Here is a 72,089-nt window from a genome sequence, read left to right as displayed (position 1 = left end):
ATTAGAGATGGAGTTAGCTCAATTATTTAGGATTTTCTCAGAATTGATTCAAGACTTTTATTTTTTTTAGTGTTGACTTTGTCAGACAATTGTTTTTCTTTTGGACACTGAGTTTTGATTTGTTATTTGAACTAAGGTTTGATTGTTAAAAATTGAAAAAAATTATTTAACTTTATGTGTAAGATATCATGATGAGATGCCTTGCGTGCTTATGGGAAAAGTATTCTATGAGTATGCGGCGGTTGCCATGACCCTCGATTCTAATATCGGGTCGGGGGCGTGACAACTGGATTGACTCTGCGCCCGCATACGTGAGATATTATCCGTTTTGGCTCATGACCATCTTTAGGCTTCAGTGGATCTTAGGTTTCAGTGGGCTTTGGTGAGCCTCACGATTTTGCAATCATTTAGAGCCTCACAGTTTTATCCTTTAAAAGATGCTTTGTGGGAGAGAAGATTTCAATCCATATAAGTCATACCCCTTCTTGACTCATAACCGATGCGGGACTAAAGATGTCCTTCCCACTACTCCTTCTTGACTCGTAACCGATGTAGGACTAAAGATGTCCTTCTCACTACCACAACATAGCTCCTCGGACAGCGCCAATGTTGCAGTCAAGGATCAAATCCGTATATGTGAAGTATTATCCGCTTGGCTTATGATCATCTTTAGACTTCAGTGGGCCTTAGTCATTTAGAGTTTTACGATTTTGCTCTTTAAAAGATTCTTTAAAAAGCATCTCATGTGACAGAGAATGTTTCAATCCATATAGATGATATTTCTTTTTGACTCATAATCAATATGAAATTAAAAATATCTTTTTATTACTATAACAGAATCCAACCTAGGCCATGCCCAAGCCATATTGATCTTTGGGTTGGGTTCGAGTTGACCTGCCCAGTTTCCTCCGCAACTTACAAGAGAGCGGCAAAGCAAGCCAGGTGCATGCTTTTACGTTAATCATTGTACCATCTGACATGATATTGGGCTTGGCCCATGTTTGTAGGTCTGTGGGCATACGTTCTAGCTAATTCTATCATCTCCCCACGAGCCCCATGCAGCGTAATGATTGGTGCTTAAGCTTGGCTTATTCAAGCTGAAGCTGAGAAAAAAGGTCTTGACAACACACTAGGATCCTCATTTTCACGTACAAAAATATACGATTTTGCTAAACAATGAACTATCTAAGGAGAGTTTTATATTAATATAGAACTTGGTTGGTAAAATTGCCAGAAGTTGATTTTATTGGCATGAGTTAAAAGAGACATGAAACTCAGCAAAAAAAGAAAAAGAAAAAGAAAAAGGAAGATGAAGCAAAACAAAATATACAAGATCATTTTTTGTAGAAAGATAGCTTAGAAATATCTGAAGAAATGGAGTTGCTTGGTTGCATTAATTGTACTCTCATAAAGCTACTCGATATAATAACAAAAGATAGTTGGACAGAGTATTGCACCGAAAAAAAAATGTAAAGAACAAGGAAAAATTGAAGAGAGAACTTATATGGTGGTGATTTATTTAAAAAGCTAAGCGTGTGGTCATTTTCACACTATGCTTAAATATTATTTATACTGGAGATGATTCTAATGAGTAGGGTTCATAATTTTCAGTTCACAACCATGGTTGTTAATTATTTTTTTCTTAATGTTTTGTTAGCCTATCAAGAAGCCATTCTCTTGCTGTACCACAATACAACTCTCTTAAATCTGGATAAATCCTCCTCCAAGAATCAAATGGTAGACCGAACTCCAAACACAATCATCAGTATGCTGCCCGACCATGCAGAGTCTACCTTTTGCCTGGGGCACTCTACTTTCATTGTTTATTAAACAAATGCAAGCATACCATGGCCCAAACACAAGGACTAAAAAATTCTAAATAAAACAATGAGAAAAAACACAACGATGTTACCTCTCCTTGTCCTCGAAAGATCAGTCCAAGGAATCATTCTTAGCAACCCTTGCCTACCAACTCCCACCAGTGCTTATCTGATGAATTGCCAATAGGCAATGGCTCATGCCCCTGGAAATCCAATTTCAGGATTCGATTCACTGCATTACCTTTGTCTTATCAAAGAATCAAAACTACTTCTCAAAATACTGAGAAGAGATAAACTATTATACAAGGAATTTTTCCAAGGATGGTCAACAGATACATATATAATTGATAACCATCAAGCTTGAACTCTTTTGATGAATGCCCTGTTGAGAGCGTAGATGGCACTTGAGAATGTGGTGTCCTCATCACAGGATGGATGGCCATCAAACAATGTGCATGGCGTGCATCGCGTAATCTGTGCTCATGTACGGCCATCCATCGTGTGATAGATGCCATCCATGGGTGCACCGCATCCTACGGTACCGTGCGTGCACCACAGGGGATCCTTGCTCCAACGAAGACTCTCCTTCTCAGCCTCGATTAATTACCAGTGCCTAGTTGTTCTCCAGCGTGGGCACGGTCCGGACCACCGCGGCAGCGGGCGTCCTCACATGCCCTACCATGGAGATCTGCAGCGCCTCCTCCTCGTATGCCCTCCGCTCCATCTCCTCCTTCTGATACCTCTTCCTCCTCGCACTCGCCACCGCCACCACGATCAACCCCAGAAGCACAGCTCCGAAGACACCCGCCGCTACACTCACCACCACAACCTTCCATTTACTCACTTTCACCTCCTTCTCTACACCATCGGTACTCTTACTAGACTCCACCACCAGAGCAAAGTGGCCTTGCTCCCGTGAGACACAGATGTTACTCGCCGTTTGATTCGATAAGCTTACATTGCCATCCAACTTAAACACTGCACAGAGTGGTCTCAGACGCCGCAAGTCTCCGACAACTCGGGAAAAATTTATTGTAATGGATTTTCTAGCAACCAAGACCTTGAGCTCGGATAAGTTCTTGGAGGAAGAGCTATGGAGACTGGTTGCATTGTAGAAGAGAAGGCCCAGGACAGGAGAGACGAGCTGGAAGCCAGATATATTTCCGTGGCCGCTATAAATAGAGGAGAGGTTGCCCAAGTTTTGGCGCACAACAATGAGCCTTTCGACGTAGGGGTGAACGAAGACACCAGGGGGGACCCGGAATTCTCTGATGGCTGCTCCGTATCTTTTAAGGCTGCCAGCTCGGTACCGAACGGTTTCTGCGGCGACTCCGGAGAGGCTTGGTGGGAGCAACAGCTTATAAAGGATGGCCGTCTTCTTGTGGTGCTTGGTGCGGTAGGATTGGAAGGCGGAGTCTCTTACGATGCGGTCAATTAGGCGAGGGTATTGGGTTTGATGTGAAGGGGGTGGAAACATGATTAGAGATGGGAGGAGGAGGAGGAGGAGATGAGGTTTGGAAGGGCGAGACATTGGACAGTGGGCAAGAAAGAAAGAAAGGAATGAATTTTTCTGCAGTTTGATCAGAAGTTAGGAGAACATTGGTTCTGTTCCACTGGAAAACACGTTGAGGGCTTTCATTCTGTCACCTTTTCCGGCATATAAAGGCAAGAGGGAAGACCAGAAAGTATAGGAACCAGGGAAATGGGAAACCTTTGGCAGAGAAAGAATGGAGAACAGTTGAGATCCTTGTTTCTTAACAAATTCCATTTAGTTTATGGCTCTGGATTATGGAAGAAAAGGCTTATAAGTTGGACATTAATATACTACTATGGCTGACCTCTGGTTGGGAGCAAGGGGAGTATGGGTTGGTGGATTTGGGAACTATGATGATGAGGGTGGAATGTGTGTTAGGATTACTTTAGTAAAGGAGAATTGTCGCTGGTGGAGGGGGCTAGATTGGGGGGTCACGTGTTTACGTTCTTTAGTAATTGATTAGTGGGACAGTGGGCGAATAAAAGCCCTTTGGGTGCTTCGGTTGTTTGGGAATTGATTAATGGGAGGAAGAGGGGGCATAAAAGCGTTTTGTCATGGATGGCTTCGGGCAAGCCTGCTCTTCTTTTCCGGAGAGAATGCGGCGCAGGGGCTGACGGGAATGATGGTGGGAATGGCATGCTTGAAGTGCGCTTCGAGTGTGATTTATTGGTTGGGTTGGCGCAAATCTCCACGATAGTGAATTCTTGGGCCTTGATATGCCCTATGGAACGGGAAATTATCCTCTACACTGCATGCACTACATGGCTTTGCATGCTACCGACGACAACCGTTTGTTTTTACAGCACTGCATCATGTTACATGCCAGATGAATAAGTCTCATGGGAAAGAGCAGTTGTGATCGGTATAGTGTGCACGGCCATATGGTGCACATAGGAAATAATCTCTCTAATGGAACGGTATGTGATGTCCGAGTGTACTTGGATACTATTATCTATAGGCAAGCTAAAGTCATCATGTAATTCATAAAATCATTTTATCTTAGGGATAATAAAATCGATCCGATCCAATGGATATACATCCTATCTAAATCCGGTTAAAATCCAAAAATTATAGCACGGATATGAATAGTATATGGATAGTACTGTTTTCTATTCAAATTCGAATCCGAATCTGATCCGAACTTACGGATATAGGTAATATCTGAACCCATACTCGAATATATATATATTTATAATTCTATTTTGGTTGATAATATACATAAAATTATTTTGATTGTTTATATGTTCTATGTTGAATCGTAATTCTATTTCTATGTTTGATTTCTAAAAATGTAAACTTATAAATTATATTCTATGTTGAATTGGTAATTCTGTTTTGTTTGATAATATGCTGTCACGCCTTCGATCTGAGATCGCGAGTCCAAAGTCGTGGCAACCGCCGCATACTTATGAAGAACTCTCTCCACAAGTATACAAGGCATCTCATCACGATATCAATGCATCACAGCGGAATAAAATTCAAATAATTATTATTCAATTTTAATTCAAATAACTAAATCAAATGTCTTATATCCAATAAAGTTCTATTAAAAATAGATCTAACTTCAATAAAGTTAACAATACTAAATCTCGCTTCTAAAAGCTCTGTCCCAATATTATTTTCCACACTCGCAATTAATTATCTGAATCTGAAAAATAAAAAGAAAGATAATGAGCTAGACAGCTCAGTAAGTAACAAATATCTCAACTAGATATTTTAGATATTTATATAATTTTCAAGAACAATGCTATGAATAAATATAAAAATATATTTCATGCTAATTCAATGTAAATTCAATCTTTTCAAATATTCATATATAATATAATTATAAAAATGATTCAAATCAAAACATTCATAACTCAACAGTCTCGACTATGACCAATATTTAACCCCCATTGGCAAGGTCCAATAAACACCAGCGCACAATCTTCACTGGCAGGGTCCATTAAATATCAACGTATGATCCCCATTGACAGGATCCACTGACATATAGTTAGACTGAGAGTATAAATTCGATCTGTATCAAAATACTTTTGTATCATAACATACCATAATTCTCACTGAACATATGCATAATCGATGAACCATAATGTTTTAAAAGCACTTTTCTTTCAAAACACAATTTCATAAATCATGCATAATCTCAAAGAATAATTATTTATTTTTAGAATAAATATAAAATATCTTAAAAAGATGATTCATTACTTATTTTTCACAGACCACTGAACAAATAGATCGATTAACCTCTGAAGATTCTTCGGTGCCTATTATCCAAAATTATATTTTTATATTAATTTTAATTCAAAATTAAATCTAACAAATCCTAAATCAAAATCCCACTTGGGATTGAACTCTTCATTAAACTTGATCAAAATCATCAAAATGAAGTCTTTCACTATGCTAATCTTAGAAGGATAACTTTGGAGAGAGAAATCCATCAAGAGAGAGAAACAATCTAGAGAGAAAAAAATCTAGAGAGAGAAAGTAAAATATTTTAGAGAGAGAAAGCAAGGATTCAGATTGAAGGAAGAGAGAGAAACTCTCTCTCATTTTTATTTTATTATTTATTTATTTTTTTTCTTTTTTTTTTTTTCTTTCCTTTTTCTTTTCTCTTTTTCTTTTTCTTCCTTCTTCTTCCCGTAGCCCTCTTTGGGTGAAATAGGGGACCGAATGGTCCCCCCCATTGACCGACCGACCAGGGCCACAGTCAGCACGGTGGTGGCCGACGGTAGGAGGTCGTCGACGGTGAGGTCCAGAGGAACCAAAATCGACGGTCGATGGTGACCACCGGTGCCGAAAAATCAAGAATAAAAGGGACAGAACAGGGGTTGTCCTCCTAAGCAAAATCTAACGACTCCGGTCGCCGACGATCGTGCATACAGGCAAGGGAAGGAAGGGAGAGAAGAGAGAAAGAGAAATTATGGCTTACCTCGAGCTCCGATGACCTCTTCGACGAGAAATCAAGATGAGCATGGTGACGGCTTCTGCGAGCGATTTCTGGTAATCCTCGCCGTTTCGCTCCGAGATTCTTTGGTGGGAGGAAGGGAGAAGGGTCTTCTCCTTAAATAGAGCCGGAGGGGAGGAGTTTGACTCCTCTCTGATGGGCTTTCTGACTCGGATTAGGAGTCGTCAGCAGTGGAAGAAGACTCCCTGCGGGAGTCTTCTTCAAATTTTTTTTTTGGGCTTTTGTGTTTAAGACCCAATGGGTCAGGTGTTACATTCTTCTCTCCTAAAAATAAATTTCGTCCTCGAATTTTTTTTTTCTGCTTAAGTCCTCAAAAATTCAGATTACTTTTTACGTTAAATCATATCGTCCTCTAATTTCAAAATCGAATCTTTCATCATAATATCTATCAAATCAAATTACTGTTCTGATCAGTTTGAAAATAATTCAAACCAGTATGCTTTCGTTGCACACTCTGATTCAGTCCACTAGTACACATATGTTAATTTAAGTTTCTAAATTATATCATGATCAGTATAAGTCATTGTCTCAATGTCTCCGATGTCTACCCACCTACACTCATGTCTGATTCTATATGTCATATAGTTTATCCACTTATGCTCTGATACCATATTAATTGTCACACCCCCGATCCGAGTTCGCGAGTCGGAGGTCCTGACAATCGTCGCATACTTATGAAGAACCTCTCCATAAGCATGCAAGGCATCTCATTACGATATCAATGCATCACAGCGAAATAAAATTCAAATAATTATTTTTAATTTTAATTCAAATAACTAAATCAAATATCTTACATCCAATAAAGTTCTATTAAAAATAAATCTAACTTCAATAAAGTTAACAATCCTAAATCTCGTCTTTAAAAGCTTTGTCCCAATATTATTTCCCACACTCGTAATTAATTATCTGAATCTGAAAAATAAAAAGAAAGGTAATGAGCTAAACAGCCCAGTAAGTAACAAATATCTCAACTAGATATTTTAGATATTTATATAATTTTCAGGAACAATGCTACGAGTAAACATAAAAATATATTTCATGCTAATTTAATGCAAATCAAATCTTTTCAAATATTCACATATAATATAATAATAAAATCGATTCGAATCAAAACACTCATAACTCAATAGCCTCGACTATGACCAACGTTTAACCTCCATTGATGGGATTCACTGAATACCAGCACACAACCCCCACTGGCAGGATCTACTAAATAGCAACGTACAACCTCCACTGGCAAGATCCACTAAATACCAGCGCACAACTCCCACTAACAAGGTCTACTGAATACCAACGTATGATCCCCATTAGCGGAGCCCACTGAAACATAGTTAGGCTGAGAGCATAAATCCGATCTGTATCAAAATATTTTTGTATCATAACATACCATAATTCTCACTGAACATATGCATAATTGATGAACCATAATATTTCAAAAGCACTTTTCTTTCAAAACATAATTTCATAAATCATGTATAATTTGAAAGAATAATTATTTATTTTCAGAATAAATATGAAATATCTTAAGAAGATGATTCATTACTTATCTTTCACAGATCACTGAATGAATAGATCGATTAACCTCTAAGAGATTCTTCAGTGCATATTATCCAAAATTATATTCTTGTATTAATTTTAATTCAAAATTAAATCTAACAAATTCTAAATAAAAACCCCACTTGGGATTGGACTCTTCACTAAACTCGATCAAAATCATCAAAATAAAGTCTTTCACTATGCTAATCTTAGAAGGATAACTTTGGAGAGAGAAATTCATCAAGAGAGAGAAATAATCTAGAGAGAGAAAAATCTAGAGAGAGAAAGTAGAGAGAGAAAGTTCAATATTTTAGATAGAAAAAATAAGGATTCAGACTGAAGGAAGAGAGAGAAGAGAGAAAAACTCTCTCTCATTTTTATTTTATTATTTATTTATTTTTTTCTTTCCTTCTCCTTTTTCTTTTATTTTTTCTTTTTCTTTTTCTTCCTTCTTCTTCCCGTGGCCCTTTTTGGGTGAAACAGGGGACCGAATGGTCCCCCCCATTGACCGACCAACTAGGGCTGCAGCCAGCACGGCAGTGGCCAGTGGCAGGAGGGTGTTGACAGTGAGGCCCAGGAGAACCAAAGCCGGCGGTCGGCGGTCGGCGGTGACCACCGGCGTCGAAAAACTAAGAATAAAAGGGACGGAACATGGGTTGTCCTCCCAAGCAAAATCCGACGACTCCGGTCGCCGGCGATCATGCACACAAGCAAGAGAAGGAAGGGAGAGAAGAGAGGAAGAGAAATTGCAGTTTACCTCGAGCTCCGGTGACCTCTCCGGCGAGAAATTGAGGTGAGCACGAGGACGGCTTCCGCAAGCGATTTTCAATAATCCTCGTCGTTTCGCTCCGAGATTTTTTGGTGGGAGGAAGGGGGAAGGGTCTTCCTCTTAAATAAAGCCGGAGGGGAGGAGTTTGACTCCTCCCCGGTGGGCTTTCCGACTCAGATTAGGAGTCATCAGTGGTGGAAGAAGACTCCCGCGGGAGTCTTCTTCAAAATTTTTTTTTTGGGCTTTTGGGTTTAAGGCCCAACGGGCCGAGTGTTATATATGCATAAAATTATTTTGGTTATTTATTTTTTTGGATATGAGATGTGTATGGATTGGATATGGAGAAATGAGTTATCCGTGGATATCTTCGAATCAATTGGGTATGAAAATAGGTATCTCTTTTCTTATCCGATCATATATTGGATAAGATTTGGACATAGGGTATTAAGTTCAGATTTGAGAATAGATAATACAATATCTGATCCAAATCCTATTCGTTACCAATCCTAATTTGTCTATGTAAACTAGTTGATTAGTTTGAGCTTTTGAAGGACTATGTTGCCAGGTCAAGATGGCTTAGAGCATAGAGTGAAGAAGTCATCAAGCTCTGCTTCCTCTTATTGTTCAACCACACCCTGCTTTGCTGCAGCAAGTGGAGTTTAAGAAGAGGGTAGAAAGGAAACAGGATAGCGTACCGATGAGAGAGGAAGTTTCTCGGAGCTATATGGGTTGGAAAAGGGTAAAACAGTTTGAGAGCAGCGAGAAAGAGGGAAGGGTTGACTCAGCTCATAGGTTGGTTGATCGAGGCTGCAGTTTAGGTGGGCTGGCTAACAAATGGGTTGGGCTGTGCACTAACCATCTTAACTTTGTTTGAACTTCTGGCAGGCCGAGCTCCAATGAGCAATTTGCAAGCGTGAAAAGCGAATCAGTCCATTCGGCTGCAACTGCCCACCCATTTTGTATACTGCCGACAGAAAATCCGATGCGGAGAACGCTACTTCGTTCAATTGGAGCATATAGCGATTGTTTTTTAATATATATTTAATATTTATAATTTTTTTTATTTAAAATTTTTAATAATAAAAATATTTTTTTCATTTTGAAAAAATTATGATATCCTATATTGATATTATGATATCCTGTGTTGAAATTATGACTTCCAATACAGACTATCATAATTTTTTCATAGGATATCATAAAGAGAGAAAATATATTTTTGTCACTGAAAAATTTTATAAAATTTTTATGTGATGAAAATACTTCTACCAAAATAATGACATCCTATAAAAAAATTATTGCATTTTGTGCAAGATGTTATAATATCCACATAAGATGTCATAATTTTTCAAAAAAGGAGAGGCATTTTCGTCATTCAAATTTTTAAATGAAAAAATAGATTGTCGGTATTAAATGTGTTATTAAATGCATGTTGGAAAGTGGTGATCACGTATTCTAATATGATTGGGCGGTGTACTCCATATTATTTTTATTGCACTACACGTGATGTACAAAAAATTTTTGTTTTGTTTACCGTGAATAGGGCCGAAAGTAATAGCAGTATTTGGTAATTTATGAGTATTTTATTTGAAATTACTTGAAGGATCCCTTCCAAAAAAATATTTCATTATCTATTTTAAAAATAAAAATAAAATTTTATTTTTATTAATTGAAATATATTTGGTATATTAATTATTTTAAAAAATATAAATACCACGATAGTGCTTGTAACGATGATAATAGGAATTAAGACAATGAAGATGGTAGTAAAAATAGAAATATCATGGGGAGGATGGATGGGGCGGATGCAACAATAGTGATGGTGAGCATGCCGATGATGTAATAGAGATAACAACAATGGCTACTATTGTAGTGTAGCGGTGATGAAAGCTTAGATAATTGATGATGATAGTAAAAAAAAATATAAATTTTATTTTCAAATATTACAAATAAAAATTTCTTATGTTATTTATATAAAGAATAAAAAAATATAAAAATAAAATAAAAAATAATATCAAATATTTTTTATCTTGATTTTTATAATTTTATTTTTTTAAAAAAATAAAGGAGATGCCAAATGGGCCCTTGGGTCCTATCAGGAATAGTAGTTGGAACGGTCCTCTGGTGTTGGCCTTGTCCAGCCCAATTTAGCTTGCGGCATGTGCATGGTGGCAGCTGCCTCTAGTGCTGCCTGCCTACGGGGGAACCTTTTTTTTTTTATTTTTTGCGGTTTGCAACTGTGGTACGCATTTCCGACTGCTTACAAGTGCAAGTAGCTGCAACTTAGTTTGATTCATTAAATGTGAGGTCAAAACTCTGGGTATGAAAGTTTTCAATTATAGCCGATATATTCTATGGATCTATAGACACGAAGATGCAGTGCCTTGCATTGTTTAAGGCCACCTACATTTTCAGGTTTAGATTGATCCTATTGAAAGTTTTGCATGTGATTGACCTATGCCCAAACCAAGTTGTATTTATAGCTCGTAATGGATCGGATATGGGTCACACCGATTAATACTCGTATCTGTCCTACTACGAAAAGCCCATATGTATATCTGTCCCATATCCATCTTGGGTCGAAATGGATAAGATAAAATAGGGGGTGCAACGGAGATCAGGTTGGATCGGGTGAACTCGTTTGTTTCGGATCGGGTTGAATGGATTGCATTAGATCGGATTGGCTGGGTCTTACAAAAATTGAGCCCCAGCTTTTATCGAGATTTAACTATCAAAACCTCCCTCCAATCTCCTTCAGATCCTCTCCTTTCCAATCATAAATCTCCAAAAAAGATAATGAAATGAGAAAAAAAAAAGCAAGAAAGCAAAAAAAAAAATTATCAAGCTACATAGAAAAAGGTCTTACCTTTCCTCTGTGATTTCCATCCTTAGGAGTTGTGACCATGTGGGAGGCTTGGAGCAGCCAAATAGGATGTGGACCCCCCTCCCGACCCCCTTTTTCCTATGTTTCTTCCATTCTTGGGAGTATCCATTGGGTGGGAGGTTGAGCGAGGCACTCGATGAGGTTGTGCTATCGGATGATGTACAGTGATTGAGGGGGATTGAATGGCATTGTAGACAACGATAGAGAAAATTGGGATTTGTGGAGAGAGGAAGAAATCCACAATGAGAGGTAGTAGGGTCGTCGAATGTTGGAGCCTCGGCAGAGGGGAGAGAGTGCAGAGAAAGCGGGACGACGGACTGGTAGTGGCGATAGGGGGAGAGGAAAGGCCTTAGTGAGAGACACTGGGGAGGTTGACAGTCGGAGGCTTGGCGGAGGTGATAGAGAGCAGAGAAAGGATGGTGGTGGACCGATGATGGCATTGGAGACTCAGAGAGAAAGGGGAGTGCCGATGAGAGCCGAGAGGAAATCATAAATTAGGGCTGAGTGTTATTGTTTAGATATAAGAGGTTAAATGGGTTAATGGGATATATACATATATGTGTGTATGAGGTCGGGATGAGATATATTATTATCTAATCTAATTCGATCCAAATCTATCTCGAATATTTTTAATAAAATTTCTTTCCATTTCAGATTTTAATCAGATCAAATTGGATTAGATATCCAATGGATCATATCAATTTGCCATCCTTAATTGCATCCTTACTATAGAGGTCTAGTTATTTTATTATAAGACATCAACTCTTGAGGGAGCGCATTGCTGAAGCATTGTCCGTGATTTCTCATCCACGTGCATTCCACTTGATCGATTCTTATCTATAAAGAGAACTTGAAATATGAGAGAAATATTAGGTGCTCCTCATAATTGATTTCCTTTGTCTTTGGTGGTCTTATGAAATCCACTGAAAAGGGGGAAAAATTGAAGGATAACAAAACAGGTACGACGAGATGCAAGAAGTTTTTTTTTTCCTATTTATCGAAACTGGTTTCATCATACAGTCCTAAAAGAGATACAACCATAAGCATCCATTGCAATCAAATCATGAGGTTGTTAGGTAGTTTGATAAGGATTTCCATATCACTCTATCAATATGCTCTACCATGTAGGATACCATCTAATCAGCTACATTGTTATCCTTTCTATATATATTTTTGGCCAGATAACGAGTGTAATTAGCAATGAGTCTTTGCCAACGATTGGTAGAAAAGGTGGACATGAGGATGCAAAGTCCTAATGATGAGCTATGACACCATCATCCTAGAGTCTTCTCCTAAGATCAATTTGTTAAGCCATAAAATAAAAAAGGGTATAAAGTAAAAAAATCCTCCGTATTTTATCTCGATTTAAAAAATATCTTTGTATCTTTAATTTCAGCAATATCAACCTTATATTTTACGGATTATTGCAATGTCCCCCACCAATCCTTTAGTTTGAGGGGAAGCTAGATGTCGGTGCCACGTGAAATAGTATTTGGAGTTAGATGGCTGGTATGGCTTTAGTGGATTATTTTAAAATGGAATACAATATAATGTAAACTTAAAAAAATTTAATGATTAAAATATCTAAGTTTCAACCTTAATTTCATCCTTTTGTCCAACTCTCATCCTTATAACGATTGTATAACCTCCACTGGCGACCCCCTGACCATCTCCACTGAAGGAAAGAGAGGGAGAGGAAAAATAAGATGAGGAGAGAAGGAGAAGAGGATGGGCCACCATAGAGAATATGGCTAGCCTGCTGTTCTTGATCTCCTTCACTTTAAGCTATGTGAATGCCGCCAGGTTATTGGTAAGGCCAAGGGATTGAAGCTCCCACTAGGATACAGAGGGTCGGTGATCTCTCCAAGCGGCCTACCAGCGATGTGGTACCCCTCGACAGGATCTATCAACATAACTTGGTAGGCCCAGATGGCCGGAATGCTTTGAGCATGGATCAAGCTCGGATTGCAAATAGTCTAGACCGCCCTCGTTGAAGATCTGAGCTCCCATCTTGAACCAGATGGCCTCCGCGAACTTGATGCCATTGTGGGCCAGCAACTCTGGGAAGATGCACTTGAGGGCACCGAGCATGGCCCACCTGTAGTGGATGACCTCGAGCTCTAGGTTCTTGATGGAGGTCTCAAGGTTGGTTGAGAGGCCAATGGTGTCCCACCCATTGTCGCCAAGCTATTCACCGGTGAGGTAGGATGGGGGCTTTTTGAAGAAGGGGCAAGATACTTGACATGGTCCGAGCCGTACCATGGGTTGCCAGAGGATATGGGTTTGGTGAGGGTCTTCTATATTGTGACCTTGCCATTCTTGATGATGGGAGAGGCCGATCGAGCTTCACCACCTTCTCCCCTGTGCTGTCACTCTCATCCTCCTCTTCTTCTTCTCTCTTCATCTTATTTTCTCTCTTCCTCTCTTTTTTTTTATCAATGGTGGTCGGGGGGTCGTTGGTAGAGGTTGTATAGCTAACATACGGAGGAGGGTTGAGGAAAAAGATAAAGTTAAGATTAGAATTTGAGTATTTTAATTATTAGACTATTTTAAGTGTACATTATATTTCATTCCATTTTAAAATAACTTAATAAAACTACATCAATCATCTAACTTCAAATAATATGCCACATGACACCGACGTCAAGTTTTTCTCCAGATTATAGAGTCGATAAGCAATATTACAATGACATGTAAAGTGTGAGATTGACATTGTAGAAATTGAAGATGCAGAAGGGTATTTATAAATTAAGATAAAATGTAAAAAAAATTTTACTTTTTATCCAAATGAAAATGACATACATCAGAATCTCCATGTGGCCCTCAACTCAATTTAAGGTACAGCTGTGCCATTTGTCAAAAGGTTAAACTCCTGTCATCATCAAAACGATCTAGCATCATGGTTGACGGAACTAGAATCACGGATGACCTTTGTCAGCCTTGAGGGCGGAACTTGGGCCTGGCTTGAAAATTTTAATTCAGGTCTGAGCAGGACTTAGAATTGCTGTCCCAAACCTGCGACTGGAGGCCCGGGGGTGGGTCAGGTGGGAGGAGGCCAGAGCTCGGCAAATCCAACCAGAGTCTTTTGGCTGCTACCCAGCACTCGGCGTTTCGTCTCGCTCAACGGTCAGTATGCCTCCACTCGCGTGGGTTCCAATTGTAAAAGACTAGAAGTACTTGTGGACGGGGGGATGCTTTGTCCCCGCACATCATCACACGCGAAGGTGGTAGCACGTGTTTGGAACCGAAATAAAGGTACAACCTGCACTCCAATCACATGCTGCCACATCAAGATGTTAAAAAATCATTTAACAAAAAATAAAGAGTACAGCAGCCTATTTAGAAATGTCCATGCGATCTCTCGCCATGAATGCAATCACTTTAGCGAACCAAAGGCGAAAAAAAAAAATACAACGCTTTGTACTACTCTTACATTAAAATAATATGATCATCTGTTTATATTAAAAAAAATATTTATATAAAATTATTAAATTTAAAAAAAAATTATCTTTACTATACATAAATAAATAAAATAATCCGACAAGAATCATGTCATGGCGGTTGCTTCATCTATATATCCATCTTCTCGTCATACTTTTTCTGATCGAACTCTTGAAAGTTATGCTTTAAAAGCATGTCCCTCTGAGTAGTGTATGGCGAAAATGATGTTTCAATAGCTTGCCATCTAATATTAATCATATATAAAAAAAAAATACTATTTTTTAATATAAAAATATAGCCATATATCTAAATTGCTGCCTCTCAATTAATCATTTTATATTTTTAAATTATATATCAATATCTTAGAGCTTTTGAAAGCAAAGATTTATTATTTTGACTGAGTTGGAATACCCGATCAGTCGCCAGCGACTCCCCTGTTTCGAGTTATGAAGCTATCCGTAAAATTTGTCTCACATTTTTTAGCAGCTCGTACGTTCCCTGTCTGCAAGTACATCTCCAGATATTTGAATGTCTAACACTTTCTATACTGGCAGGCTTTGTGCTCATCCATATTATGACACGTCTCTTTAGTTATGTCTCAAGCCTGCCCTTCTGCCCATGCATCACATTGATGAGTCTATGACAAGTCTTCTTATCCATGGGTGCTAATTACTTGTGAAGTACTACTGCTGGTTCAAAATTTCATTGCTATCATCAACATCCTAGCTTGACTGCAGTGGCAGAGTAACACATGGCAAACATCACAAACCAAGTACCAACACGGAAGGCAATTAATCCGTTTATTTTTACTTTTATTTTTTTAAATTTCATGATTAATCCATACATGGAGATCTATATGGGTGCAAACAATGCCATATATACTCACTCAATCATTAATGGGTATTTAGATGAGGTAAAACACGGGGCATCTGTCATTTGATGTTCTATAGTGGAACCGGATAACAGTTGTTGGCTAATTGCTGTTTGTAAAAATTTATTCATTCATATTGAAAAATGTGTACAATGTTTGATATATATATATATATATATATATATATATATATATATATATATATATGTATATGATACGAGCCATCAATTCTAAAATTAAGTAATTAAACAAGAAAGCTAATCTAATTTTTCTAACTAAATTGTTGATCCAATCGATCCTAATAAGTTACAGCCATATATACATAGGGTCATAAATAGATAAAACTTGATATTTGAAATTTAAAATTTAAAATTTTATAATACATCCGCTCAAGTTGGAGCATGAAGGTCACAAACACCTAATTTGGAGAGTAAATGTTGAAATTGACGTCGACCCAAGGCTTTGGTGAATAAATTAGCTGGTTGCACTGAAGTAGAGATGTGAGCTAGAGAGAGAATGCCCTGTTGAATAAAATTTTAGATAAAATGACAATCCACCTTGATATGCCTAGTTCTCTCGTGAAAAACAGGGTTGGTAGCAATGTGAAGCGCAGCTTGATTTTCACAGTATAGTGAGATAGGCAATGAAAAGGAAATATCAAGAGAACTTATCAAATATTTAAGCCAAACAAGTTCATTAGCTGTATCTGCCATGGTGCGATACTCGGCTTCAGCCGAAGAATGAGAGATGGTATTATGTTTCTTAATTTTTCAAGATATGGGAGAAGAACCCAATATGATAAAGTAACCAGTAATCGATCGCCTAGTCATGGAATAGGTCGTCCAATCAGAGTCACAATAAGCATGTAAAGTAAGGTCACTATCTGCAAAAAATAGAATACCCTGATCTGGAGAACCCTTTAAATAATGGAGCAAATACATAGCGGCATCAAGATAACCCTAGCGAGGGTCCTGTAAGAACTGACTTAATATATGCACTGAATAGGTGATGTCTGATCGAGTGATAGTCAAATAAATTAGACGTCGAATAATGCGACGATACTATGCAGAATCTGGAATAGGATCATCTGAGTCATTGGAAAGACGATGCTGTGGAACTATAGAAAAATCAGAAGGCCGAGCTCCTAGCATCCCACATTCTGTTAAAATATCAAGAGTATATTTTCTTTGAGAGAGAAAAATGATAGAAGGAGACTGAGCTACATCAATATCCAAGAAATATTTGAGTGGGCCTAGATCTTTAATGTTAAAATAACGATCAAGATAAGCTTTGAAAGTAGCACAACTTGTGGAGTAATTGTCTGCCAAAATAAGATCATCCACGTACATTAAGACAATAAGAAAATTATGGCCATGTGTATAAGTAAAGCAAGAAGTATCATCAGGTGATGAGATAAAATTATACCATTGAATAACATCTGAAAATTTTTCGAACCACTGATGAGATGCCTAACGTAACCCATATAAAGATTTATATAGCTGACACACCATCCCTAACTGTGTAGACTTATATCCAAAAAAAAGAGTCATATAAACTTCTTCTTTTAGATCCCTATGTAAAAAAGTATTGTTAACATCAAGTTGGTAAAATTTCCAACTTTTCACCGCTGCAACAGTCAATAAACACCGAACAGTGACCAACTTAGCCACAGAAGCAAACGTCTCATGAAAATCCTGACCCTCCACTTGAGTGAAGTCGCGAGCCACAAGACAAGCTTTGGACCGTTCAATCGAACCATCCAGATTAAACTTGATTTTATACACCCATTTGCAAGTGATAGGCCATTTCTTAGGAGATAGAGAAGTGACAACCCAAGTGCGATTGATCTCAAGAGCAGCAAGCTCTTTGGCCATTGCATCACACCAATGTACATGTTGAACCGTCTGAAAATAGGTTTTAAATTTCTCATGGAAACTAAGAGCTGCTAAGAAAGCATGATGAGTGATAGAAAAATGGTGATATGAAATAAAATAAGAAAGAAGATAATTGGTACCTGAAGAAGCAGCATTGGTGGGGAGCCGACATGAAGTATTACCTAAAGATTGGCAAATATAATCTTATAGATATAATGGAGGACGAGTAATAGGCCTTATGGAGAGAGAAGTTGGAGGCAGATTATGTATGGAGGATGTGGAGTCAATAGTTGAAAAAGAGGAATTAAAGCTACCAGATTCATGACCAACAGCAGAATCATGGTTATAAACTGAGGCATCAAATGTGGGACTAGGAACCAAAGAGATTGATATAGGTACATAGGAAACATCATCATCTTCGACTATATTGAGTATAATTGGGGAAGATGAAGTATCCACAATACATATACATATATATATATATATATATAAACACCCATGGAGCTATCCGAAAAGGAAAAAACAGACTCATAAAAAATAACATCCTGTGAAACATAAATTTGATGAGTAGCTAAATCATAAACCCGCCAGCTTTTTTTACCATGAGGGTAACCTACAAAAATATATTTAAGAGCTCGAGGATCAAATTTGGTATGAGATTGATCATGAATTCGAGTATAGCAAAGACAATCAAAGACTCAAAAATAGTTGTAAGGAGTGATAGAAAATAAGAGCTCATAAGGTGTCCTTTCAGATAAAATACTAAGAGGTATATAGTTAATTATGTAGGCAATAGTAAGCACATATTCGCCCCAAAAATGAATAGGAATGTTAACCTGAAAACGAAGTGCTCGGACAACTTATAAAAGATGATGATGCTTACGTTCCATACGATCATTCTGTTGAGGTGTGTCAATATATAAAGTTTGATGAATAATGCCATGTTGAGAAAAAAAAATTTGAATTAAGGAAGATGTAAATTCGATGCCATTGTCCATGCACACATTTTGAATAGAAATATTAAATTGAGTATAAACCATAGCATGAAAATGAGTAAAATAATGATAAACAACAGACTTGTACTTCAATAAGAAAATCTAAGTAGCATGACTAAAATCATCAATGATAGTTAAAAAATAATGAGCATCCGATAAAGAAACAGTTAGATATCACCCTCACACATCACAGTGTATTAAAGAAAAAAGAGTACTTGCATTATTTTGACTTAATGAAAATTGAACATGTGATTGTTTTGATCGATGATAAATATCACATGCAATAACATTATTAGAAATTGAAGACAAATGAGAAAGCTGAGATAAACTACAAAAAGAAGCATGGGCAAGATGTTGATGCCACAAAACCGCACCGGTGGTGCGATGAACTAATGAAACAAGAGAAGCAGTCACAAGATGAAGGCAATAAACTCCATGTCGTGCGTCACCTAGTCCAATCGGCCTCCTCGATATTTGGTCCTAAATGATACAAAAAGTTGTTAAAAGAGTTGCAAAACAATTGGCATCATGGGTAAGCTTTTGAATAGAGATTAAATTATGTTGAAAATTGAAAACGTGAAGAATATCATGTAGTATAATGTCGATACTAAGAGAGATATTCTCAACATATGAAACCAGTAATTGTGTCCCATTTGGCAACCAAACAAAAAAAGAATTAGAAGAGGATGGCAAAGATGAATGACTCGAAGTCATATGATTAGAGGCTCCGGTATCTAAAACCCAATCAACAAGTGTAGGAACAAAAGAAATATTACCAGCCACGTTTTCATTCACCACGATTTTATCATTGTTCAGAAGAAAAAGAAGTTGCTGGTATTGATCTGCAGATAAGTCAGAAAGTGGAGAAGAACCCCTACGGCCTGGGCATGATGAGCAGTAGAAGCTCTAGAATCACAGTTCGATGAAGGCATGCCACCTTTTTTCTGTTGGGACTTGTTAACTTGCCAATGATATGGGAGGCCAATAAGTTTATAACAGTGAGATATATTATGCCCCGACTTTTGACAATGCTTGCAAATGATTCGTTTCTTGTCTTTACTCTGTGTAGAAGGAACCATATTAGAAGAGGCTAAAGATTTGTTGCTCACACATGTAGAGCAATGGCTTCAATATTTGTCTGACGAGTAGCATGAAGGACCTGCTGTTTCTCATCCTAACAAACTAAGGCATAAACTCGACTCAAATTAGGCAAACGCTTCTGACCGAGGATCTGTGATCAAATGGAACTAAAGGAGTCACCAAGTCCCATAAAAAATTGATGTATTTTTTTCTTTTCACGTTCCTGCATAAACTCTTTTGTTGCACCACATGAATACTTTGGGACAGAGACATATGTAGTCAATTCATCCTACAAAGATTTCAACTTTATAAAATAAGAAGAAACAGAAAGACCTTCCTGAGATAATAAACTGAGTTTCCGATGGAGATGATGAATCTGAAGAGCATTTTCTTGAAAAAATTGATCAACAAGATCGGTCCACATATCCATGACAGTGTCTGCATATGTAACACCGACATGTAATTCCTTGGCCAAAGAATTGAATAGCCAAGACATGACTATGGAGTCGCACTTTGCCCACATCAAAGCATCTGACGAAGATGCCTCCGACTTCGGCGAACTCCCATCAATAAAATATAGTTTATTCTTTACATGAAGTGCATTAGTCATGGCACGAACCCAAGTGGGATAATTTTCTCCAATGAGTAAACAAGAAACCAAAACAGTACCTCGGTTATTGGAATTGGTGAGGTAACAGGGAGAGGTTGAATCCATGTTTGGGCGAGATGATAAACTAGATTCAAGTTTCACAATGATTTTGATATCATGTAAAAACTTGTTCATTCATATTGAAAAATATGTACAAGGTATTTGATATATATATACATAGGATACAAGTCATCCATCCTAAAATCAAGTAATTAAATAAGCAAGCTAATCTAATTTTCTTAAATAAATTATTGATCCAATCAATCCTAATAAGTTACAGCTATATATACATAAGGTCATAAATAGACAAGATTTGATATTTGAAATTTGAAATATCACAATACTGTTGATAGCTATTCTATAGTGATGTTGGTTGGTTTATAGGTTAATGGTACTTTGATGTTGGACTTTATTTGGTTTGAGTCACTTTTTGTCTGTGTCCAGGTTCCTGTAGTTTGTTTGGACAAGCCTAGAATTATTTTCCCCAGAATTTTTCCTCCTCTTTTTCGCGTTTAGTTGGTACTTCATCTTCTTCATTCCTGCAAGAGGGGTTTGGTAAACCTCCTATGGTTTATTCTAGATAAATAAAAGAAAAAATGATTAAGGACTTTTCTTTTTGGAGGAAGAAAAAAAGAGCTTCTGTCGGGGCGGATTATCACATGCCTTTTTTAAAAAAAAAGGAAGACAGTGACGAATCACCAACCAACCATTTTACCGTTGGATATAATGATTACCACATGTCAATTTTATACGAATTTTGAATACTGAAATTTCTGCCCTTTGATTTTATGGGTTTGTTTGGTATTTTTTGTGCCTTCTTCATCCCCTTTAGAGTAAGAATTGTTGCTTGGATCATGTCCACTAATAGACTAATCCAACCATGAACCAACATACAAAAAGATTGACAAATGAAGCAGGAAGAAAAGAGATCAATACATGTGTGTCGGTTCATGGTTGGATCGATCTATTAGCTCGGTGTTAGACCTGGTTCAAATAATAATTTCACCCATTAGAGGGGTTTGGCAGATCTCTATGCCCAAAGATATTTGTTCTAGACAATTAAAAAAATAATGGCTAAAAATTATTTTTCTCAAGAAAAAAAAGGGAGCTTCTATCAGGATAGTCCATTGTCATGTGTTCTTTTTTAAAGACAATGATCGATGAATCACCAACCAACCATTTTCTTGTTAGAATATAGTGATTACCGCATGTCAATTTTACACAGATTTTGAGTATTCAAATTTTCTTGTTAAAATATAATAGCTTTCATGGTAGATTAATTTGTTATTATTGCAGATGATTGGGAACAAATGTTTGGCTAACTGCACTTCCAAATAATTGCCTTAAACGATAATGTTTAGCACTAAATTTTATTTCTATGCTCCATGTGGCCAATACCTAATTCATCAATTGCTAGAAACAAATTTGGTTGAAATGAAACATGGTGATTAGATGCCCACAGATTAAGCTTAGAACTATGATTAAGTTTGTCTGCTTGTGCAATTACAGACGTAAATAGGAGGCAGTAAATAAAAAAGGAGTTCCTGAAAACATGGTAGCGCGGTCTTCTTTCCTTCGGCCGGAGAGAAAAGGATCTTGCTTAATCTTATACTTGCTTGCTTTACAGTTATGATCATATATATATATATATATATATATATATATATATATAGGGACAGCAAGTGATAATAAAGAAGAAAAATTATAAGGATTGTAAAAATAACTTAATTTAAAACTAAGAATTTCTTTTTCTTTCTCTCTCATCATGGCTTAGTACTGTGGAAAGAAGAGAAGATCATTTGAGCATGGAAACATGTAAGAGATAACAATTAGATCTGTCAGAGACTGGTTGCAATTGAGGTGATATTCTGGGACAACTTAAAACTAAGAAATTCTACTTAGGATTCGGAATCTCCTTAGACGTTGCTTGGATACCCTAAATTACCATACTACATGGAATATGGAGACAATAATGTGAATCTCCTTTTCAAACTCTACAACCAGTTGTTGGGATAGCTTTATTGGGATGTGAAGATATTGCGGCAAAAGACTGATTCTGTAGCGTTTTTAAAATCTAGTCTAGGCTTTGGGAACTAATAATACTAAAAGATTGCCGAAAAAAGATAAATCTTGAAGTAAGAGAAATACTATAGCTGTTTTTAAATTGGAACATGGATCCTCTATAGTGCGCTTGGTATATCCATCGATGCCATCCATCGATAGACGATTATCAAATATTGCATATGGTGTGCATCATACAGTCTATATTCCTGTATAGCCATCCATCTTATGGTAGTTAGTATTTATGGATACACCATATTTTATGGTATAGGATGCGCATTGCAAAAGATGCACACTCTCTAAAGTTGTGCAAGGACCATGGTTGACAAAAATGCATGACATTTATAATCTCATAAGCTTCGTTCTATCACCATTATTTACCTCAAAAGGAGATAGTTCACCATTATGCTAGAAGTACTCTTGAAAGGCAAACTAATTAAACATTCTCTTTATTTTATTTTTTATTTTTTTTGGAGCAATAATGGGGATGTCAACCCTGGATTACAGACATCACTTTGGTATCAGTATTAACAAGTGTTGTACCATAATGTATTAACGCATGAAAAACATGAGATCCATAATGAACTACGTGCCTTCCACGGTGACTCATGTCCTTGAAGTACTTCTATGTCATACGCAATGTTGTGAAGTATCTTGGTGTGGCATCCATGAATCAATGCAGCAGAAGTCCATGATGTACATCAAAGCATAAGGTTCGTGTGATGCTGACCTTCCTTCCAAAAGTTTTCTCTATGGGCGTCATTAAAACGGATAGGGACTACTGCCACTTGACGTCCACATGCAGCTCATGTCGGATGGATGGCTGAGAAGCTACCGCCTGTCCATCATTGGGGGAAGGACGAAGGGACGTTCCTTTGTATCTCTGCGGTGGTCCAGTTCGACGACCGTTAAAAGCGCCAAGGCCAATCCAATCCAATCACCGGCCCCACCACCACCACACCCACCACTATTTCCCTTCTTTACCGCGGGGCGCGGGTACGGGTTGCAAGCCGCGTGCGCCGGCGCGCGACCGGTGATCTTTTTCTCAGTCCACACAAGAAAGCCCAAGGATTCCTCCAACTGATATAGGCGCAGAAATTCCCCTCTCCCCCACCCATCAAGCCCAACCTTGTGGTTCCAAAAGATGACACAAAATAAAACCTACCTTCCTCTTCTCATTAGGGTACTGTACGTGGTAGCAAGGCTTATTTGAATCAGCCAAAGAAAAACAAAAGATGGAATTGGAATAGCAATTTTCCCCCAAGAGTAGTGATTCCACAAGTCATTCTTGTTTTTGTTTGTTGGACTAAAAATTTTGGAATAACCATTGGCGGATGTTCTTTTGTCCCAAAAAAAGGGTCAAAATTTCAGTCCTTGGAATAGTTATTCCAGGAATAACTATCACTTTCTTATTCCTGTTTTTTTCAAGGGTTATATCAGCTTTGTTCCAGCAGCAAATGCTACACTACACTAGGCGTCTAGCCATGATTACAGCTGGTTGGTCGCCTTTCAGGAGGGAAAGGATCGGGGTTGATGTGTCGCAATGTTTAGGAGCCAGAGCCACAGGGCTAGCTAGGCCTCAGTCAAGCAGCTGAGAGCTAGCTAGCATTAGCAAATCGCAAAGCAGGGAACAGGGAGGATTCTCTTCAGACGAGCTGTAACCCTGTGACTGAGCCAATGACAGTGAAAAATTACATTGGTCTGACGGAGATTTTTATCTACCACCATTCAGTCTTCACATAAGATCATCCAACCCTGCTTGTTTTGAAAGCACTGTGGCATAGGGGGAGATCTCATAGCTAGGCTTTTGGCGCCCATGAGAACGACTTGAGAGGGCTTTAACTTGATACCATCTCCTAGATCACACGCTCTGAACCAAGAAATATACGTATGTTAGCTAGTAGACTCTGGTTGCAACACATTTGAAAACACGTCTATATTTTAATTGTGGAGATAGATTCCTCGTACACCCATGGTTTAAAAGTGAGTCTTATTGAAGTACATATCTTTAGGGTCCATTTGGTTGCTTGGGTTGGGTTAGGTTTCACTTCATATTGATATAGATATATATGTCTTCTCTGGACCACAGACAGCGATGGAAGTTGAGGAGGAAAAAATGGAATATAAATTAACGTTATCAGACGCCGTAAGCGACGGATTCCATCGTGAGAAAGACAAGGGCCCCACTTACCGAGTGTAATTTACATTAATGGACTCAGTGGGGCTTGCTGGAAGAGACCAAGACGTCTACCACACCTATCACCTACTTTTATTAGCAACCAAAGCTTTGAAATATCTTCCTTCGTTCATGCTCCTGTTGACACATGACAATCAATGATCCATGTATCACGGCCTTGCCCCTTTTGTTCTTTCTTGCCAAGATAAGGTACCCCAATGTAGAGTCAGGTCGGTGAGCAAACTCTACTAGAGAAGAAATAAACGTAAGAAAGGAAAGCCTCGTTACAGCGACGAGACCATAGAGAATGTGCAGACCATAATACACAGAGAAGGAAAAGAATTCCAAATATAAGCTTAAATATAAGAATGCCATTCCAACTCCGACTAATTGCAAGGATTTTGGCGTAATCAGGCATAGCTGCTGTCAGAAGAGCATTTGCAGTCAGAGGCACAACTTTTTACCTCCGTGGTTGATATTAACCGGAGTGGTGGATGGTAAATGCTTGTCAGGATCCACATGGCCACATATAAGGGTACGTGTCAGAGGTGGATTCCTCTATGTGAGCCATAAAATATCTTTGAAGTACCATATTTGAGTTGGTGAAGTGGGGGATTGCGTGATCGGATGGTCGGGATAATCTTATCCATGGGGCGGGAATAGAGGAAGCAATCTATGGGGATTTCGGAGGTACCAAGGTAACGACCGGGCCTCATGTGACGACAAGTGCGACGGGAGCTGAGATCGGCTCTCCGATCAAGATAATAAAAACGAGGTAAAAAATGGACGGCTGGATGCATGTCTCGTGAAGCAAAGCATCCTACGACGGCCGACACGTAGCTCCGTGATCAGGTTCTGACGCTTACTCATTCCCCTCCTCTTATATCGGACGTGACCACCTAGTGACCAGAACCTAGTAAGATCAGAAGGGTAATATCCTTTCCACTCTTTCTCCTCCTCTCTCTCCCTAAATAAATAAAAAAAGCTTACGAGTTCTCGAATCAATTCCCCATTGAAATGATTAAAAAAACAAAGAGGGGTCCATTTCGTTAGAAGAGGTATAGAGGTGATGAGGTATATCATGTGTAGGGGGCTAGGTGAAGGGTAGAGGTTGGGGGAGGAGGGGAACATGGCAATGGAGTGACCATTTTAGCTCATATTCCCATATCTAGTAGAAGGAATTATCAGAAAGGTGGAGGGGCTTCCACCTCTAACTTAATTACCAACTTAAATTAAGATTTAGAAGGGGGAACTTAGTGTGAAAATTTTAGATTAAAATGCAAAGAAGAAAAGAAAAGATTGAAAAGAATTAGTGCCTTTTCCTGCCTGCTTCTAATATTCTCTCTCCTTCACCCACCTCCTTGCCTTTCCATTATTATATTCTCTCTTCCAGCAAGTGTTTGGAGAGTACCACCACAAGAGAAAGCAGTGCTTGGAGAGAGAGAGAGAGAGAGAGACCGGAAGGAAAGAATGGGGAGGGGAAAAGTTGAGCTGAAGAGGATCGAGAACAAGATCAACCGCCAGGTTACCTTCTCCAAGCGCCGCAACGGCCTGCTCAAGAAGGCCTACGAACTCTCCGTCCTCTGCGATGCCGAGGTTGCACTCATCATCTTCTCCAGCCGCGGCAAGCTCTACGAGTTCGGCAGCGTTGGGTATAATAACTCTTCTCTTCTCTTCTTCCTTTCTTGCTCACTCTCATCTCCCTGTTTTTAAAGACTCTCTCTCGCTCTTTTTCTCATGATTTCGTTCTTTTCTCTTTGAAATATATAGATCCGATGTTTAAAGTTCTGAGCTGCTGAATCTGTGCTTGGTTAGGCGTTGGCAGCTTATTTTTTGGCGTTTTCTTTGCTATCTATTGCATTCAAGGTTGCAGATCTAAGATCTGATTCTTTTTCCATTTCTATGCTCCGATGGATGGCAAAGTTGTGGCTCTCTTTCGCCTGCCTCCGTTGTTTTATTCTTTTTCGATAACTCTTCCCGGAAGAAAGAGAGTAGGCTTAGAAGTATTTTGATCTATAATTATTTCTTGATTATTATTTTATTTTTAGCATGTCCTGCCGTCACTTTTGCCTTGTGCTCTCCTGCCTGGCTATCCACATCTCTAGCATTAGGTCTCGTATGGTGACGAGTAACGACTGGATGGGGTATCTTCCCCACCAATCTAGAAACCCTAACCATAGCTTTTCCCTCCGTTCTCTTCGGAAGACACCCATCTCTCTCTCTCCCCCTTTCTGTGTTTGGCTAGTCTTGTATTAAGAAAATGGTGGTTACGCTACGGCTTAAAACGAGAAAGATGAGCCTGCTCTTTCTATTTTCATCTACTGGTGTTTGAGTCGTCTCAGTGTATTTATGGTTCGCCTCTCTCATGGCACAGGGAAACTGGGATTTGTCTCTATCTCACATGCCAGCTACTGAACTTGGTTTTTTTTATTTATTTATTTTTTTTTAACTTTTTAAGCTTACAACCATTGCCAAATTAAAGAGACCTCCTAAGACTTCTTTCCGGGCATTAATAAAATATTAGTCAGCTTTTTTCCATTTCCGGTGCTATGTACCGAGAGTATACGTTTGATGTGTTATAAATGCTAAGCAGGCGAATATTTCTTGACATTTCTTGTGTATGGTGAGTTGTTACACGTCATCTTATGCAGTTGTTTCGAATATTTTGATCTTCTGTATGTATTATGTGTTCTTTTTCTTGACAATATTGCTTAGGTTCTGTGTTTCCTTCAGCTTTTGTTTCCTTCTGAAAATAATAAGATGAAAAGAGATTTCTCTTTCCTTTCTTCTTTACCTCCGTATCGATCCAGTTGTCAGAGCTTGCACTCCGATGGTCGATCAGATGAGAACATTAGATCCATGGAAGGATTCAGATTTGCTACCCCTGTGAGCTTTAATGAATAAAATAGTTTCGGGTGCTGCCTTTTCTTTTATTCTCCTTTTCTTTCCTATATATGAGACATAGTTAATAAAACAAATTCAGGTATTTCTTCCCCACCCCTACTCCTCTGAGGCTTAGTTAATAAATAGTCTCAGACAATCATTTTGAAGCTTTTATTTTCTTTGCAAGCAAATCCGTTTTTGCAGCGTCAGTAGTTAGCATTCTCTCAGGCTCATCGATCCATCCAGGTCTACATTTTTAGCTGGATAACCATCTTAGAAGCTTCTGTATGTTTAGTCGTTCAAAAGAACATAGGAAAAATAGAAGAAATTTGCATAAGATTATGTAAATGGTAGGAAGTAAACTGAGCTATGATGTTAGCTGCTTTGATGGTTGACAATCATGCAACTTTTACACATAATGCAGTGAAATAAAACATGAACATAATTCTTTACAATCCCTTGAAATATTGGCAATAGGAGAAAAATCATATAACACTTTGTGATCATAAAAACTGGGACGTATAAACAGTATTGACTTAGTTACTCATTCCTCATGGTTTTCATCAAAAAAGAAAAAACTTATTCCTGATGGTCAGATGCAGGTGCATGTATTGTTCCATGCTGATCAGATATTTCTCATGAATTGAGACAGTCCTAACATATTTCAGTGCATCCCTTCACACTTATATTTACTGCACTCTTGAAACTTGTTCTCTCACAATTTTATGCTCAGCTTTGTTCTGTAGAATTTTAGCTAAACTGAAAAAAAACTACAATTTTGGGTTCATTGCTTGGTACTATGGTAGGCCTGGGTTTGCAAGTGCAATGGCAGTTTTGAGTCCCGGAATAGTCACTTTGTGCAAGATACCAAAGATTAGATCTCTTCCCAGTTTGCCCCTTCCAAGGTTCTTAGATTGCCTGGACTATAACTGGCTAATTCATTCCTTTTAGTAAAACTATGATTACTAGCAGTTAAAGTTTGGAGGATGTGAAAGAATCAAATATACTTCAAAAGGATAATGCACAACCAATATTATAGTAAACTTTCAACATTAAGTTGCATAAACAACATTCTTCAAGGCATGTAAATTGAAGTTGATTACTCATGGTATGATAGCACGTCTATTCCTGTGTGTTTAAATTAGCATCTTTGAGTTGAAACTGAAATATTCGTGTCCAAAATGAGCCAAAATGGAATTCAAGAAGCACAAGAATAAATTATTATTATCATTATACGTTTATCTTTTCCACCAAGAAATATATGGTAGAAGTGGCTATACTATCTAAATTTCAAATGGTGTGCTTCCAAATTTTTAATTTAATTATTTAAATCACGTCTCAACCAGTTCTACAAATAAGTATACCGATTTTTGTACTTAAGCAAGTTATTTCTTTTTTTTTTTTTTCAAAAAAAAATTCTTTCATCCTTTCATTAGTGGGAAGGTGAGCTGTAGCAGAATCTACAAAGCCTCCAGCCAAAATACTTCCTAATTCTTACAGCCACAATGGAAGACACCAAATAAAACATATGAAGGAACATTTGTGTGAAAGCAGAAGGGTCTAAACGTATGATTGTTAAATAGAAACAAATTATTTAACACATGAAGTAGTAACTATCCTAATGTATTGATTGTAAATTATATGCAAAATAAATAACTAGCAAACAACTTAGAAGCATTTCTAGATATACAATTATTGAATTATCATTACTAAGGCATGGTAATGACAGAAACAAACTGTCTGGAATCTTGTGAAAGCATGACCTTAAATTCTATATTGATCATTTAGCTTTCACAATGGGAGAAAATTTTATCAGTTTCCTCCTATGTTGTCATAAAAATATACTAAAACAATAAATTAGGTGATTTGTATTGAACTTACAAAATAGCTTTTTTTTTTTTTTTTTTTTTTCAAAAAAAAAACGTAATAACCAAGGGAATGACAAACTCAAACTTACTAAACAAATTTATTCCAAAGGTTATAACAAACTTCAAATGCTGAAAAACAACCATAACCAGAAAAGAGAAAATCACCAAACAAAAATGATTGTGATGAATTTATTATTCGAACTGAATCCTTGTTATTTATCACTGTGCCTGTTCATGTTCTCCCTATTTTCTGTATGTCAATCATCTTTAAAGGATCGACCAAAATTAATTTAACGATACAGATCTTCAAATTATTTCATACTAGTTGCAGCCAAATATATATGTTGTTCTTATAGTAAAACTAGAATAGAAAGATATGAGCGTGCAAACCAGTCCAGTTAATGATATTAATCAATGGGGGTTGGTGTCGGTTTCCTTTGTTTAAATTCTGTATTCACAATAATTTAAGATCTTCTGTCAAGAAAAAGAAAAAATAATTTAAGATCTCACTAGATTCGATGGGCTTTTCCCATCTTCTTCCCCGAGAAAGAGATGTACAGCTCATGTTGATCTTGCTATAGTAGTGTTTGTTCAAAATTTCAGCTATCACTTTTTTGCTTGTCATTTTTGTTGAACCAGCACCATCCAATTGGTCTGCTCATGTTTTCTCTCTTCTTCCTACTTTATGCAATACTACACAAATCGACATCGTATATAAAATACAAACTGATGCATGAATATTGTACGCCAAAGAGAACTTTACGTAAGCCCCAACATGGTTTGTAAAATGTGCTTATGTTGAGATTATACTTGATCTAAAAGTACTTATGAAAGCAAAATTGCAACTTATGAATTACAAATTTCATATCTGAGGGCTTGAAAAAGTTATTTCACCTGTCTACTCCATTGTGTACATAATCATCTGCGTGGATTATAGATGATCTTTCCTCAAAGGAACTACCATAGTTTAACATTTTCTAAGTTGCACTGGTGATTCCACTATGTGATATAATAAATGAGCATTTTCTTGGAAATAGGCCATTTCTAGAATTAGCTTCCTATTGTGACTGCAACTTGAACAATCTATAGACCTTATATGTTATACTGCATAATCGTCAGTTTGCATTGCTGTGTTTAGATTTTGAAACATTCAATCCTTTTTAGTCTAGGAAGAAGGATTTCTTAAAAAGAAACAAGAATAGGAATGAGCATAATACTTGGCCTATGAGGCTGAAATGTTACATTAAGCAGCACTGTGTCATAATCTTGATCAGTTTATCTTGGTACAGCGTTCAATTGTCAAGATACGACTTCTATCAAATATTTGTACACCATATATGGTTGCATGTAAGTGCCTCCAAAGATGTGATATTATTTTCAGAATTGTCATTAGTGTAAACTTAGGGGAATCAATATTATGGTTTAGATTAATTGATATACTAAATATAGTTATAACACGGGATACCATGTTTGATCATTTTCGTATAATTCTACAAATATCTCAAGTTTATCATCAATATAAGAAGCTGCTATCTTCAAAGATAATGCATGATTTTGCTTTGTAATCCACTATCCATGGTGGTTCTAACATAGTACAAGAAATTCCCAGGAGGACATTTGTAGATTGGACAAATGAATATTTGTCAACGTAGAAAAAACTACATGTTAAATACTAGCCAATAATTGTTAGCTCAACTGTTTGGAACCCTTCTTTCTTGGTGAGAGGTCTGAGGTTTAAACTTAAGTAGTGACAAATATCCACCACATTCTCAAAAATGAAATATGTCGAACAATTTTATTTCATGTATTATGAATGGTCCTCTTCCACAACACAGAGATACATATATCTATATGCATACCTGAGTCATGATGAATAAACACCAAATTATAAAAAGGAAAACACGTCAATTTTACAAAAGGCCTTTCCTCTCTAAGCACAGTAATGCATATATCTATTTATACATGTATTATTTACTGTATAGTCTAAGAATGTGATATTATAATAATAATTTCTATAAAGCTTTAGGAGTCTATTGTTATGATGTCATACACTAACATATAGGTATCAGTTTTTTTTTGACCTATGATTTAGGTGAGAAAATCACCCATTTGATCGAGTATGCTACTAATCGATCTCTACCACCTGACATTATTGTGTGTGCTTCTGGAGAAGCATTCATGCAAGAAGGAAGTTTGAGTTTGATGTAAATGGCTAAAATATCTCCCACTTTACATAATTATCAATCAAATAAAAAATTATTCTATATATCAATCCTTACATCTCCTACAACCGGTGGAGTAACAGCCAGTTTTGGTATGTTGGGAGATGTCATTGTTGCTGAACCTAATACCTACATTGCATTTGCGGGCAAAAGAGTAATTGAATAAATATTGAATATGACAGTATCCGATGGTCCACAAGCGGCTGAGTATTTATTCTATAAAGGCTTATTTGACCTAATTGTATCACGTAATCTTTTAAAATGTGTTCTGAGTGAGTTATTTCAGCTCTATGATTTCTTTCCCTTGAATTAAAATTCAAAAAATTTATAAAGTATAGTACTAAATTCAGTTATTTATAGTGAATAAGTATTTAGTTCATCATAATCAAAAAAAAAAACTAAAAAGAATGGTGTTTTCTTTGATGACATAAGTTCTACTTGTAATAAGAGTTAGAAGTTTTGGATAATTACTTTTTAGTTTTTTCTTCAGATTTATTTTTTTATCCTACTTCTATTCATGATTAGTAATCACGAACCTTCTATCAACGGTTATTTCTCCTTGTTCATATCATGAGGTCTAAGTCTTCTAGAAATATGATGACTTCCAAAATTTTTATGATATCTATTTTATGTGTTTAACACATGTTATTTACGCTTGTTAACCTCTGTTTCTTTGATTAATTTTTGATACAGTGCGTATTGTAAATAGTCACACTATCTTTAGTAGTCTCCTAACACTGCACCCCGGCCCACTCCGGTCCGACCCCAGAAATGAATCCCTATCTCTCTATCTTTCTAGCTATTTAAGCATTCTTAGTTGCACCGACTCATGACATATATTTGGGTTATACGTATTTGATTACTGTGACATTAATTAAGACTTTAATATCATCTACAATTGAAGGAACTATCAAGCATACAATACAAATATCAAAGTAGTGAGAAAGTTCATTGCATCATTGAACTTTTACTCAAAGTTTGATTGATCATTCAATTCACTTCTCTCAATCATGTGTTTCTACATTCTTACACCTATTTAAAGGAAATATTTTCTCTCCATTACTGAAGCCCCCTTCTATGTCAACCTCTCCTAAACATTTGAAAGATCATTCATCCTCATGATTCTGTTTTCTTAACCTTCATACTGCTGTCTCCCAGAAGCATTCCATTTTCATATGTTGATGACATTAAAAATGCATATTTTTCCTTAATACCGTTTTATCAATAATATCCTCACCTTCCATTAGTTGTCTGAGTAGATATTTATCACATATCTGAGCATATTTTAAGCTAAACAATGCAAGTATTTATACATTTGTTAATTTATTTACTCATTTTCACAGAGGATTGATTTGTATTTCTTATTTTTAAGCTTATGCAAATATTATATCTTAACCTCGATACTCACTATAACATGTTGAAGCAATTCTCTCGCAACTATAATCATTATATTGGATGAGTAACTGTACATATCCGCTACCAAATCATTTAAAGAATAATATTTGTTTGGAGTTTGTACTCAAGTGAATACCTTGCAGTTACTGATAAAGGAGAAATCCTAAATAAGAGAAAAGAAAGAAAAAAGAACATGACTTGGAAGGAATGAAATGGGACTTTTATTTTTCTCAGTGGATTGATTACATTCCTTACGATATATCATATATATAGTCTTAAAATTTAATATAAAATAACAGGATAGCAACCAACTCTATCAAGATAACAACCAATCAAGATAACATCTTCATCTCTACCTATCTATAACTACCCAACTTAAATTTCTAATTGAAAAATTGAATTTCAAATTAAGTTTATCTTATCAACATCCCTCTTTAAACTTAATTTTCTTTCATCAATCATGCCAAGCAATGTCTTCAATTTACCGGATGTATCAAAGCTAACGCGCTTCGAAAAAATATCTACCACTTGATCTCCGGTCTTCACATACTCCAATTGGACTTCTTTACTTGATCTCGCATGAAGTGGAACCGCACGTCAATGTGTTTACTCATGAAAAATTGGGTTCTTCACCAATGCAATTGCCGATCGATTGTCCACCATAATCTTCGTCATTTCATATTGAGGATGATGCACTACCTTTATTAAGTTCCTTAGCCATATTGCATGGCTTACATATGATGATGCTGCCACATATTCTGCTTAACATATAGAGAGTGCCACGATCGGTTGGTTCTTTGAGAACCATGTGAAGGTCGTATTGCCGATAAAGAAAGTAAAATCAATAGTGCTTTTTCTATCTTCAAGATTTCTACCCTAATCGTTGTAAGAATACCAACTAATAAAAATTCATTAGAAACTGAATATAAAAAGTCATAAGTAATGGTACCTTTCATGTAGCGGAGGATTCATTTGGCAGCTTTGAGATGTATCGATTTTGGCTCTTTCATATATCGGCTTACCAATCCAACTACATCCAAGATATCCGGCCTCGTGCATGTCAAGTATCTTAGACTTCTGATTAGACTTTTAAAATATGTTACATGTGTTGGATTTTCGTATGGTGCGCATACATGTGGATTTCAAAAACTTCTTTTTCAAAATAATACAATGAAATAGAAGATTAAAATGTCTTTTACATTATAACATGCATGAATAAAATAAAGTACTTAGAGATCTAGTTCATATATAGAAATTAATACATGCTAAATTTTATGCTGAAAGTAAGTATATGATCGTATCACATACCTCCTTCATTTTTTTTCTTCAAACCTAGATTTTGAAGAAGATAAGTTCTATCTTAGCCACACAAATGTCTGGCTTCTACGAATATTCACTCAGTATCAGTCTGGATTGATCCTCTTTTGTGAAGATGCTTCTTCCTTAAGTTAGATCTTCCCTACGTATTTGAATCAACCCTATTGATCAACCTTTGATTCTTTCCTTGATCTTCTCTTTCTCTTCTTTTTCTTAATATTACTTTCTTGATCTTAGAACAATCAAGAACCTAAAATCAGCCTTTAGAAGAAAAGGGGACGCCTAACTAACTTGGGCAATTGGATTGGTGGGATGCCCAAACCGTTTTGGATGTTGAGATGTGAGAACAAGAGAACGTGTAAGAAGGGGCATGGAGAGATAGGGAGCGGAAATTTTGTAATCTAAAATTCAGCATGAAGAAACCAAGGGGTTCGGTCTCTTAAATAGATGGGCTGTTTGGGTTCCAACCAAAAGCTAATTTGGTTCAAAGATGTTCTCCTAATTTGATTAGGAATTCACTTTGATCTCACCCAAAAGACCACGCCAAAGAGGGATTAGGGGGCGTCAACTATTGGCATCCTCTTAGATATGTTTCAAGCGGAAAAGGGAGGGTGTTCACCCCCTCTCTTGGTTTCTTTCTTACATGGTCCACCATCACATGGTGCCCCATTTAATCACATCAAATGGCGCCATAACTTGATCAAGGGGTTCTCTAGTTAGTTAGAGAATTAGGCCCCTTTCTTGGCTTGATCCAAACCTATTTGGGCACCCAACTTTTGGAGCCCAATGAATCCAATTCAATTAGGTTCAAATACAGAAAATTAATTTGAATTAATTCTCATCAAATAAGCAATCCAAGTCCAAAAAAAAATTGAGTTTAACTATATGACAGCAAGGTTCTCTTAAACCCAATAAAATTTCTCCTAACCCAATTGAGACTTTATAAGCCCAATTGTTTAATGCAGATCAAATTTTTTTGTTGTGTGAACTCATAAATTCAATTTTATCTGGTAGTGAGATATACTATGATCTCTATCATAATATCATTAAAACTCTTTTCAATAGATCAGAATGATTCTACTATAATTCAACAAGGATCGTCGATCCAGAACGATCATAGTAAGCTCTTACAATCCATCAGCAACACCTAGCAATATGTAGTGGCAACCCAGCAGAATCGAAAAAAAATTGCTAGGTGTAGTTTCTATGTGATTCAATTTTTTTATCATGCATTTCGATATGATGGTAGGTCATGGATAAATTATCAAATCTTAATATTAATCATATGATAGATTTAATCAACTCAAGTCTAATTATGATTCTCATGAAAATTTTTTTCTACCAATTACACCACTGTGGCCACAGACTTATGGACTTAGCCTCTCAAATCTCATAGAACCACTCATCTCTCTCAAGATCGATAGATTTTATCTTGATACATGTCCTGCTCCTACAGTGGATCAATTATTACCAACATACACTATAAGATCTCAAGTGGTTAAGTGGCCATATTTTTATGCAGTCAAACTCCAGTAGCTTTACTATGAGCAATCATGCTTTCGCAGATTGAAGGACCACTAACACAACTATAGCATCGAGATGATCACTGATAATTGAGTAGAAATCTACGCGATCTCTCTTATGATCACGCTCAGTATTAGTACTTCTCTAACAACTATTTATACTTATCGCTCAATGTCTCTATACTGTAAACTAGATACTCATCTATCCTAAAAGATCTGTGCACCAATCTATGTGGATCAATCATCATTCTCATGATAATACTATGATCAAGAGTAATTTAAGAATTAATTATACATATCTCTAATTTTCAACACCTTAAGAATATGTATCTTAAGCATTAATTTCTTGGACGATTCAAAGATACATCATACTTGAATAAAAAAAAAAAATTTATCCTTTTATTGATCAAATCAATATTTTAAGTATAAATTTGTGTCCTAGAAATATATAATGTATCAGCCGTATTGACTTCTAAGACATATATCCAACAATCTTCTATTTGGACTAAAGTCAATCGGCCACTAATTTAAGTCTTATCTTTTCAAGGTAGACTTCAATCTTTGGCTGGCTTAATTGCTTTATTAGTGGATCTGCCACGTTATCCATGGAGTCTACTCTTCGCATCTCGACGTATTTCTTCTCGAGATAGTCGCATATGATACGGAACCATCACTCTATATGCTTTGATTTTTGATCAGACCCAGGCTATTTAGTGAGTGATATGGTTTCGTTGTTGTCGTAGTATAGTAGTATGGCATTCAATGTCATTACATCGAGCTCTGCGATAAACTTTTTAAATCAGAAGCCTTCTTTTGTAGCATTCGAAACAGTGACATATTCAGCTTACATGATCGAATCTGCTATGATGGGTTGCTTGGAACTCTTTCAGTTGATTGCACCATCATTGCATATGAACACATATCCTGACGTTGACTTTCTATCATCAGGATCAGATATGAGGTCTGAATCAATATAACCCTCGACTCGCAACTCAGATCTTCCTCTAAAGATCAAGAATAAATTTTTAATTTTTTTTAAATACTTAATAATATTTTTCATAGCTTTCCAGTGCTCCTCATCTAGATTCGACTGATACCTGCTCGTGACATTCACAGCAAGAACAATATCAGATCGAGTATACAGCATGACATGTATGAGGCTCCTTATGATCGAGGCATAAAAAATTCTACTGATGTGTTGAACTTTCTCAGATGTGATCGGATACATCATTTTGAAAAGATGAATACCATACCTAAGAGGTAGAAGTCTCCTTTTAGCATTTTTCATGCTGAACTTCTTCAGTACTTTCTCTATGTATAGTTTGTAAGACAGACCTAGTATCCTTTTAGATCTATTCCTATAAATCTTTATTCTAAGAATATACGATACTTTTTTTAGATCTTTAATGAAGAATTTCTTAGACAACCATCTTTTGACCGAGGTTAATATGGGAATATCATTTTCAATAAGACAAATATCATCCACGTACAATATGAAAAATGTTATTACACTCACACTGATCTTTTTGTATACACAGGATTCTTCCTCATTTTTGATGAAATCAAACGATTTGATCACTTCATCAAAATAAAGGTTCTAACTTCGATTAGCTTGCTTTAATCCGTATATAGATCTTTACAGCTTGCAGACTTGATGATCGTCATCACCGGATGTAAAATCCAAAGACTGCTCTATATAGATATCTTCCTTAAGAAATTCATTCAGAAAAATAGTTTTCACATCCATCTATCAGATTTCATTATCATAATCAATTGCAACAGCAAGCAGAGTGTGGATAGATTTCAGTATGACTACAGATGAGAAGATTTTTTGATAGTCAATACTTTCATACTGACTATAAATTTTTACTATGAGCCTAGCTTTATAGGTCTCTACCTTACTATTTGCATCTATTTTCTTTTTGTAGATCTATTTACATCCAATAGGTAATATATCCTCAGGTAGATCTACTACAGTCCATACTTGATTCGGATACATCAAGTCAATCTCCGACTTCATTGCATCTAACTATTTCTCGAAATCGATATCGGACATCATTTCGTCAAAGGTATTTGGATCATCTCCATGATACTTATCTTTCATAAGAAATATTTTTTCTATATCCTTTGTAAATATATCCATGTACCTCTCAGGAGGACGGAAGATCCTACTAGATCTACAAGATGGTGAAGAAATATCAACTACTAGCTCATTAACTATATGTTCCTGAGAATCTATAGTTCGTTGCTCTTCAGAGAGATTCTCTTCGAGCTCAATTAACTTTTCACTGCCACCATCCTGGATAAACTATTTTTTTAAGAATATGGCATGACAACTCACAATCATATTACGATCATGTAAAAAATAAAAATAGTATCATATAGATTCTTTTGGATATCCTATAAAATGAGCTATAACAGATATCTATCCTCTAATTTATCAATCATCTATTTTTACACATAGGATGGATTTTCTCAAATCTTTAGATAATCTAGACTCGACTTCTTACCATGCCATTCTCATATGGGATGGTAGGAATAGATTTTGAAGGAACCCTATTTAGTAGGTATATCATGGTTAACAAGGTATGTCTCCAAAGATATAAGGGTAAATCAGTGAAGCTCATATGGACCTGACCATATCTAATAGGGTCCTATTCCTTCTTTTGGATACCCCGTTAAGCTGAGGTATACTAGGAGGGATCCATTGAGAGACTATGCCGTTGTCCTTAAGATATTTTAAAAATTTTTGACTAAGGTATACACCTCTTCGATCTGATCGAAGAATTTTAATGGGTTTGTCTGTTTATTTCTCTACTTCGTTTCTAAATTTTTTAAACTTTTGAAAGGCTTCAGACTTGTGTCTTATCAGAAACACATATCTGTATCGTAACAAATCATCGGTAAAGATAATGAAGTAGTTATAACCACTCCTGTCTTATTCATCAAATGGTCCATACATATCAGTGTATACCAGAACAAAATCTCAGTGGCTTTTTCTTCGTATCCTACAAAAAGCAACTTGGTCATCTTTTCTCAAAGGCAAAGTTCGCATGCTAGGCATTACTCAAAATCAAAAGATCAAGAATCTCATCCTTTTTCAGTTTATTTATCCTTTCCTCTCCAATATGTCCAAGCTTGAGATGCCACATATACTTCTGCTTAATTTCATTTCTGGATCTCTTTTGACCTACGGCACTCATTATTTGCTCGTTTATATTCATATTCGCATCAACATACAAGTGATAAAGATTATCAATTAAAAGATCACGTGCAATCAAGTTATTTTATAAATAAATAGAATAAAATTTTTTATTAAAATTAAAATCAAATCTATCCTGTGCTAGTACAGCTATGAAAATCAAATTTCGACTAGCTATAGGTATAAAATAATAATCTTTTAAATCTAATATAAACTATGATGGTAATTGAAGAGGACAGGTATCTACGGCTTCTAGAGTAACCTATGCTCCATTACTGATCCGATGGATCATATCACCTTGCCTCAATCTCCTTCTTTCTATTAGACTCTGCATTGAAATATATATATGAACACTAGAATCAGAGTCCAATATCCAACTAGAAGTAGAAGAAATCGTTAGGTTTGATTCAATTACGAGCAAACTAGCCATATCTTCCAAAGGTGTGTCATCCTTCTTGGTCTTCAAGCTTTCCAGATAGAGTGGACAAGTCCTCCTCCGATGGCCATCAGCATCATAATGGAAATACTTTTTTTTCACCACAATCTTCATCGAAGCATTCTTCTTTGGCTTGTTCTCCTTTTTCTGTTTCTTCATGAGTTTATTTTTCTTCTTCCAACCAGACTTTCTCTTGGATGAAAAAGTCCGCTCTAGAGCGAGAACAATGGCCCTTGAACTTTTCAAAATTTTCTCAGTAGTGACCAATATGTTGACCAGTTCGGATATAGTGCAGTCCAATTTGTTTATATAAAAATTTATAATAAATTGACTATATGAACTCGTAAGGGATTGCAGGATTAAATCCATTAGCAATTTTCTTTGCATATTCTGCTCGAGCTTTTCAAGCTCTTCTAGGTCCTTGATCATTATCATACAATATTCATGGACTGACTGTCCTTCGCGCATCTTCATGTTAAAGAGTCTCTTGAAGACCTCAAAGCACGTAGTGTGGTTTCGCTCACCATACAACTCTTGTAAGTGAGTAATTATGGTCCTGACAGTAGGCATATATTCATGTTGGTTTTACAACTCGTTTGACATAAAAACCAGCACATACCATTTAATCTGACTGTCATCATTCATCCATTTATCAAATACTGCTCTCTGCTCAGCACTAGGATGGTTTGGTAAGACTGGAGGATCTTGGTCAAGTACATATTCTAATTTTTTAGATATTAAGATAATCTTGAGATTTCTAAGTCAGTCTTTAAAATTGATTTTGATCAAATGATTGGATTCAAGGATGTGGACTAGAGGGTTCAAAGCTGATATGGTTTAACTGCGAGAGTAGAGATTCAAGTTAGATATTTATACTTAAGTTTTATATTTAATTTAGAGATTTTAAGAAGTAAATAAACTCTCATTATTTTTTTTTGGATTCCTACACTCTCCGGATGGAGAAGCGAAAATTCTAACATGATAATTGAACTTTTAGTAGGTGCTACGGTCCTACCAATATCTTGCACCTCACCTAACAGTTATTAATAACACGTACACCGATGCATGGACAACTTCTTATCCAGATATTTCTCTAAGCATGTTGCAGCGACTTAGTCTCTAAGTTATGTAGACTCACCTAATAGTTATTGATCATACTCCTTAGTTAAGTCTGACCCATCATTCACAAGCAGGTGCAAAATCGTCATTGGATCTCTCATCTAACAGTTATTGGGCCCAACCCCATCTTTACGCTGAAGTAATTTTTTGCTAATAGAGAGGTTGTATATTTTTGATACAACTGAACCACTGTGACCAATCAAGAACAATCAACACCAGTAGCACATTCGCACATCTACAATGGTGGAAGATCTCTAGACTTGATATTCATGAAAAAATTTGGTTTAGGTCTCATCTAATCAGTCATCGAATGACTGATCTAATTGGCATGGACTAAACCAGACCGCCAAGCAATCATATTCAAGACTCAATCTTTCAAATTGATCAGGTAAGTGGAGATCAGTGAAAAGCTTCCTCTTGATAGATCAAGGGTCCTAATTAAATAACTACCTTTCAATTACTTGTCTTAAATATCAATAGGTCAATTGATCCAAATAGGTTCGCTTAAGCGAATAAGGCTCAAGCCATCGAGCCAAATTAGATCCTTAGGTTAATCAATTCTATATATGGGTATTCATCGATTTGATCAACAATAATTGTATGATCTAAAGCTTTATTGATCTAATCCTAATCAACACTTAACTTGGTTCAATCAATCGCTAAATCAATTTTAGACTCATTATGTTCAAATAAAAACCGTAGGTGTAATCCAATTACGTAACCTAATTTGATCTACTCATGACCAAACCCTCATGCACAAATATAAATTTTAGATTTTAAAACTAAATTTCATATCTAAATTTTTTGCATGAAAATTAAATTTTTAATCTTGAAACTAATTTTTAGATCCAACATACAAACATATATCTCATATATGAATTTAGAATTGAGATCTAAACTAAATTCATATCTTGTCATGATATCACATATCTCATATATCAATCATAAATCATATCTAAATTAATTTTAAGATTTATGCATACAACCATATATCACATACATGAATTAAAAATTGATCTAGAATAATTTTCAGATCTATGCATGCCTTTATATATCTTATATACGAACTAGAAATCAGATCTAAAATAATTTTCAGATCTAAATTAAACATCTATACATCTTATGGATTAAGAAAAATCAGATTTTGAAACTCTTTTTAAAATATATATGTCAATCTTATGCATATAAAATTCATGGCTCTAATACCTCTGTTGGATTTTCGTATGATGCGCATGCATATAGATTTCAATTTTTTTTTTAAATAACTAAATAGAATAGAAGATTAAAACTTCTTTTAATCTAGAACATGCATACACAAAACAAAGCATCTAGGGATCTAGTTTATATGCAGAAATTAATATATACTAAATTTTATGCTGAAAATAAGTATGTGATCATATCATGTACCTACTTCATTTTTTTTTTCTTTCAAATTTGGATCTGAAAAAAAATAGATTCTATCTTAGCTACACAATTATTTGGCCTCTATGGGTATCCACTCAGGATCAGCCTAGATTGATCTTCTTTTGTGAAGATCCTTCTTCCTTAAGTTGGATCTTTCCTGTGCATCTGAATCAATCCTGCTGATCAACCTTTGATCCTTTCCTTGATCTTTCTTTTTTTCTTCTTTTTGTTGATCTTACTTTCTTGATCTTAGAACAATCAAGAACCTGAAATCATTCTTGAGAAGAAAGGGGACGCCCAACTAACTTGGGCAATTGGATTGGTGGGACGCTCAAACCCATTTGGACGTTAGGATGTGAGAACAAGAGAGCATGCAAGAAGGAGTGTGGAGAGATAGGGAGCAGAAGTTTTGTGATATGAAATTCAGCATGAAGAAACCAAGGGGTGCGGTCTCTTAAATAGATGGGCTATTTGGGTTCCAACCAAAAATTAATTTGGTTCAAAGATATTCTCCTAATTTGATTAGGAATTCACTTTGATCTTACCCAAAAGACCATGACAAAGAGGGATTATGAGGCACCAACTATTGGTGTCCTCTTAGATATGTTTCATGCAGAAAAGAGATGTGGAAAAGGGAGGAGGGCATCCACCCCCTCTCTTGGTTTCTTTCTTACATGATTCACCATCACATGGCACCCCATTTAGTCACATCAAATGGTGCCATAGCTTGATCAAGGGGTTCTCTAGTTAGTTAGGGAATTAGGCCTTTTTCTTAGCTTGATCCAAACTTATTTGGGCACCCAACTTTGGAAGCCCAATGAATCTAATTCAATTAGGTTCAAATGCAGAAAATTAACTTGAATTAATTCTCATCAAATAAACAATCCAAGTCCAAAGAGAAATTGAGTTAATCACGTGCTAGCAAGGTTCTTCCAAACTCAATAGGATTTCTCCTAACCCAATTGAGATTTCATAAGTCTGATTGTTTAATCCAGATCAAATTTCTTTATTGTATGATCCTATAGGTTTAATTCTATCTGATAATGAGATATACTTTGATCTCTATCATAGTATCATTGAAACTCTTTTCAATAGATCGGAATGATTTTACTCTAACTCAATAAGGATCGTCGATCCAAAATGATCTTAGTAAGTTCTCACAATCTATTAGTGATACATAGAGTATATAGTGACAATCCAGAAGAATCGAAAAAGAATCTTTAGGTGTAGTTTCTATATGATTCAATCTCTCTATCGTGAGTCCCGATATGATGGTAGATCATAAATAAATTGTTAAATCTTAACATCAGTCATATAATAGATTCAATCAACTCAAATTTAACTATGATTCTCGTGAAAATTTTTTTCTATCAATCACACTGCTGTGACCACAGACTTATGAACTGAGCTTCTTAAATCTCATAAGACCACTCCTCTCTCTCAAGATTGATAAATTCTATCTAGATACATATCTTGCTCCTACAGTAGACTAATTGTTGCCAACATACACTACAAGATCTCAAGTGGTTAAAAGATCATATTTTTATGCAGTCAAACTCTAACAATCTTATTGTGAGCAATCGTACTATCGCAGGTCAAAAAATCACTCACACAACTATAGCATCGAGATGATCACTGATAATTAGGTAGAAATCTATGTGATCTCTCATATGATCACGCTCAGTACTAATTATTCTCTAACAACTACCCACATCTGTCACTCAATATTTCTACACTATAAACTAGAGACTCATCTATTTCAAAAGAAGCAATGTGTACATCTATCTATCCAAATCAATCATCATTCTCATAATAGTACTATAATCGGAAGTAATTTAAAAATTAATTATACATGCCTCTAATTCTTAATACCTTAAAAATATGTATCTTAAGTATTAATTTTTTGAACGATTCAAAGACACATTACACTTGAATGAAAAATAAAAAATTATCTTTTTATTAGTCAAATCAATATTTTAAGTATAAATTTATATCCTAAAAATATACAATATATCAGCCATATTAGCTTCTAGGACATACATCCAACAGCATCAACTAACTCTCCATCTTTGTACTTTGATAATTTGGTGCTGCACACCACGGTGTGCTAATAGAGTTGTAGCCTTTCATCTCGAATCTTTTTAGAATCTCATTTGCATAAGCCTTCTATGAAATACAAATTTTTTCATTGCTTTCCTTCACTTCGATCCCAAGAAAATAAGACATGAGATCGATGTCCGCCATCTCAAATTCGTGAACCATTATTCTCTTAAATTTTTCAAAGATAATCGGATTGTTGCCTGTAAAAATAAGATCATCTACATACAAGCAAATAAGTAAGATATCACTATTATTTATTTTCATATACAATGCACTTTCATATAAGGGCACTGAATATAGTCGTTCTGCTTAAAGTATTGATAGATCCTCGCATTTCAAGCCCTCGATGCTTGCTTAAGCTCATACAATGCTTTCTTCAATCTATATATCTTCTCTTCATGCTCTTTTATGACATACCCTATAGGTTGCTCAATATATACTTCCTCATCAATAAAATCATTTAAAAATACTGACTTTACATCAATTTGAAAAATAAACCATCTATTTTGTGTAGCAATAGAAATAATTAATCTAATTGTTTCCATACGAATGACAAGGGCAAATACCTTACTGTAGTAAATTCTGGCCTTTTGCTTACACCCTTTGGCAACTAGTCTGGCTTTGTATTTTTTCACCACGCCTTCTGCATTCTTCTTTGCTCGATGGACTCACTTTACCCCAATAACCTTCTGCCCTTTAGGGAATGTTGTTAACTCCCATATATGGTTCTTCTCTATTGCTTTCATCTCTTCTGCCATAGCATCTCTCTACCTTTTATCTTCTACCACTTTTTGAAACTCTAGAGGTTCACAATTAGTTAATAAACAAACAAGATGCAATTCATCTGTTATGTCATAGAGTTTTTGTAGGCTTCTTGTGTTTCGAGGTCTTTCTTCCAAAGAAAAGTCCGAGGATGTACATAATGATGGCGAAGGTGATGGTGAAGAGGGTGATGAATATGGGGGTGTTGATGAAGTTGAAGAAGTTGGTGTAGCCTCTTGGACTTCTATTTTTGCTTGTACTTCTTTGATTTCTCCAACTTTATACCAGGTCCAGATACCTTCTTCATTAAACTCCACATCTTTGCTAATAATAATTTTGAAACTATTAGGATTATAAAGCTTATAGGCTTTTGATTTAGAGAAGTACTCGATAAAGATCGCCTTTATGCATTTGTATAGGATAGTGATTTAGATTATAGACGGCACAAGCTGCCACCTCGGCCTAGAATTCTTTCTGCAAGTTCTTCATCTTCAGCATGCTTTCCATCATATTGATAATGGTGTGATTCTTTCTCTCTGTCACTCTATTCTGCTGAAAGAAATATGGAGCAGTCAACTAAAGTCGGATCCCATTCTCTTCATAAAAATTTTCAAATTTTTTTGATGTAAACTCATCGCCCCAATCAGATTGAACAGCTTTAATAAAGTAGCCACTCTCATTCTCCACCATTGTTTTAAACTTCTTGAATTTGTCTAACACTTCAGACTTTTCCTTCAAAAAATATAGCCAAATCTTTTGAGAAAAATCATCGATAAAAGAAAGAAAGTACCAACGCTTACCCAAGGATGTAGGGATTATGGGTCCACAAACATCCATATGAATAAGTTGCAGTAGCTTCTTGGCTCTATAGGTTGCTTCATGAGCGAAACTCCTCCTTGGTTGCTTTTCAAAAACACATCCCTCATAAAGTTGATCCAGATGATTGATTGGAGGCAAGCCATATACCATCTTCTTGGTTAATAGGGTGTTAAGGTCGCCAAAATTAATATATCTCAATCTTAGATGCCAAATCCATGAAGGATCTTTCACACATACTTTTAAGCATCTTGTTACATCATTTTTGATGTCAAGAACAAACATCTGATTCTTTGACATCTCAACTTGAGCAATCAAGTCATTGAAATTATTTCTTATAAAGAGCTTTTTATCTTTCATATGAATGTCATAATTTTTCTCAAGCAATTGTCCCAAACTTAAGATATTGGTTTTCATATCCGGTACATAATATACTTCCAAAATAAATTAATAGTTATCATCTTTTAGGCAGATTAGGATTTTATCTTTGCCTTTTATCAAAATTTTTGAAGAATCACCAAAATGAACATAGCCTCCCACCGATTCATCTAGCTCTACAAATATATCTTTATGTATGCAGATATGGTTGCTGGCTCCGCTATCCAAATACCAGCTCTCATTCTTTCCTCCTTCACCTTCTTGAGTCCTTCACCTTCTTTAGAAGCTAGCAGCAACAAATCTTCTTCTTTTCATTCAACATAGTTAGCATTTTCTTCTACTTGGTTATCTTTATTGTAATAACATTCATAAGCAAAATGACCAAGCTTCTTACAGATGTAACAATGAACTTTTGATTTGTTCCTCCGAGCTTCTCTTTTGTGAGGACTATTTTGACTGAAGTGGACATCATTTCTTCCATGTCCTCTTCTACCACGTCCGACGCCTCTGCCACGACCTCAACCATGACTTTATCCTCGATTAGTTTCAGCACTTCTGAAGCTTTCTTTTAATGTGAGTTTGCTTTGAAGTGCTTGATCAATTAGCTCATTTTTCTTCTTGTTGATTCGTTGCTCATGATTGCAGCAACCCCATCAGTTCATTTATAGTCATGGCTTTGAGATCTTTTGATTCTTTGATAGCCATGGCAACATAATCGAATATGTCATATAAAGAACATAATATTTTTTCAATCACACGAACATCATCTAGGTTTTTTTCAGCATTTCTTCGAAGCTAGTTCACAATGATCTGAACCGGTGTGAAATAATCTGCAATGCTCTCAAACTTTGTCATCTGTAATGCTTCAAACTCGCATCAGAGCATCTGAAAGTAAATTTTTTTCACCTTTTCAATGCCTTTGTAGGCGTTATGGAGAATATGCCATGCCTGTTTGGAGGTGGCGGCTGCTGACACCTTCTAAAAATTTACTTCATCTAGGTCCTCATACGTATAAAACAGAGCCTTCTTATCCTTCTTCCTTGAGTTGTTTAGGATCTCCCACTGGTTTGCTTGGAGTGTTGACTCATCTTCAGGCTCTTCGTAGCCTCTCTCGACCACCTCTCATGTATCTTCGAATCCAAATAGAGCCTTCATCTGAATACTCCAGTTCTCCTAATTCTCCTTCGTCTGGAAAAGGGACTTGGATTTGCATATTACTAGCCATCTCTCCAAAAAAAAAAAAAAAAATAAAGCTCTGATACCAAATTGATAAAAGGAGAAATCCTAAATAAGAGAAAAGAAAGAAAAAAGAATGAGGCTTAGAACGAATGAAATGAAACTTTTATTTTTCTCGATAGATTGATTACATTCCCTGCGATACATCATATATATAGCCTTAAAATTTAATTTAAACTAATAGAATAACAACTAGTTCTATCAAGATAATAATCAATCAAGATAACATCTTCATCTCTATCTATCCATAACTATCCAACATAAATTTTTAATTAAAAAATTAAATTTCAAATTAAGTTTATCTTATTAGTTACATGTCCTATTTTATTAGAATTGGTTGATAAAATATTTAGCATGATTATGTATGAGAGGACTCTAATTTTGTGAGGTTTGCAGTGCTTTTGAGTATATAAGCAAATTCTATTCTATCTAAAGATATTGGCTAAGAAACAACAAAGAAGAAGAAATATGATGACCTTTCATAATAACGGGGAAAACAGTTGAGTGTATCTGTAAGGAAAGGCTTTCAAATTATTTGCACTAAGTCTAAACTTGTTTGAAATTGTTGCAAATACTTAAGTTGGTTCTTATATATTCTAAAAAATTATACTTCATTCATCTAAAGAAGACTTTATAAGGTTCCTAAAATGTTTAAGGTACTAGCTAATAGATGATAGACTGCCAAAGATAAAGAGGTGATCTACCTCGAGGATGGGAGTGACTTTAGTTAACCATGTAATCTAAGAGATTTATGTCAGGAGATGGTTTCTTCATGATTTAAAAGTTAGGAGAAAATGTTGAAAGATGGAAGTCCTGGATGCATGTTGATTTATGATATCGATGTCCTTATCCCGGCACTAGATCAAGAGTTTATGATGGTGATATGAAGAAGTGTAGCGGTGAATAAGTAATTGAGGAGGTGAAATTATAAAAAAATAAAAAATAAAAAAATAGAAGCAATGCATTAGAATTCATGTCTAAAGATATGCCAAGTGGAGTCATTGTATCAAAGGCGCTAGAGATGAAGTTTGTTGAAGAAAGAAAGATATTATAAAAATGGAAAGTATATCAATAAGTAGACCAACTTGTCATATAGTGGGGAACTTTATAATAATAACCACATAATTTTTGTGATTTAGAGATGTTTTGTGAGGCTATATTAATTGGATTGGCGTAATATGATGTCTGTTAATAATTACATATGTTAATCTTGGAAGGAAACCCCAAGTATGGGACTAATATGAGAACAAATATAGTGATCAATATTTTTACCAGTAATATCAATAAGAACCAAAAGTTGACATGATGTTAACAGAATGGTCTAAGCCACAATAGCTGTCCACTAAAATATATCCCTCTTTTAGGTGTTGTGGCATTGCTCTTCTTGGAAAATAGTTTAAAGCCTTGTCCGGTTTAAGGTCAAAATTTCTAAATACTCAAATCTCCACGATCTTAATTGGTGACCAATATTGAGATGAACTGAAATTTTAATTTATGTTGCTAAAGATTGAAAACAAAAAATTTTGAAAAGATCCTTTATTTTCCTATATCTCATCAGATAGCTAGGAATAGGATATTAAAATCTGGGTAATATTTGTATTTGACATTATCAACTTTTTTTAAGCATTAATTTTGAATTTCTTAGTTATAGACACATTTAAAATAAGAATTTGATTGCATCGGCTGATATTTTAGGATTGTATTTTATGTGCCTGAGATAGTAGGAGATGAGATATTCTAGCTTTGACATTGAGTGCCCAATAACAAAATAAACTGAGATCTAGATCAGGATAAAAATCTTTCTCAATAATAATACATATTTAGCCCATTTTACCCATCCTTATTTCATTTATTTAGCCAAATGGTCACCATTGATCCCAAGTTAGGGCGTCTTCAAAGCGGGTAGAATGAAGGTTTCAAAGAGTTTGACAACCATGATTTGCTTTACTTGGGTCACTAAGCTAATCTATAATCTAACCAAAATAGTAGAATAGATTGAACCAAGTTAACTCTTTCATTTATTTAAAAAGGTTCACGTAAATCCCTTACAAAAAATTCATGTAAATGATTTATGTAATTTTAGTATCCCTATACCAAGCAAAGTATTAATTTTATTTAGTAACTTAAAATAAAATAAGTGAATTAAAAAGTCAGCTTGAATGAACTCATGACCTCAACAACAATATCAACTAATTTAGTGTGTAATGGATATTAGGTGCACTAAAAATGAGTCATGTTTTAATTAAGGTGGAAGTACAAGTTAGACCAATTAAAGTGTAAAATCAAATATTAGATCACTAAATTCAATATTTTACTTTTTGTCAAAAAAATAGTGCTTGTGGTGGAAGAATTATCATCACATTGATTGATTTTTTGTTGAAGCTTCTTAATATGAAAAGTTTATATACATAGAAGAAAGCAAATGATAGTAATTACAAGTCAAAGTAAAAGAAGAAGCATGTTGATGTTAATAGATTTGTTTAAGTAATTGAATATTTGTTGTAGATAATCTTAAAGAAGGAAAAAAGATGCTATTGTAAAATTGGTTGGAAAAAAAAGAAGAAGAAGTGTTAGCACCTATTGATCATCTATTTATTTAAGTTTTGGAATATATGCCAAAGATGCTATTGTATATTTGGTTGGAAATGCACATCATGTTTCCCATCTACTTGTACTTAGAAAAGTCAAAAGGAAGTATATATAAGCTTAATGACAAACTATTTTGAGCTTTACTAAATGGTAAGTCTTTTATTTTGATAAAAATTATCAGAATGGCATAAAAATTTATGTGGAGTTTTTAAACTACATTTCTTAGCTTGCACTTATGACCAATTCTTTTGTAACACCTTTTATATTACTTATTATGCAAAAGCTCATGGGTTCCATGGAATTAAGAGAAAAATTTAGTTAGATACTTCAAAAAATTCAAAAAAGATTTGTGTTACTAAATCATGATATTTAGTCTTATCCTATAGGTACATAGCATAAATAGCTTAATAGATATGGTATAATATTAGAAAGTAAGATTTGTTGCCACCGGGATTAAAATGTAGGATTTATTTAGTTATGTAGATATAAATCAGTGATATTAGTTCTAGTTATACATATGCACAATTCTATAAAATACTAAATTACAAATCATTATATTACTGGCAAACATAGAATATTAACAATTAGACCATAATATGAAAAATAATAGGACAAATTTTCTTAGGTTCTTTCTGATTATGAGACCTTCTTAAGTACATCATCCGTTACGATATGTTTCGTGTAGGTCTCTTCCATCCCTTTTTCTTTTCCTCATTTCACTCCCCATCCCTCTCTCCTTTTACACCTTGAGGTAGCACTCTAATACACTAGAAAAAGAAAGTGATGAAAATGGATAGGAAGGCAAAGCACCTATTTATGTGGCAAAGTTAAATTTAAGAACAAAGAAAAGATAGTAAGAGGAAAGGAAAGAGAATTAGACCCATCTATAGCCCAACAATTGCTATTATATTTTTCATTGCGATGCCAATAAGTAGCGACTAAACCCTAACATGACTTTATTACTCTTTTACATTTATTCCTTTGATTTTTTTTTTTACTTTTTCTTGAAGTTTATCATCATTCTTCAATTGTTATAGTTGAATGTGGAGAAAAAAATAGTGTATTATTTTATTTTTATCTACATGAATTATCAAGTAGAATTATAATGATAAGTCTTTATAATATTTTAAAACTCATCAAATAAATTTCAGAAAAAAAACTCATTTTCAATTCAAAGTAGCATCTTCAAGGTGCAATTAATATGCTAAAAGGTAAATTAGCATTGAGAATGATGAAAACAATGATACTCTAAAATCCTAAATTGAGCTTAAATATTTTTTTAAATCTCCTAACTCTTATACATAGCCAAAATGAAAAAATTGAGTAATGCCAAAGATTTTAGCCCAATACCTCATCCAAGGGCAAGTCCTTAGGATGAAGTGCCATGCAACTAAGCAAACAATTATTAATATGTTAGTATTTTTATTCATAAAAGGATGTACTATAATATTGTATTTGGTTACACTATAGTTGAATTGATTTGAAGGGATATTAGCAGAAAAATAAGAGCAAATATTATCTTTGATATATCTTAAAAGGCAGCAAGCTATGAAGAATAAAAACTGATTAAAAATAATATTTTTTAGGATAAAGGTTGATTCATGTAACAAAAATATTTGCTATGCAGTTAGTCATTTTTAATCCATTACATTGTTAAGGATGTCAATTTGATTAACTTTGATGCAATAGAAAAAATTATTTAAGTATTTTTTTTACATTAACTATTCAAGCTTTATTGAATAAAGGACTCTTAAAATTTATTTTTACATCAAGGTTTGCTTAAGTGATAAGTGATTCATTAGAATTTTGTTTCCTATTCTCATTAGGGTTTTTTATGTGTATATCCTCCTAAATATTTTAATTTATATGAATATCTTTTTAAAATTAATATCTGCATATATACCTTTATAAAATATTTTTTTTACACATGTGCCCACATCATCTAACACTGTTAAAAATTAATGGTTAAAAATTAAAATGACTAAAATACCCTTATAGGTAGATGTGCAAAAAAAAATTTATAAGGATATATATATATGTAAGTAATAAGTTTATAAGGGTATTTATATAAATTTGAATATTTTAGAAGGGTATATATGTAAGAAATCTAAATTAGAATTTATGTAATATATCTTTCTTGGTTTGTTAACTCTTTTCTTATTCTAACAGAGAAAAATTAGTATACTCAACTAAAATAATGAATATATTTAATTTATTGACTTATATAGATAAAAAGATCTTTTTATCAAATGATAGATCAAAATTATTATATCTAAAAAATAGACAGATTGTAATCATCCATATTTTCTCTAATGTATAATAATATACTTTTGAGAAAATATTTAAATCTCATATTAGATGAATAGCTTGTATAATTGCATAGAATGGATATGATTGTAGGTTTGGACATTACGTAACAATGAAAATTTGTAATCTTATTATATTTTATTTTAAATTTTTTTATTATAAATTTTTTTATGAAATGTATAAGGTATATCATTTTATTATAAGATAGGCATAGTCATCCCATCTTATCTAAAAGTAAAATATAATATAGTATTATAATATATAAAATATGATATAATATTATTATCATGTTGTTATATTGTAATATATTATTATATTATAGAGTAAGAGGATCCGAATCTATCTAGATAAAATAAATAAAAATTAAATTATAATTTTTTGTATGTATATCTTTCTAACTATTTAAATTTGTATGAATATCCTTGTAAAATTATTATTTACATATATATCCTTATAATTTTTTTTGCACATCTATCCATAAGGGTATTTTAGTCATTTAAATTTTAAACTGTTAATTTTTTAAATGATGTAGGTATACATATAAAAAATAAAAAAAAGATATACATACAACATAAGTATTTTATAAGAGTATATATGTAAATATCAATTTTGAAAGAATATTCATGTAAATTTAAATGTTTAGGAAGCTACCCATGCAAAAAGACCCTTCTCATTATATGATATAATTTACTATTATTTGTTAATTTATATTTTATATTAAATTTATTTATATTATAGTTTTTGACTTTTAATTATCCATTAGTATGATTTCTACCTTATGTTCATATTTTTTTCTATTAGATTTCTTAGCTATTATTTTCAAATTTCTACTTTATTTTATGCTACGAAATTACACATTTTAGCCGTTAATTAATAATATTTCTTAATGTATTGTATTGCTGCAGCACTAGCAAAACTTTAGAACGATATCAGCGTTGTTGCTATGCATCTCAAGAATCTAGTGTTACCAATCGGGAGGCACAGGTACAAAGCATGCTTTTAATTTCATTTTCATGTTATTTCTATAATATGGATGAGAAAAAAATGTATTACTATTTAAGTTATTTTTTAAATATTATTTTGAATTATAGTTCCTAATATATTCGCATATGCTTCTTGTATAGATAGTTGTCCATCTTTTTTTTAGCCATCCCATACAAATGAATGTTTGATTGGTCCTTTCTAGCTAGTTCATAAAGGAAAAATAATGTACAAGAGACACCTATGCCGAATCAAAAATCAAAAGAAAAAAGATATAGTACCTTATTTAACAAATTTTTAGGTCTAGACTAACATCAAAGTTAATAAAATTGTTAGGAACTAGGGCTCGGCCCTATGTGTAACGAGATGTGAAGAATAGTGGGAGGAAGAAGAAAAGAACATCAAATAGCACACACACAAGAACACAGGAATTTACGTGGTTCGGAGTCTTTTGCTCTTACGTTCACTGCCGCACAGAAAATTTTTACTATATACTCAGGAAGTTTACAAGAATACAAGAGATAGAGAAGCAACTCTCTCTCACACGCCCTCTCTTCTGCACAGCACAGCCGCCGGCTCTCATACATTTGATGCTCAATAATTATCTATTTATACCAAGGATTAGGGTTAACAATTGGTAGGAATGTTTTCATATTTGCTCTCCATACCAATAAGATAGAAAAAGAGAATCACAACCATTAGTAGTGTGCACAAATAAGACTTGGGTCAAGGGAATAGATCAGGCTCCATAATCCCAACAAAAACAACAATGAAAAAGTGAAATGAAAAAAAAAATAAAAATAACTTTAATAGATCATTCGTTCATTATTATCAATAACAATCATCTCTTTGAAATAGCAAACTATGGAGTTATGTTTCCTTAGAGAGCACTAACTCTTTGATATAACTTGCAATTAGATTCAAAAGATTTAGCATTTAGGGAAGGGGTCAAAAATTATATTAGGCTTCAGCATTTCTTCGGGTACATCCAGACCAAGGTTTTATGTCTCAATAGGACGGAGGATATCTTGGCCATCCCATCCTGTTTCTATGAGAAATGGGATCAGGATGGGCTTGGGACTCCGAAACCCATCTATATAGGAAGAGAAGAAAGAGAAAAGAAAAAAGAAAGAAAAGATGAAAAAAATAAAAAATAAAAAAAAGAAGAAAAATGAGAAAAAGAAAAAAAGGGAGAAAAAAAAGAATAAAAATAAAAATGAAAGAAAGGAAGGTAAAGGAAAAGAATGAAAAGAAGAAAAAAGGAAAAAAGAAAAAAAAAGAAAGAAAAGAAAGAAGAAGAAAAAAAGATATAGGATATCTACTGAGATGTATGATTGAGACGACTACCAAAATAGAACGAGATAGTGGGACATCCCGTTTCATAGAGAAACTAGGACATCTTTATCCTAAGAGATTTAAAATTTGGTCCAAACTACTCTCATGAAAGTATGAATGAGTCAAGAATGACTCAAGGTTTCACTCTTAAGATAATGAGTCAAATGACCCAATTAATAATCGAGAATGAGTCGAGATAAGAAAATAAATGGAAAAAATTAGCCTTGATGAAATTTGAATTCTTTTTTCTTTGGTGGCATAATAACTTTCCATTAAACCGTAAAAACTTAAGTTGTTAGGGATATGGTCAATATTGTACATTAGGCCTTGACACCACTAGATAAGTGAATTAATACTATATTCATTTAGGCTCCATTTGGTACTGATATTGATAGTAGAGCTTTCAATAAAAAGTTATTTGCTATTTGGTAATAATATTTCTAAAGTGCTGTAGAACTTTAATGTCCATTTGACAATCAAATTTAAAAAATAATTTAGTATCAAGAAATGATAGCAAAAGATATTGCATAATATTTTTAGTTATCCAACTATTTGTACTATAAAAAGCTCTTAATTTATAACATAATAATAATTTTACAATATTAGTGTATTATAATACGATTATAACATAATAATATCATATTATACTTATGTTAGTATATAATAATGATAATTATATTATATTATAAGTTATCTAACTAATGTAATAATAATATAATTATTTTTATTAATGGTTATCAAGTAACAAAGAATATCATAATAGTAGGCTACTTAGTACTCGATTGTAGTAACAATATAAACATTTGACTTTATTCACGCAAATATTAAATGACAACAAAAGTATTTATATATTCACAGTCACAACATCAACATAAATATTCACCAATACAAATGACAACAAAATTATTTATATATTTACAATCATAACATCAACATAAATATTCACTATATTTCTTAGTATCCATGTTACAAGCATAAAAAGACACCAACATAATTGATTATGGCAATAAAAAATATTTTAAATGAACTTCTTAAAAAATCTTATTACTGAAAGTCGAATATGGGTCTGTTGAGTAAGCATTTGCCCAAAAGCTCTAAATTGGAGCTTTTCTTGATAGATCTTTTTCAGGTTTTGGAGAAGTTGGAAGACTGTTTCAAAAGCTTTTACCAAACACCTAAAAAAATCGTCTCAAATTACTTTTGAACTTCCAAACTATTTTATAGCCAAACAACTCAAAAGAATGGATAAACTAGATAGGCATGCTTATTTAAACGTGGACTTGCTAAACCATTTTATTTTCTACTGAAGCATTCACAAAACTAGAATTTTGGCATATGTTTCAGCATGACTTATTTTTAGGAAAAAAAATATAATAGCATAATTTTTTATTTTTTAAATAGAGTTTTTATATATCCAAAATTCTTCCTAATTAAAACTAATTCTAATAGGTAAAAATAATATCATCAATAAAAATGTTCTTTTATACACACACACACACACACACACACACTAATTATTTCCTTCCCAATTAGAAAAACTATTTGTGACTCACTTTAATAAAATTTGAGGAATGCATCTTTTTATGATCTAATTATAAAACTAGGACTCAGATAAAGTACAACTAATCAACTTGTGAAATTAGCTGTAAGTGTTTCATAAACAGAAATTGTGTCCTTCATACATTTGTTAAAGGTGTTTGAGGAGAATATCAAGGCTGAAGTCCATAAAGAAGAAGCAAAAATAGAGGAATGGGGAGAGGACCGATTCTGTATCAAATAAATGCATGCTTTATTTACGTCATATTATCAAAAAGACCAGAAATGGAAACACAAGCCCTATCAGTTTCATTAGAAAATCTTCCTCTTCACTTCTGCTAGATATTCTGTACTTGCTGCAAGAATGCCTGCTAATTTGGCACAATTCTTTGTTCTTGGGAAAAAGCAAAAGACAACAGTGTAACAGGGAGTTCATGGTACATGCATGCATAATTCAGCATATTGAAATTTTCATGCTGTTGAAGCACTCTTCACTTTTATTCTTTCAACAAGAATGATTCTGAACATTCTATGACAAAGCATGAAATTATGCAAGTGATTTTTTCCAAAGATTTTTTTTTCCTGTCCTAAACAGTAAATACTAGTTTTGTTCATGCTAGAAAAACTTGAGATTTATTTACATCCACCTGTTTATCAAAAAGCAGAGCTGGTACCAGGAGATGTCAATGTTGAAGGCAAAAGTAGAGTCTCTGCAGCGCTCCCAGAGGTTTTTTCTTAATCTTTTTTCAGTAATATCATGAAGAATATTAGCATATTGATCAATCATCTTCTAGCATTTCACAAATATTTGACCCTATCGATTTATGAGAACATTGACTGCTACCATTTCTGATGTAATGAAAAATTTACTTCCATTACAATTTTTTTTTTTTTTAAGACACTAATATGTAATTTATGCTAAGGCATTTGCTGGGAGAAGACCTTGGACCACTGAGTGTGAAAGAACTGCAACAACTCGAACGACAACTTGAATCTTCTCTGTCACAAGCCAGGCAAAGAAAGGTGCTTTTTTTTTTTATGATTTGCTCTAAGATTAGGTAAATGCAACATATGTTTAAAGCAAGCAGATCCAGTGCTCTCGAAGTATGAATTAACTCCTTGATGTTGGTTTCATAACTATTGACTGTAGAGTGTTGAAGTTCGAAACGCTTGAATTCTGTGATGCAATGACAATGTATTCTAATCAATTCTCAATCACTTCTGTAACACTTTCTTCAGGGAAACTGGGTGGTCATTTCCTTTCCCCTTATTTCTTCTAGGTTACATTAGTTGCATATAAAACATTGCAGCTTCAAACTAGGTTGATTGTTGATATTTTAGTACCTGATAAAATTCTACCTTCTCTCATTGGACTCTATAAGGACATGTGGTTACAGAAAAGGGTTAACAAGGTAATTAAAAAGATTAAGCAGCAGGATGATGCATTCACTGAATAACTTTCTTGGCTGTGGAATGTTATGGATAGACATTATGAATGATGGTAGAATTTTTTATTCTGAAATTAGATCATTACATTTGACAATATGACTGGATGGATTTTTTTTCAGTTGCAAATTTCTTCGATCTATTGGCATAGTTCAGCAAACATTGTGCTCCTATTTGAAGCAACAAACTAGAATGGCAGTGTAAAAAATGTCCTTATAAGTCGGGTGGCAAGGAAACTCGTGCTTAGTTTAGATCACTCAAGTCCACTGGTCTGAGGCTGTTCTAATTATCAGTCTTCCTCCTTTCACTCGAAGAAATGTATCGAACTTCAAATGAATGAGCTGTTCATGAACATCTTGGATTTGTAAAATGCTCATACAAGCATGTTCGGCTAGGAAATGAGTCAAGCCCAAATACATCTCAAAGTGCTGTTCGTAAGCGTGCGGAGAATGAACACTTTGGGCTTGCAAAAGTAAATTTAAGTTTGTTTCAGCTAAATAATAATCTCTTTCAAGCTTGGTTTGATCACAAACAAAGCTAAACTTGAACATATGCTCTCGTGCTCTATTGAGCTTGATTGCCTCTGGCCTACGACTTGCCATGTCTAAGCTTACTAATCAGCTTAGCTCGGCTTGTTTCTGCCCCAATATGTCATTGGCTTTTGTCACTCGGACTCAACTACTTATTTAAGTTTTGTATTCAATGAGTATCTTATGACTGACCGGTGTCTAAGCAACAGACTAATACCTATATCCAAGTATCAAATATAGGTATTTAAGGCTAAAACAGAGCATCGAGGAAACATGGTTGTTGGATGTACATGAGTCTGCACTTCATATGTAGCAAATATACTAAAAACTATATTTTTGAGCAAAAGATAACAAACATTTATAGATACCTCTGTGCAAAACTTCTGTCAATATGAGTTATCTTCATGGTTGCTACTTGCTACTTTAAATTGGCTGCTTTATCAGTTTAAAAAGTAGACTGCAGTCTCCAATAGTCACCAAGAACATGATTTGATAAGCTCAAATAGATTAATCATAGCATATGGACTGGTTAGATGTTCTGCTAATCATTCTCTTGTTATCAAGCATGGTAACTTGCCAGAGTATGTATAAAATCATAAATAATTAGGATAAAATAAAATAAAAATAAATAAGCAATGAAAACTTATGGAAGATTAATTTAGAGAATCAATTGTTTCAGATTCTTTCAGTTTATGGTTTCACTGGCTTCTAGCAGAACATACTATGCTGTCCTTTGTAACTTGGATTATGATAGTCTTGTGCTTATCCAATTTTGAACACAATTTGGAATTTTACTTATCTATTGTTCAAAATTGCAGACTCAGATAATGCTGGACCAGATGGAAGAACTTCGGAAGAAAGTAAGCAATTTTGTGGATCTCCTTGTTACTTGTTTGACATCGTGATTCTATACTGAAGACGTCTTACTTAAATGCATAATCCGTAACAATATGTGCTCAGTTTTAATGTCCATTAGCGGGCTCATTTTTACAGGTCCTTCTTTAATGGGTATCGATATGTTACCATCTTACCTTTTCTAACACTGTTGAAAACTAGCTGGAAGAACAAAAAACTTTCATGGCTGACCTTACAGTTGTAACAGATGGCGGTCTACGTCGAAACTCGACCAAGAGCAATGGGCTCCATAATAATATAAATGGAAAGAAATGGATAATTGAACAAAATGGAAGAAAAATATCAATGGTTTAATATCATCTACACATACCGAAAAAAGAATATTTTTTTCCAACAACACAAGTTAGCTAATCTTTTAGCACCAATGTTTTCTTAATTGTTTAAATATCTAGATATGGATCTTTATAGTTTATCACCTTCCATTGTCCATAATAATATTTGTATACCATCACCATGATTGGTAATTGCTGCAGATTTATGATTCTCAAATTCTGTTCACATAGTTGTGAGAAAATTTTTATTTTGTTATGCTGGCAGGAGCGTCATCTAGGAGAAATAAATAAGCAGCTCAGAAACAAGGTCTCTTTCCATGAAATACAAGTAATTATCATATATTCATTTTTCAGCGGTCATTTTATCTTGCTTATGTCCATCTTCCAGCTTGAGGCCGAAGGTGCCACATTCAGAGCCATTCAAGGATCATGGGCTTCTGATGCAGGAGCATCCAGCAATCCATTCTCCATGCAGCCATCTCAATCCAGCGGCATGGATTGTGAACCCACTCTACAAATAGGGTACTACTTTTCTTTTCTCATGTTGATACCAGAATTAGGTCATCATGGGCTACTTGATTGTAAAGGGTGCCTATATCTATAACTAAATCATTGTTGTCAACCTCTGCAATTTATGGTTAATATTGACTCATATATGCACATAGCACTGTATTAACACTTCTGTTTTCAAACAGGTTTCCTCAGTTTGTTCCTCCAGAAGCAGCCATACCAAGGAACACAGGTGGAGAGAACAATTTCATGCTAGGCTGGGTTCTTTGAACTATCTGAATGCAAAAAGACTTTTGGTTTGAATAATAATATAGAATAATATATGTATGCTAACCGTAATTTGTTCCTATTTTGGTAAACCGCTGCTGCTGAACCTTAATTGGCTTTTGTTGGACCTCTCATAAACTTATGGTTTGTATAATCATATAGATTGGTACATGTATGCCAACTGTAATTCGTTCCTATTTTAGCAGCTGTCTACTGCTGCTGCTGAAACCTAACTGGCTTTTGCTGGACCACTCATAAATATGTGTGTTTCATGTGGGCACTAAACTTAAATGTCATCAGTTTCTTGTGTATGTATAGGTTCTGACAATTTGACAGAACCCCACAATTTGTTTGATGAATTTGGACTTTGGTGTTCTTTCCTCTCACTGTTTCTTGTTTTCATCTAATAAATTTTTTATCCAGTAGATTAAATTATGAACTGAAGCAATATGTCAAGTTTGATTTCCCCTTCGGCTGAAATGGTGACAAGGAACCAACCATCAGGGGTGCAAACAAGCTGAGCAGAGTATCAGGCTTCTCGGCTCGGCTCGGCATATCAGAACAGCTACCTGAGCTCAAGCCAAGTTTCACTTAAAGTGCTCGAACTTGGTTCGACTAAGCTCTGAGCCGAGTTTTTTTTCACTATTTGTGAGCTGATGGTCAGGCTCACCTCATTTTTATGGAGCCGAGCTCTAAAAAATGTTTGAGCTCAGCTTGTTTTTCAGCTGATCCGAGCTCGAATGGATAATTTGCGAGCCGAGCCAAGCTGCTCATGAGCAGCTCAGTTCATTTTTAACTATTCCAACCATTTGAAGTAATTGGAATCATAATCTTACTATGTTTTACTAACTATCTATCCTCGATCATATGTTGATAGACTGGCAGTAGCAGGGATGCGCTATATGAATTGGCTGAAATCTGTTATGTTTTCTCTCAGTTGCTCTTTTCTTTTAGGTTCAATCTATTAGGTTCTTGATTGCTCATCTGGTAGCTTGAAATTTGAATAGCATTCGTCCGATCTTATATTAAAGATGAATTAAATCCTAGGCAAGTTTGTATGTCTTTATCATCTTAAATTGTTTCTTTTTCTTTTTTGAAGCCCTTGTGGCTGGTTAAAAGAACTGCTTGAAATGCCATTCACCAGCGCATACACATTGCCCTAGTGTTTGCTCTGTGCACATGAAAATTTTCTATACTTGGAGAAAAAATTACATGTTGAAGCAAAAGTTTCTTTTGGAGTCATGTGCATCCTCACTGACAACATGGTCACCCTAAAGAGTCTGAGACTGGACTAGAGCATCACCATCATATTTCACTTTTCTTTTGGCAAGGAAATATTTACCAAGGCATGGAACATTCATGTTTTTATTGATTCAATCATCATGACCTCATTCAGCTAATGGTAGGAAATCCTATTAGAATTTGGGCAATATCTTTGTTCCCCACTTTGAGTTTCGGCCATCAATCGTCGGTTGTAGAGTGGCTAAATACCCTCTTACCTACCATGGATTCGCTATTGCACCCGACTTGTAATCTTAGAAAGCTGGTTGGGCCCCCCTAACTAGAGATTAGCCACCGGGAAAGAGCCGTCTCCTGGTGGAAGACTTGAGTTGTCCAACTCTTTCCTTTCCTCACTTCCCTCTGGTTTCTTTTGAGAATTCTGGTGGAGATGCCCCTAGAGTTTGAACCTTCGAGCTCTTCCAACGGAAGAAGCTAGGGTGCCAAAAGCCAAAGCTGGTTGGACTTGCATCATGGTCGGCCTCACTTTCCCTTGTCTTATGGCTATCCTTTTGACCGTTGAACCGGGTGATTAGAGATTGGACCCGTTTTGATGGGACGTATCCTTGGGGGATAATGTGTCTACAATAAGGAACTGTGCTTAGTGAACTTTATGTATATATAAATCCCAATGAGATTTTGAGGTCAAAAACATCAGAGAGACTTGTAGGTGGTACAAGGCTTCTACGTGATGACATCCCCTCTGGAGATATGTTGGGTGTCCTTTTGATCTCTTTCTGTATTGGGGAAACCTTGTGGAGGTGGTTGGTCCAGGACGCTTACTCTACCTAAGATTTGTCGTGAAGGACGGTGGAAAGGTTGGTTAGTAAGAGAGATCACATGGAATATCTTTTCTCTAACCTCTATAAGTACTGTTTTCTCAATGGTGGTTGGTGCCTTTGGCCACCATTTTATCCTTTTTTTTTTTTCTCAAGAAAATTGGCCACCATGTTATCATGAACCAATTTTAGCAGCTTAATTTTCTACAGTTTTTAGCAAGGGATGAGGACCCTGGTTTAGGACATTTGGAGGCACGATTTCCAGGTTCAATAGAAGAATTTGTTCTGGTTAGTTCCAGACATAATGGTATGTCTGATAGGAGGGCTTGGAGATTCTTGAATCACCTAAGGTTTTTACTATTGGATCACTCGACAATTTCTCAAATCGTGTAGAATTATTAAGAGGCACTCAGTGTGAGACCTAGGCCAGACCCCATTGGAGCCTCATGGTCCTGCTCCTCAGACCCTATTGAGTTGGGCTTCCGGCTCACACAAGCTTAGATTTGACTAAATATTATTCCAGTAAACTTGTAAGCATTTTGCTTGTAATAGTTGTGTCCTGTCCAGGTCTATCGTATGGTTTGTTATTACTCTTGGGACGATTTGTCAGCCCATATTTTGTCTCTGTTTTCTTGGTTCCAATATAAATTTCAGCCTACTTTACCAAAAAGAACTTGTAAGCATTTATTTGATCACAAAATTCTGACAAAAAAATTGACGTCTTTTCGTTTTGTCAATTTTATGTTCTTTTGATTTTACTAATAGTATCAAATTACCCTCAACAGTTGTGGTTTTACATGATTTATTTAAAGTCAGAACAATTAGATCTAGCTTGACCCTTGAAGGGTTAAAAACATAAAAGATAAGCTCAAGAGATGTTTGGATGCATGCTCGGTGGAGTTAATGGAGGTTATAAAAATAAAAATCTTGTAAGGGAAACTTGTGGTATCGATAGGGGCAGTGCACTTTAGCAAGTACATCCATTCTTTGGGGCTAGTGTTGTTATTGACAAGAAGACTCAGGTTATTGCTCTACTTCCTGGAATCAACAATGGATTTGTTCTCTGCTTCTTTTTCCCCCTAGTTTGGATTTTGAGTTTAAGACTGATCATCAGGGAGTTTTACCACCAGAGCAAGGTTCAAAAGATTGAATGAATAACTGTACTGCTCAGTGTCAATCATGCTGAACTTATTTTACTACTGCAGAGTGAAACAGTGAAGTTATCACCTTTTTCTTTTCACTTTTTTTTCGAAAAAAAAATCTTATCCACTTCCATAGAAATTCATTTATGAACCAGGAGAGACATTCATATAACATGCACAACGGTTTAAAAATTAAAACCTTAATATGACCAACAAAAATAGAAGAATCATAAGCATTGAGAGAAAAGATAGGTGATAGCCCACCATATATAAGTCATATCCAGGAGGTGCTACGGAAAACAAGGGGAAAAACCATAAGCATTCAATACCATCCAATATCCTAACTAAAATCTTTGCAAACGCTCTAAAGTTTCATAAATTTCACAACCCCATTGATGTCCCCTCCGGAGTAAGCTTTGATCTACACAATGGGCACGTCCAACGGCCCTCATCGACCCACAAGTCAAGGCAGGCCCTGTGGAAAGCATGAGCACAGTTGCCGAGTTCCCTGACCTCATGGCCTCCATCCAAGCATCTCATACAAATGGTGCACACATGCTCTATTTCTTCACCCAGTCTCCATCTCTCCACCAGACTGCCGAATTCTACCACGGGGAGCCTCTCCTTCACTGACTCCGGTGTCATCTGCGAAGCTTGAGATGATATGGCATCCAGCTCTGAGCAAGCATTGTTGTTTTCTCTAGAGGAAGCTGGTGAACTTGAGCTCAAGTAGCTGCCAAGATGCCTAGAGGCCATAAAGATCATGAACTTGATGAGGCCTATGAGTTCAAGGAGATAGACATAGGGCCTTGGCAGTGAGAAGTAATAGAATCCAAAAGCCATGATGCTGAGAAAAGGAAAGAAGAGTTAGAAGGAGAAAGGAAGAAGAAGGTGGTGGTTGGCTTGTCTTTTGTTAGGATTTGACGCTTCGAGATTCAGCCTATATTGAGCCTACAGCAAGGTTCGCAGCGAAAAATGAAGTCCAACGAGACCAAGATCACCCCAAACAGAGCTCGGATGGAGGAGATACGAGCTTTTGAAGTCGGCACGAGATCCGAGGCGGTGGTGGGCCGACGGAGCGGCGCACGGCCCAAGTAGGGCCAATGTGCGGGACGCGTGACCCAGGCGGGCGCGCTGCCCCGCCCGTGCGCGGGCCGACGCGCGCGGGCCGATCCAGGCCTAGGCGCCTTGCCTGGGCCTGTACCCCGATCACCGTGGACCAGGCGGTCCATGGCTGGGTCTGTGGACTGCGTGGGTATTTTTCACGCATTTCTCGAGGTCAACGGTACTATTCTATGGATCGGAGCACGATCAGAGGGCATGGGTTGATCTGATTCTCGATCCAATGGTCCAGGTCCTTATATGGGTTGATTAAGGAGTCTTAAACCTAATCTAATTGGGTTTAAGCCCTTTAAAAAGGCCTGTGAGGCACAGAGGGAAATAGAGTAGTCTGATTTTGCCGGAGAATGCACCGTATGGAGCCGTACAAAATTCGAGAGAAGAATAAGAGGTTGAAGCGCTGAGAGAGGAGCAGGAGGCTTCTGGATAGTGGGCGCCAGTCACTTCAGGGATTCAGAGAGTTTTCCAATAGAGAGAGTTTTTGTGAGGAAAACTTCATGTGAGAGAGAAATTAGGTGTATGAGGGTTGAGGGTGAGATCTCCTCTTGTAAAATTTTTTTTCATAGTGAAGTTTGTATGTCCCGTGGAGGCGAGCTCTTTTATGGCTGATCCACGTATTTTGATAATTTTATTTTGTTTCTTCTTTCTTCCTGCTGTATCATGTGGTACTGAAAAGATCTTGAAAGGTGGTGTCCTGATCAGACATTCATCTAATATCTTTATATAGTTGTGTGGAGAAAGATGATAGAATATAGGTTGGGTTGGGAAATTGAAATGGGTGATCCACTGATCCTGGCTGGCTGAGCAGTTTTCTTTTTTTGATAGAATTTTTTTTTTTTTTGGGGGGCTGAGCAGTTGAGTATTGCGTCTCGTGTACTCCCTCTCTTGGATGTATCTCCCTCCACTTTTGCTTTAGGGGCCTCTGGAGGTGGAAAGGTCAACCAAGTCGCTTGAAACCAAGGGCATATCGCGTGAATGCCCAGTTTTGATCAGGAATTTCAATGTGTGGTCCACTTTTGATGTCTGGAAGATATGAAACAGGTTTCCTGTATTTCTTTGTTAAAAAATGAGTGGGATTAGTATAATGCTACCAGTTGATGACATGATTATGCTAGACTTCGAAGACCTTGATGTATCTTATGTCTAATCATCATGGGAGACACCACTCAAGCAAGTGCAGAGTGCAGTGTATTAGCCTTTGTTATTTGGGCTTTGAACTCCCTAAGCTGCATCCCATTCAAAATAAAGAAAAGAATTTAGATGATCTGTCATGATTCTTTTAGCCCGTGATATGCTTATGACAAGATTTTTTTTTTTTTTGTCCCCCATGGTAAGATTTCTTTTTTTTTTTTTCTTTTTTTTGTCAAAGAATTTAATAAACTCTAAGAAACGAAGAGCATGCAGGACAAAGTTAGGCCCAAGATGAAAAGGATCTGCTAGTAGTGCTCGCAAGCTAATTCCGACAAACGAAAGATCCATCATGTACTTTTCAACAGGTTGTTATAATGCTACACACATGGCTTCATTTTGAGAGAGAGAAGAGAACTTATCTTAAATTTAATTATCTAGGCCGAAACCTTAAGATGTATTTGATTTATGATTGAAATCGAAATCAGAATGAAAATGAATTAAAATAAGAATTTGAATGTTTATATTCTATGATGTGTTTAGTTCATGACTGAAATCAGAAAAGGATTTGGATAATAGATGAGAGTTTGAATCGGATATTTAAAGATTGGAATATCTCATTCCTCTTTGAAATAGATATGGATATGAGATTTCTCCCAACAAAATAAGTGGAATGGAAGTTACTTATTCTCATTTTAGAGCTTATCTCCCTCCAACCAAATATATCTTATCTATGCATTGCCGAAGATTTCGACCTGAAACCTTTGCCTTTGAACAGTGGGGTGCTATCATTGGAGCAAACCTTAGTTCACAATAGCATGGCTCCTAAAATAAGTATAACTTGGAGTATCTTCAACATGACAATTAAATGCTGGTCAAAGTTTGATAAATGCTTTTGAAAATTTTGGACGCGGCAATGGAAACAAAACTATCATACTTATTTTCTCGTGTCAAGATACAATTTTTAATGTTCTGTGTTTGAACGATGGTTCTCCAAATGCATGTACACGAAGTTGGCATTACCATTGAGATTAAGTTGGAAGAAATTCAAAACCAAGATCATGTTAAAACTGGGAACTAGGACTTGCTCCAGTTAATTGCACCTTCTATCTAGCACTAGATCATCCGAGTTCAAGTCTTGAATGGTGGAGCTCCAAGTGCTGACCTAAAACTCGTACTATATATGGGTGTCCCTCCATCTCTCTTAAAACCAAAATAAAAAAATAAAAAAAAAGGTTCTTGGTGAAGCTTGAGATTGCATAATAATCCTGGAAGCTTTAGATTGAAGTGGATCTTTGATAAGAAATAATCTTAAATCGCATTGTCATGACTAATGCAGTAACGGACCATCATTTTAAAAAATTCTTCTTATTAATCTCCTTACCACAAATAAAATTCTACCTGTGAAAGAGCCCTCTGACAAAGCGGATTTACTCTCATTCCTAGTGCAGATAAATTTAGGGCTAGCATGGCATTAAGAATTGATATAGCTGGCCTTTTTTTTTTTTTTTTTTTGTCATGGAATTAGGCATAAAGCTTATTGGAAAATATCTTAAGAAGAAGTTCTTTAGATATTTTTTAAAAGTATAGGGGTCATAAGAATTGAGCCTAGTTGAGAAAATGCAACTATTTTGTTAAGGCAGAGCTGAAGTATTTATGTGCAAAGATAGACTAACAAACCGGGTGAAGCTGCCACCATAAAGAAAATATATCTGAAATTCGTAAGTGCAAGGACTACAACACTCAAAATATTTAGCAGAATTTCTCTTAAAAGAGTTTTTTTTTTTTTTTTGTATTTTTTATGCATGTATAGGCATCTCTATGACATGAGACTTGATACAAGAGAGAGCTTCGTTTTTTATGGATGTTGCCCTTTGCAACTGGCACTTGTTTTATATGGAGCAAATGTAGAAAAGCATATAACAGCTCTTTATTTTGTTGCATTAGATTGCAAAAGAAAATTACTCATACATTGTTAAGCAACTATATTTTACAGTTCAATGGAAGGGACCAGTTCCAGTTCAATGGAAGGGACCAGTTCCCATGGGCAGACGTTAATGAAACCTTTCTTCAAAAGCCATACAAGCAAAAATCACATCAAACAGGTTTTAGGCATTTTGAAGCGAAATCATCAGCCTGCATTAAAATGCACATAATTTTGGTGATGCATACTACTTTAATAGATGCCGTTCAGCACATGGGGAGACGGTTTTGGACTCACCAATGCGGTCCACTTTATGTTAGATTGAGTAGCCAAATAACTCTCGATGTAATAATCAAACATTAACCTTGGTCCACTTTATGTTAGATTGAGTAGCCAAATAGCTCTCGATGTAATAATCAAACATTAACCTTATACAATATATTTTACTTCTTTCGTAATTACATGAATACTTATTACTTAAGGAACTAAATAAAATAAGAAGCATTTATTTGATCATATTGGCTTTGAGCGGGTTTCACATGGTCAAAAAAAAAAAAAAAATGTCATGTGGTAGCACATAATATTGGAGAGTGCATGCGACCGGAGGTTTTGTACGTAAAGCTAGGAGAGAAAAACATCACAAAACATGGAGGAGTAACATTTGAACATTTTCATATTAAAATTTTAATTGCTGCTAAGTGGATATGGTGGATAGTTTAAAAATATCCATCTGGCTCTCCAAAAAACATAAAAATCTACAGTTAAAAAATTTCTGTCGGAGAAATTTCAAAACCGCTCAACTACAAATTAAAATCCAGCATCCTTCCTCTTCCATTTTATTTTCTGCTGAATTGTCTCGGTGTCTTCGCTTCATGCATCTCAGAAAATGCATGGATGGAAGCAACATACTCATACTTTCTGATACAAACCATCCGCAATTGTAAAGCATTGATTGTCTACGACCAAAGCAAATGAAGAACAAATGTATTTGATGGCCATAACGCAAATAGCCACGGTACCTGTCACTTGTCTCCTTCAGAGGCCAATCCCTACGATGTGCAGCCCCACCTGGTTACAACAATCTCCAGCAACCTCTTTGATTCATGGTCTTGTGATGTGAATTGTCATCAGATTTAGTTTCTAACTAAATAATATCTTCTATGGAAACATTGTCCTCTTTAGTCATTTTCATGACGCCAGAGAGATTTTTTTTTTTTTTTTTGATTCAATATTTACAAAGAATGGTAACGCTTATGGAAGTTTTTGATTCTAATACAGCTTTCAAAATTTCGGTATTCTCTAGATGGCAGTCCCTTCCCTAAGCACCAAAAACCTTCAATATTTCTTTGGTCCAATTGCGTGGAGTAAGAGGCCAGACAACTTATAGCTTGTATGACATAATTTTCACCATCATGACAGCAGCAAGCACCTGCAGTTCCATAAAAAAAAATTATGGACCCTAGTGTAATGTGACTCATGTCAGTCTGTATCAAAAAGTAATCTGTTGAGTGATCTATCTATGGGTACGTATGTGATGAGTTCACTGTGGTTACAGTCAAATCCTTCACCATTTTTGGAACCAGATCCAAATCAATAAATATTGGGAAAAATTCAACATGATCCAACTAACATCAGGTTAGTTTGGATTGATTCTCAAATCATCATTTAAAAAAAAAAAAAACCACTAATAGACTATAGATTTTATTAAAAACATATTAAAAATGTAAAGTATCTAAAATGATAGTTAACTAATAAATTGAAAGAAAATAAACTGCATAGGACGGAATGCAATTTAATTAGGATCCAAGTTAGCCAAACCTTTGATCCAAGCATGAAGTGATCCTAGCATGTTTTTAGAAATTAAAGGCAAAAACAATCCGAGCCGACCAAAATCAACCCAATAAGATTGATTTGCTTGTTGGACCGACCCACAGGGCATCCCTAGATCTATATAATAAAGTTCTATCATCCACTTTTAGATTGTGGAATAGTTTTCATAATAAAGTACCGGTGCTGTATAGTCTTAATCACTGTGATTTATTAAAAAAATGACAACTCTAACCCACCAGTGTTTGTGCTAAGCTGATTAGCACCTTTCTCATCTATGCTTGTGCTAATAAGAGGTTCCATATTCAACACCGGATGATGGTTCCCACAGGAAGCTAAGAAGAAGGAAAAAGAAACAAAAACCTCCAACAGATTCAAATCCAATTCAATTTGAAATTTGCCTTCAAAAGATTGTATACTTGAATACACATCTAACAAGTAATTATCATGATACAATACAAATCTTTTCTTAAATCATACATGCAAACATAATAATAATAATTGACAAGTATCCACCACCTAAACATTGAGAGGACTTCCTCCTAACTGAACAGGTCAGGCGTCCTTATTGGCCTCCTGTGTGACAACTTAAATTTGAGTTCCCTTCCGGATTAAAGCAAGCCCAATGCCTAGATCGACTTCCCCATCCAAACTTAACAAAGCCTAGTTAATTGCCATGGTCCCAAGCCATGGCCCTTCACCAAATCCTTGCCCAAAAATTAAGCAGCCAACCCCCATCCTCCCTTCCCTTGCACGGCAGCAGCTGGGCCCTGCACAGCGGGCAGGTCACCTGGCCCACGTCCACCCATCGGTCGATGCACCCTTTGTGGAACGCATGCCGGCAGTTGCCCAGCTCTCTAACCTCATCCCCGGCCGCCAAATTCTCCAAGCAAACCACGCACACGAATTCCCTGCCATGTTCCCATCGCCCCCCCGATCTCTCCATAAAGCTCGCGAATTCCACCGTCGGCAGCTGAGCCTTGATCGATATGGAGGTCACCGGCCATGGAGCATCCGAAGCCGGTGTGGGATGGAACTCAGGATCTCTGTATCGAGTGGGAGGAAGGGAGGATGGGTACAGGCCTAGGTAGAAGAGGATTAAGGAGATGGCGAATCGGATGTGGTCGAGGAATTTTAGCAGCAGGATTAGTGGTTCTGGCACGGCGACATAGTAACAGGTTAGAGGGAAGCCCATGAGGTAGTAATGAGAGGGGTTGGAGACGAAGAAGAGAAGGGAAGGGTGATGTTTGAGACGGGGATGCGTTGGGCGAGGACGGGAGGGGGTGGGGTTCCACGATATATAAGGAGGATGGGTGGGGGGGATGGAAGGTGACAAGAAGTTGAAAACCATGTGCTGGATGGAGTCCTCTGGATTTGTTAATTTTCTCCTGCCGGACTTTGACCACGGGAAGTTGTCGGACTAATCGAAGCTATGAGATCATCGCAAAAAAAAGGTAACGCAGGTAGGAGGATTGAATTGTTAAAACTTTTAACAATTCAATCCTTAAAAGGGAACGTTTTTTTTTTTTAACGACCCGTATGGTTCACGGAAAAATCTTTTCTTCCTTAATAATTTATTTTTTAAAAAATATTATATTTAAAAATATAATTTTTATTCGATTGGTCATGAAAAAATAGCTTATTATAAAATAATTTTACATTTGATTGACTACAATAGATCATATATTTTTTATTCCCAAACTCTATATAAATATTAATATAATATTTATATTGATAAAAATATTTTTATCAATATAAATATTAAAATAATATTAATTTATTATAAATATTATAATATTTATATTAATATAAATATTAGTAAAATATAATATCATATTATATTAATATTTATAGAGATATCATTAAAGGGTATTTTTGGAAAGAGAAATGGATCAATAATTTTTATTCTATGGAAAGTCCTGAAATCCATCTTCGCTATAAATTTATATTTTTCATGAAACATAAAAAATATTTTTTCATAAAAAATATTTTTTCTATTCTCTTTCCTCTTAAAATTCTAACCAAACAAAGAGTCTTTCTTCTTTTTTTTTTTTCAAAAAATTTTCTTTCCTTCGCGTGGAGTTAGGACTAGCCTGCAAATGGGTCGGGTCGGACCGCGTCTTGAGTGATCCCGATCCGACTCGATTTCTTGATTGGGTCTTGATATTGGACCCATACCCATCCCAATAAAAAATCGGATCGGGTCGGGTTGGGTCCATGGCCAAATTTATTGACCCATTGGATCATTCGGATCGGGTCAGGTCCATATATAACTCAGTCCCAATCCATGAAATGCGGATCCGGTTCGGATCTAATTCGGATCGGATCAGGTCATGGATTTAAAAATCTACATAAAGTGGAATTAGAGGTCACATCGACAGCAAAATAGCATGGCCATATCTATCTTTTCATATAGATATTCTCTCCTCTCCTCTCTTCCCACGTCTTCTCACTTCACCATTGATAGTGGATATTGTATATCATCCTTAAGGTAATAGTAACGTACAACAGTAAACAAGTAACTGCATATTTTAATTATGAACAATTGTTGGTATGTCTCCAGTTTATTTTGTGTTTGTGGAAGAATTTTTAGAAAAGTTCCGAGATTAGCTGTAAGAATGACATTTCTTGTGCAGTGCATTAATGATCTTGTGATAGTGGGACAGTATTAAAGATTTTAGTAAGAGATTTAAGAAAGAATTTGGGTGAGTCACTTTTTTGGCCCAAGCCCAAATTCTTATTTAGATGAGTCATTCTAACTGAGTTCGGATCTTATATTTGAATCCGGTTCGGATCAGATTGGATCGGGTCCAAATTCAGAAAATCCAGACTTGATCCGGAAAGATGAACGGGTCCAATTTTTGAATCCGACCCAGCTCTATGGATCTTTT

The 72,089-nt window shown here is 35.5% G+C and overlaps 2 protein-coding genes across 3 annotated transcripts; one reads left to right on the top strand and one right to left on the bottom strand.

Annotated features, from left to right (window-relative positions):
- Positions 1-2,433: 2,433 nt before the first annotated feature.
- LOC105054370 (uncharacterized) lies at positions 2,434-3,351 on the bottom strand. Its single transcript, XM_010935860.2, has one exon. The coding sequence runs from the start codon at positions 3,349-3,351 to the stop codon at positions 2,434-2,436; it is 918 nt and encodes a 305-aa protein (XP_010934162.2).
- Positions 3,352-25,748: 22,397 nt separating this feature from the next.
- LOC105054233 (MADS-box transcription factor 6) lies at positions 25,749-60,387 on the top strand. 2 transcript variants are annotated; one of them, XM_073246186.1, is made up of 8 exons: positions 25,749-26,304; positions 53,115-53,193; positions 56,727-56,788; positions 56,985-57,084; positions 58,856-58,897; positions 59,490-59,531; positions 59,613-59,746; positions 59,920-60,387. In XM_073246186.1, the coding sequence occupies exons 1-8, from the start codon at positions 26,123-26,125 to the stop codon at positions 60,002-60,004; spliced, it is 726 nt and encodes a 241-aa protein (XP_073102287.1). In that variant the 5' UTR covers positions 25,749-26,122; the 3' UTR covers positions 60,005-60,387. The 2 variants fall into 2 exon arrangements, with proteins under 2 accessions (XP_073102287.1, XP_073102289.1); XM_073246188.1 differs by lacking the exon at positions 25,749-26,304 and adding an exon at positions 27,140-27,275.
- The last annotated feature ends 11,702 nt before the right edge of the window (positions 60,388-72,089 follow it).

Source organism: Elaeis guineensis, chromosome 11, assembly GCF_000442705.2.
Source record: "Elaeis guineensis isolate ETL-2024a chromosome 11, EG11, whole genome shotgun sequence".
Taxonomy (NCBI): Eukaryota; Viridiplantae; Streptophyta; class Magnoliopsida; order Arecales; family Arecaceae; genus Elaeis; species Elaeis guineensis.
Note: the sequence above shows the minus strand (reverse complement) of the source record. Positions and strands in the feature narration are given on the sequence as shown.

Excerpts from the sequence above, each read along its gene's own strand:
- LOC105054370 (XM_010935860.2), bottom strand. The coding sequence starts at position 3,351 with ATGTCTCGCCCTTCCAAACCTCATCTCCTCCTCCTCCTCCTCCCATCT.
- LOC105054233 (XM_073246186.1), top strand. The coding sequence starts at position 26,123 with ATGGGGAGGGGAAAAGTTGAGCTGAAGAGGATCGAGAACAAGATCAAC. Across the intron at positions 53,194-56,726 it reads TTACCAATCGGGAGGCACAG|AGCTGGTACCAGGAGATGTC; the intron begins GTACAAAGCATG and ends ATCAAAAAGCAG. Across the intron at positions 57,085-58,855 it reads CACAAGCCAGGCAAAGAAAG|ACTCAGATAATGCTGGACCA; the intron begins GTGCTTTTTTTT and ends TCAAAATTGCAG.